The sequence below is a fragment of the Acinonyx jubatus genome, chromosome B2 (genome assembly GCF_027475565.1).
Source record: "Acinonyx jubatus isolate Ajub_Pintada_27869175 chromosome B2, VMU_Ajub_asm_v1.0, whole genome shotgun sequence".
In the NCBI taxonomy this organism is placed as follows: domain Eukaryota; kingdom Metazoa; phylum Chordata; class Mammalia; order Carnivora; family Felidae; genus Acinonyx; species Acinonyx jubatus.
The window spans coordinates 143,903,436-143,964,383 of record NC_069385.1 but is presented as its reverse complement, the minus strand read 5'-3'; the positions used below and the strand labels follow the sequence as shown (position 1 = coordinate 143,964,383).

At 40.0% G+C, this 60,948-nt stretch overlaps 1 protein-coding gene across 1 annotated transcript; it reads right to left on the bottom strand.

Moving 5' to 3' along the window:
• Positions 1 to 13,741: 13,741 nt before the first annotated feature.
• Positions 13,742 to 14,206, bottom strand: LOC106968451 (nuclear transport factor 2-like). The gene is given in 3 exon segments (XM_053223406.1): positions 13,742 to 14,001; positions 14,004 to 14,021; positions 14,024 to 14,206. Coding segments are annotated over 3 exon segments (420 nt in total). The 5' UTR covers positions 14,166 to 14,206.
• Between the last annotated feature and the right edge of the window lie 46,742 nt (positions 14,207 to 60,948).

Here is a 60,948-nt window from a genome sequence, read left to right as displayed (position 1 = left end):
ACAAGGGATGAAGAAGGGCATTATAGAATAACTACAGGGTCTATCCATCAGGAAGAGCTAACAATTATAAATGTCTATGTGCCGAATACGGGAGCCCCCAAATATATAAAACAATTACTCACAAACATAAGCAACCTTATTGAGAAGAATGTGGTAATTGCAGGGGACTTTAATACCCCGCTTACGACATTGGATAGCTCATCTAGACACACGGTCAATTAAGAAACAAGGGCCCTGAATGATACATTGGATCAGATGGACTTGAGAGATATATTTAGAAGTCTGTGTCCCAAAGCAGCAGAATATACTTTCTTCTCGAGTGCACATGGAACATTCTCCAAGATAGATCACATACTGGGTCACAAAACAGCGCTTCATAAGTATACAAGAATTGAGATGATACCATGCATACTTTCTGACCACAATGCGATGCAGCTTGAAATCAACCACAGGAAAAAGTCTGGAAAACCTCCAAAAGCATGGAGGTTAGAGAACACCCTACTAAAGAATGAATGGGTCAACCAGGCAATTAGAGAAGAAATTAAAAAATATATAGAAATAGACGAAAATGAAAATACAACAATCCAAATGCTTTGGGATGCAGCGAAGGCAGTCCTGAGAGGAAAATACATTGCAATCCAGGCCTATCTCCAGAAACAAGAAAAATCCCAAATACAAAATCTAACAGCACACCTAAAGGAAACAGAAGCAGAACAGCAAAGACACCCTAAACCCAGCAGAAGAAGAGAAATAATAAAGATCAGAGCAGAAATAAACAATATAGAATCTAAAAAAACTGTAGAGCAGATCAATGAAACCAAGAGTTGGTTTTTTGAAAAAATAAACAAAATTGATAAACCTCTAGCCAGGCTTCTCAAAAAGAAAAGGGAGATGACCGAAATAGATAAAATCATGAATGAAAAATGGAATTATTACAACTAATCCCTCAGAAATACAAGCAATTATCAGGGAATACTATGAAAACTTATATGCCAACAAACTGGACAACCTGGAAGAAATGGACAAATTCCTAAACACCCACACACTTCCAAAATTCAAACAGGAAGAAATAGAAAGCTTGAACAGACCCATAATGAGAGAAAAAATTGAATCAGTTACCAAAAATCTCCCAACAAAGAAGAGTCCAGGACCAGATGGCTTCCCTGGGGAGTCCCAGACATTTAAAGCAGAGATAATACCTATCCTTCTCAAGCTATTCCAAACAATAGAAAGGGAAGGAAAACATCCAGACTCATTCTATGAAGCCAGTATTACTTTGATTCCTAAACAGACAGAGACCCAGTAAAAAAAGAGAACTACAGGCCAATATCCCTGATGAATATGGATGCAAAATTCTCAATAAGAAAATCGAATTCAACAGCATATAAAAAGAATTATTCACCATGATCGAGTGGGATTCATTCCTGGGATGCAGGGCTGGTTCAACATTCGCAAATCAATCAACATGATACATCACATTAATAAAAGAAAAGATAAGAACCAAATGATCCTGTCAATCGATGCAGAAAAAGCATTTGACAAAATTCAGCATCCTTTCTTAATAAAAACCCTTGAGAAAGTCGCGATAGAAGGAACATATTTAAACATCATAAAAGCCATTTATGAAAAGCCCACAGCGAACATCATCCTCAATGCGGAAAAACTGAGAGCTTTTTCCCTGAGATCAGGAACACGACAGGGATGTCCACTCTCACCGCTGTTGTTTAACATAGTGTTGGAAGTTCTAGCATCAGCAATCAGACAACAAAAGGAAATCAAAGGCATCAAAATTGGCAAAGATGAAGTTAAGCTTTCACTTTTTGCAGATGACATGATATTATACATGGAAAACCCGACAGACTCCACCAAAAGTCTGCTAGAACTGATACATGAATTCAGCCAAGTTGCAGGATACAAAATCAATGTACAGAAATCAGTTGCATTCTTATACACTAATAATGAAGCAAAAGAAAGACAAATAAAGAAACTGACCCCATTCACAGTTGCACCAAGAAGCATAAAATACCTAGGAATAAATCTAACCAAAGATGTAAAAGATCTGTATGCTGAAAACTATAGAAAGCTTATGAAGGAAATTGAAGAAGATATGAAGAAATGGAAAAATATTCCATGCTCATGGATTGGAAGAATAAATATTGTCAAAATGTCAATACTACCCAAAGCTATCTACACATTCAATGCAATCCCAATCAAAATTGCACCAGCATTCTTTTTGAAGCTAGAACAAGCAATCCTAAAATTCATATGGAACCACAAAAGGCCCCGAATAGCCAAAGTAATTTTGAAGAAGAAGACCAAAGCAGGAGGCATCACAATCCCAGACTTTAGCCTCGACTACAAAGCTGTCATCATCAAGACAGCATGGTATTGGCACAAAAACAGACACATAGACCAATGGAATAGAATAGAAACCCCAGAACTAGACCCACAAACGTATGGCCAACTCATCTTTGACAAAGCAGGAAAGAACATCCAATGGAAAAAAGACAGTCTCTTTAACAAATGGTGCTGGGAGAACTGGACAGCAACATGCAGAAGGTTGAAACTAGACCACTTTCTCACACCATTCACAAAAATAAACTCAAAATGGATAAAGGACCTGAATGTGAGATAGGAAACCATCAAAACCTTAGAGGAGAAAGCAGGAAAAGACCTCTCTGACCTCAGCCGTAGCAATCTCTTACTCGACACATCCCCAAAGGCAAGGGAATTAAAAGCAAAAGTGAATTACTGGGACCTTATGAAGATAAAAAGCTTCTGCACAGCAAAGGAAACAACCAACAAAACTAAAAGGCAACCAACGGAATGGGAAAAGATATTTGCAAATGACATATCGGACAAAGGGCTAGTATCCAAAATCTATAAAGAGCTCACCAAACTCCACACCCGAAAAACAAATAATCCAGTGAAGAAATGGGCAGAAAACATGAATAGACACTTCTCTAAAGAAGACATCCGGATGGCCAGCAGGCACATGAAAAGATGCTCGGTGTTGCTCCTCATCAGGGAAATACAAATCAAAACCACACTCAGATATCACCTCACGCCAGTCAGAGTGGCCAAAATGAACAAATCAGGAGACTATAGATGCTGGAGAGGATGTGGAGAAACGGGAACCCTCTTGCACTGTTGGTGGGAATGCAAACTGGTGTAGCCACTCTGGAAAATAGTGTGGAGGTTCCTCAAAAAATTAAAAATAGACCTACCCTATGACCCAGCAATAGCACTGCTAGGAATTTACCCAAGGGATACAGGAGTACTGATGCATAGGGGCACTTGCACCCCAATGTTTCTAGCAGCACTCTCAACAATAGCCAAATTATGGAAAGAGCCTAAATGTCCATCAAGTGATGAATGGAGAAAGAAATTGTGGTTTATATACACAATGGAGTACTACGTGGCAATGAGAAAGAATGAAATATGGCCCTTTGTAGCAACGTGGATGGAACTGGAGAGTGTGATGCTAAGTGAAAGAAGCCATACAGAGAAAGACAGATACCATATGTTTTCACTCTTATGTGCATCCTGAGAAACTTAACAGAAACCCATGGGGGAGGGGAAGAAAAAAAAAAAAAGGAGGTTAGAGTGGGAGAGAGCCAAAGCATAAGAGACTCGTAAAAACTGAGAACAAACTGAGGGTTGATGGGGGGTGGGAGGGAGGGGAGGGTGGGTGATGGGTATTGAGGAGGGCATCTTTTGGGATGAGCACTGGGTGTTGTATGGAAACCAACTTGACAATAAATTTCATATATTAAAAAAATAAGTAAATAAAAAAAATAAAAATACCTTTGCTCAATTTTCTTTGAAAATAGCACCAATTTCATCCCAAATTTTCCCACACCAGTATGTAAATGTGTGCTTGACCCATTCTTTATACCTGGTATTCTTCCGTTGTCTTCTGGAAGAAACACCTCCTAGAGCCTGCTGCACAGGCTCCTGTCTGCGTTTCTTTCTCTCTGTTTTATGTTACTTCTCTTACACCTTTACCTCTCTCATGTATTGAATACCCTGGATTGGGGAGCTCCCTTGTACTGATTTATTCTCTCATTTTGATGGAGTCTACCCTCCTGAGTAGCCTCCTGAGAAAAGCTAAAATAAAAACAAAAAAAAAAACTATATGAAAAATGAGTTATTTGGTATCTTGCATGTTTGAAAACGATTTTATTTTATGGTTGCACTTAATTCAAGGTGGACCAGGTTAGAATTCTCAGTTGGAAATAATTTTCTTTCAGAATTTTAGAAAACATTTTGTTACAAACATTTCTGAACATATAAAAAAGCAGAGTTCAGAGAAGTTCCGTGTGCTCATCCCCAAACTAGTGGCCTCAGCAGCCATCAGCACTTTGCCTACTTACTCCACCCGTCCCTCCACCTACTACCTATTGGTTTGTTTTGCTGGAACATTTTCGAACAAATTTCATACATCATCTCATTTCACCTCTAGCTGATTCAGAATGAATCTCCACAATAAAACAAAGAACTTTTTTTTTTTTTTTACATAAGCACGGTGCCATTATCACACTGAACAAAATTAACAATAATTCCTTTATATTACCCCCAAAACAAATCCGTATTCAACTTTCTCTGATTTGCCTGTGAATAACTTTTATAGATACTTTGTTTGGTTCAAGATCCAAACAATTTCTACTCATTGTATTTGGTTGTTATGTTTCTGAAAGTTTTAAGCCCCCAAATCTCCTTCTCTCTTTAGGCCCCAAATCTCCTCCTCCACAATATCCCTACCCTTTCCCCACCCAGTGCCCTTGGCTTATTGACGTGATAAGAATGCTCCATGTTCTGGATTTGGCTGATTGCCTCCTCATAGTAGGCTAACTTGTTTTTCTATTTCCCATATTTCTTGTGGACCAAAGATAGGCTTAAAGCCTTGAGTAGCTTCTATCTAGTTCTGCTGTCTCCCAAGAATGCTCCATAGGTGGTAAGAGCCTCTCACTTTTAGTTATCCTAAGCTAGAACAGTGGTTCAAGTAGTGATAGCCTGATCTCATCTTTGTAATGTTCACCAATTTTTCACATGTTATTTTAACATCTGTTAATGATGATCATCTAATCAGTAATCTTATTATGGAAGTTGTAAGATGATATTTCTATCATTTCCGTTCATATATTATTGGAAATCTTATTTTTAAAAAAATGTTTCAATGTTTATTTCTTTTTGAAAGAGAGAGAGTGAGAGTGGGGGAAGGACAGAGAGAGAGAGGGAGACGCAGAATCTGTAGCAGGCTCTGAGCCGTCAGGACAGAGCCTGACGGAGGGCTCAAACTCACAGTTCACGAGATCGTGACCTGAGCCGGACGCTCACCCAACTGAGCCATGCAGGCACCCTTGGAAGCCTTCTGATTGAATGACTCTTCCTTATTTAGGAGGGCTGAACAGTTTATACTAGAGGAATAAGATAATCTTTCCCATTTAATTACTTTCAGGGTAGTGTGCCTTGGAAGCCTCTTCTATTGTCAAATGAATTTTATCTTTTTTTAAATCCTTATGAACCAATGACTTTTTAATAGTTAATTTGTTTTACTCAATTGCTGTCATTATGTGTTTGATGGTTAGATTGCCTATTGGCTAGCAGAAGCCTCTTGCCCTCAGAGATTTAAAGGCATTGATCCACTGGCTTTTTAAAATTGCTGTTTTTTAAATCCTTTACGTAAAACAAACTTTGTTTCTCTCTGAAAGTTTGTAGGATCTTTTCTTTGTCTCTGATGTTCCAACATGTCATAATGATGGAACTATTTTCTTTCTTTTTCCTGGACTTGCTTATTTACTTAGGTGACCTTTTCAGTCCGCAAATGTATGTCTTTCAGTTCTGGGAGATTTTATTTAACTACAAGTTTGATAATTATTTTCCCACCCTTTTCTCTGTCTCTCTTTCTAGTATTCCTATTTAGATGTTGGATCTTTTTCTTATTTTTGTCTCTCATATTTTTTTCAGTCCGTGTGTTTTTGCTTTACTTTCTGGGACATTTCCACAACTTAATCTTTTCTGCTGAGATTTTCAATTTTGACATCATTAGCTTTAATTTTAACTTTTCACCTATTGTTTTTAATATCCAGTGGAAAAGCATATTTTGTGTTCTCTGAATATTTCCTTTCATAGTCTTTTACCCCTTTCATGGGCATAATGTCAACTTCTTATCTCTCTGAGGGATTAATAACAGGGATTCTTGAGAATGTATTCTTCCTGTGTAAGATTAGGGACTAACGCAAGATGTTTTTCACTTCTGACATCAACTTCAAATTTGGTGTTCACACGACCAGCTTCAGATTTGGTACTTTATGAGGACTCGCAGAACTCACAGAAAGCAGTTATACTGATAGTTATGGTTTAGTACAGTGAATGGCTACAGACTGAAATCAGCCAAGGGCAGAGACACATGGGCTGGAGTCCAGGAAAATTCTGAACACAGAACTTCCAGTTGTCTTCTCCAAGTAGATTTGTGGACAGTGTTACTGGCTCTTGGCAACAGCATGTGATTGGTCACGGAAAGTACTGCCAACCAAGGAAGCTCACCCGACCTTAGTGTCCAGAGTTTCTCTTGGAGCTCAGTCACACAGACAAGTCAACTTGCCACATGGCTGACTTGAGTCTCCAGCCCCTCTGGAGGTCCAGCTCCTAGCGCACTACCCAGGCCCCTATTATAAATCACCTTTGAGTCTCTAGTGTGGCCTAGGGCCTCCAGGTAAACAAAGACACTTTTATCAGGCAGGACATTCCAAAGCCTTAGAGTTTACTTCCCAGGGTGTAGTCTTCTTCAGAGTGATTTTTTTATTTGCTGGATTTTGCCTCTGTATTTCACCTGTAGGTGTTTTGTTTTTTGTTTTTTTTTTTTCAGACATCAGGGGATTTTTACTATTTGCTTATATTTAAGAGCAGAGAAACAAAAAGTTGATAGTAGCTATGTTTGTATGGGTAGGGTTATCTGCCTGGGTAATCTTTTGAATCCCTTATGCTAGTATATTTAAATTATTTTAAGACTTTTCCTTTGGGGATGGTCAGATTTCCCAGAGAATGCTCTTGTGCTTTCTTGCCTAGAGAGTACAGAAGTAGCTGCCGGAATTCTGGGATCTGAGCTGGAAAAGAAGACAGGGAATTTCAACATTCAGTCTGTACGCATTCACACAATCTCTCTGAGCATCGTATCCCCATTCTTAGCTATGTTTGGTGCCATGCAGCCCCCAGACCCTCTGTTCTACCTTTCCCCTAGGATAAACCTCCAGCTTTCTAGCAGTGAAAGGGATGAATTGTTAAATTGATTTTCAGCTGTCCTCGTATTTTTAGCACTGTCTTTGTCCCTGCTTCCAGAGTTGCCTGGTCCCACTGATTCCTATTCTTTTAGGATTCTGTGTTGAAATCAGATTAATTCTCAGCTTTTCCCACTGCTGATTTAGGATTGAACTTTGGAGCCTCACATATGGTTCTAAAGGCTGTGCATTGCACCCATGTGAGTGGTCTGTGTGTGAATGGCACCATATGCAATTAGTGCCCTAGGATTGTGAAGCACGCAAGATGGCCCAGCTTAGATTTTCTTGGATCTAATAAAGGAGTTACACCTCCTCTTTCTACATTACATTGTCCAACATTTTGTTTCTGTTTTCTTCTCTTCACTTGAACTTATCATTATTATGTTTAATCCCTTACTGTTGTTTTAGTATGAGCTGGCAGGAAGAACTGTTAAATGTGTGTGTTCACTATCTCCCGCCAGAATTCTCCCAACAGGTTTTCTGTGTTCTAACAACACAGTCTACATATGCTTACGGTTTCAAGCATGTATAATTTTGCATCCAAAGAGGTCCTTGTCCCCAAATTCTAAGCAGTCTGACAACCATCAGGATTTGCAAAGGTGATGGCGGTGGCAACCGTAACGTACAATTAAACTATGAAGTTGTGGGGATGGGCGTGTTTGGTTCATGCTGTTAGCAGCCACTAGGAGTTGCCTATAAGAGGTCAGTAAATGGGTTAGATGGAAGAAATATGATGGCAGCTGTGCATCCGAGAATGCCCCTTAGGTACAGAGATGGGGGAACAAGGAATGAATGAGAAAGCTTGGCTTAGGCATTCTTACTCAAATTAAGAGGCAGTGTCATGGATGCAACCGAACTGAGCAGTAGCTAGCTGTGCCTGTTGGCTTCACTGTCTATTACTTTCTTCTCCTAGGCTTCTGCGTCTTTAAGACGGAGTGTCTTATATATGCACCATTGCAACTGAACTATTTATTGGGTGCCTACTACTTGTTACATAAGTCCCTACTAATCATTCATTCTTTAGTGAGAATTTAAAATACAGATGCCCCGTGGGAGAGATAACACGTTACATTTTGTACTTGTCCACCCCGAGTCAATCAATAAATGTATGCAGCTCATCTTAACTGGTTACTCTTAAATGGTTAAGAGTAAGACAGTAAGGGAGTGAATATGTATAGTGAATAAAAGCACTAATATTGCTTCCCAACTCAGTTTTGTATGGAAGTGTTCAATGAAATTACCTATCAGTTCTTGTTGGGGAAGAAAACATAGCTTTGTGGTTAAGATTGATGGGGAAAGTGTGAGAAACATTCCTTTGATCCAACAGCTGAAAACACTTGAGAAACACACACATCTAGAAAGAGAAACAAGAAAAAGTCCTTTCAGTATTTTTATTGGCTCCATATTCATGAATTTATCATTAATTTTTTTAAAAAAACTAAAATGTTATTACTATACAATGGCTCTGGTCATACAAAAGAAGGTTCTGTATGACCAGGATGTAGCATCTGGTGCTGCTTCTTTTGGGAATGGTATTGAGAGAATTAAGTCTGTTCTCTCTGGAAGTGAATTTGCACACCAGAAGTCATGCAGAAATAGTGCTTCTAGAAAACAGAATGGCACCATCCTTGTTTTAAGAAGTACTGCAAGAAAAAGCAGACTTAGACCCGAGTGCCCTACTTCATAGGTGGAACAGTTACAGACGCTCCCCTGCAACGTGTCACCATGGGGAATGGAACCTAGCACATCCAGTTGAGAGCAAGGGATGCCATCACAGCCAAGGGTACGTGTAGGTACAAATGGGACAGCTCATGGGCACTTTACATTGACCACATGCTCAAGTTCACAGAACAGATGCCATGCAGCCCTGGAAGGATGTCCTCTGGCTTCAGTTGGTAGGTCTTGGCTGTGGGAAAGGGAGGCTTGTGATGTGGCTGTTATAGTTGAGTTAAAACTCAGTCTTGTTCTGTTTTGATAGGAGGCCACAGTTGCTGTGGTGATGGTCAGACGTGGCCAGAGCCCTTAAGTGTGATATGAGGTAGAGAAAGGAAGAGGGGTTTTAGGAGACGAGGAAGCCAAAAGCAGAGACACTTTAAAAAAAAAAAAAGCAATAATAATTTATTAGAAAAAACTTTTTTTTTTGGCAACCATCACCACTACTTATTTCCAGAACTATTTCATCATCTCAAAGAGACACCCTGTACCCATTGAGCAATAAACTTCCCATACTGTCCTTCCCCCAGCCCCTGTTAACCTCTGTTTCTCTGTTTCTATAAACTGCCTGTTCTAGATACCTCATATAAGGGGTGTCATACGCTTGTCCTTTTGTGTCTGGCTGTTTTTCAGTTAACATAATGTTTTCAATGTTTGTCTGTTCATCTCTTGATGGATGCCTTGAGTTGATTCTACCTCTTGGATGTTGTTAATGCTGGAGTGAATGCTAGGGTACACATATTTGAGTTCCTGTTTCCTTTTCTTTTCTTTTCTTTTCTTTTCTTTTCTTTTCTTTTCTTTTCTTTTCTTTTCTTTTCTTTCTTTTCTTTTTTTTTGTTGTTTGAGTACATTACCCAAAAGTAGAATTGCCAGGTCATATGGAAGTTCTTTGTTAAACATTGAGGAACAGAGAAGAGCTTGTGAGAGTGAAGTTTATTTTGGGGCACCTGGGTGGCTCAGTCAGCTAAACATCAGATTTCGGCTCAGGTCATGATCTCACCTTTCATGAGTTTGAGCCCTGCATTGGGCTCTGTGCTGACAGGTCAGGGCCTGGAGCCTGCTTCAGATTCTGTGTCTCCCTCTCTCTCTGTCCCTCCCCTGCTCATGCTCTCTATGTCAAAAATAAAAAATAAAAACATTAAAAAAATTTCAGAAAAAAAGAATGGCTGTACCCTTTTAAAAAAAGTGAAGTTTATTTTCTTTTCCTAAATGTTTATTTGTTTTGACAGAGAGAGAGAGCGAGAGAGAGAGAGAGAGAGAGAGAGAACGCATGATTTGGGGAGGGGAAGAGAGAGGGGGGACAGAGGGTCTGGAGCGGGCTCTGTGGTGACAGCAGAGAGCCCCATGGGGGGCTGAGTCACCCAGGCTCCCCTAGTTTATCTTTTTCTTAATGGGATACTGAAAGGATGAGATTTGGTAAAGTTGTTTGCAAGCATTCCTTAGTTTCCAGAGGTTTCTCTTGGTAAGTGGTTGTTATTGGGTCTTGGTGAAATGGCATTATATGCATGTTTCCCTCTTTTATTTTCGGGATCACTAAAAAGGTCTCGGTTGAATAAGGTCTATCGTAACGACTTCTATTTGAGATGGTGGGAAAATACACCAGGACACAGGCTGAGAGGGGCTGCCTCTGTGTTTCCTGGCCCCACTTATGTCGTGTTCTTCATGTCTGGTGATTCGCTGCTGTGTTGTTCAGGGGCAGAAGAATGTCACAGCCATCTGGGAATTTTGTGGTCTAAGTATATTTTCTTTTTCTTCCTGGACTCTTGGAGCATTTTTCTTAAGTTTCTGGTTAAGTTTCCCCACACTGTTCCTGAGTCAGGATCCTGTTGGTTTGGTGGTGGGAATTACTAGAAGTACTGTGTGTTCGGAAAACAAGACATACACTAGTGTGATGGCCGCATCATGGCCACGGAGTGGAGACTTTGGATGTTGTCAACTATTACTGATATGATGAAAGTAATTGGTATGGCCTCGGAACTAGAGTTGCCAGATGATATTGCATCAGAACTGGAGTTGCCAGATAAAATAACAACACGCTCAGCTAAATTTCTATTAGGTAAACAATGGGCACTTTTTTTTTTTTTTTAGTATAAGTGTAAGTATATCCTATGCAGTACTTGGGATATACTTACACTAAAAATCAGTTATTTTGGGGCACCTGGGTAGCTCAGTTGGTTAAGCATCCGACTTCGGCTCAGGTCATGATCTCATGGTCCGTGAGTTTGATACCTGCATCGGGCTCTGTGCTGACAGCTCGGAGCCCGGAGCCTGCTTGGGATTCTGTCTCCCTCTTTCTCTGCTCCTCCCCCACTTGCACTCTGTCTCAAAAATAAACAGTAAAAATGCAGATGCTCAGGTTCTATCCTATGGAATCAGAATCTGCATAAAAAAATCAGTCATTTTTTTTTTTCTGAAATTCTAATTTAATTAGGTGTCGTATATTTTTATTTGCTAAATCTGGCTACCTTCCTGAGAGCACTAAATGCTTGTAAGGCCTTTTCTTTCCTTCAGAGTGTTCTTCAGCACAGGTGCCTCTTGCCCAATGCAGCTGGCTCGTGTTTCCCACGACAGCCAGGGTGTCCGCTGTGGAGCCTGGCGGGTAACACTGGCACGTCGGAGAGGCGGTTACATGGATACGCTCCGAGGGGCCAGTGTATCCACAATACAGGGGCTTGATTTTCAAACCTGGAGGTTGAAATCTTGACTGAATTGAGACAGTGCGTGTTCAGACCTCGGAGAGGTGGGGAATTAGGAGAGAGGGGTGGGTAGAGTTCTGGGAAAAGGGGAACAGGGATCAGATGAGCCACCTTGTCTGCATTTGTGTCCCAAGTACCATCATCCCAGGCGTGAGTTGATGGTCAGCCGTTACCTTTGGTTCCAGCACCTGGCTGCTGGTCAGCATGGACTGGCCCTCAAAACCGAGTCCTTCCCTTTACAGCTCCTGCCCCCTGGTGAAGTTTTCTCCTGCGGCTTTGCAGCTCCAAGCTTTCATGTATCTGAATCTTGTCCTATTCTATATTTTATATTTTAAGCCCAATAATTATAGCCCCTGCAGCTGCTAGGTAAAGTTAGGCAAGTTCCATCCAGATTGGCTTTCTGATGAGGTTTGATAAATTAAATTATGGTCATGTGTAGAGGAGTGAGTGGGGAATGCTGATTTGGATGCATGTCCTAATGCCTCAGCAGCACAGAGCTCCCCGAATCTCTTTTTTTCCTTTCTCATGCTCTCTCTCTCTCTCTTTTTTAGATTAAAGAATTCTTTCTCTCTTCTCCCCACCCAAACCAACAGAAGCCAATGTCCCGCATTCCATAGGAAAGGGTTACTTTTATAAAGCATGGGTGTGCTGTAAAAGCCATCTGAGGAGCTCATCTAGGTTGTTTTCAGCTTACTTTCTTTTTGACAGCTTTAAAGGGCCTTTTAAAATTGCCAGGAGAGTAGATTCATATTTTTATCATTCCACCTGCATAGCATTTTAGACACATTTATATTCCTGAAAGCATAATAGTACATAACATTTAGCATTTAATTTATGACTCCTGCCACATCTGGTATAAAACTCCTTCTGAAGCAATAAATCAACCTCTTCATGTCAAATTGCCATTCATTCTTTGACCTCCTCCATAATTTATGGTTTGTGAGTGCAAAATGGGAGAAGCAGCTTAAATCAAGTGGGTTTTAATTAACAATCTTAGAAAATTCAGAATATTTGCAATTTATTCATGAGGGGAAAGGACTTTGTTGGTGGAAAGAAAAGTGTGGGGGGAAGCAGCCTATTTTCATGGGTAGAAATTGAAGTCTGTGCTGGGTGCTTCAGAACCACAACATGAGGATTTTTCTGTACTTTGAGCCAGGAAAACAAAGTGATTCTGATAGGAAAAGCCATCCAAGCTCCTGGGACAGAATTCATTTTCTAGGAGAGATTTTGAGAGGAAAGAGTAGGGGGAGACAAGGCACCATCTTCTGCTCAGTGCAGCCTTTAACAGAGTTGCCTGGCTGCTGACACGGTGCCTTTCATGTCAAACAATTTTATTTCTAAGCTTTTCACAGTGTGTCCTAAGTAGCTTCTATTAGCATTGTCCTGTCCGTTTCCTTGGCAACAGAGCTGGTCAATTTAGACACCATTTAAGAGCTGTGCAAAAAGCAACAGCCAGCAGTGTGATGGGCAAAATTACAGAGAGCAAGCTGAATACAATCCTTGCTGGAGGAGACGTGTTTTCTTCCAGGGCCCATTTTATTTTAATTAAAATCGAAAAGCTCTTTTAAACAAGGCCCTGGATTAAGCACAGGCCAGAGTCGCTGGCTTTACGACTGTGCAGCCACATTCCTTAATGTTGTCTCTTTAACCTTAACGGATTGCTTGTACTTTTTCTTTCTTTCTTTTCTTCCTTCCTTCTTCTTCTCTTTTTGTTTTTTTAAAGAAAATCTTCATGGTTTTATTGTATCACGAGGCATTGTAACATCTGAACAAATCAATATCTGGGCAATGAGGCAGCTGCTTTATCTTTCACTTTTTTGGGTTACTAGAGCAACTTGTCAGTAGATTAAAAAAAAAAAAGGAAGAAGAAAACCTTTGCATTACTTAAGTCTTTCCGAGGCATGTACTGGAACAACACAAACTTCTGGCAGATGCACCTGGTCTGGCATGCAGACATCCCGCACGACACCTGGGTAGTGTGCCCGGCTCCCTCTCCCACTGCAGGGCTCATTTAGGGATGGGATTTGGAGCATCTGCAGAATGCAAATAGTGTCAGGAAGAGGAGGGGGAGGAGACAGCAAGAGTGCCTGGCTGGGAGGGGGAGGAGGTCAGTTTGTGCAGGGCAAGCCTGATCATGCCATTGCTGCAAACCCAAGCATCGTTGATGTTCTTTAATAGGAACGTGTGGTGGAACCCCACAATGGGGTCTCCACCGACCTTGAGCTGGCCCACAACCATGCTGATGATGCAGCTGTCTGGCACAGGATGATGGTCTTGCGCCACAATGCCGTGCTGGGTTTTCTGGAACGGAGGCTAGACAATTTCTCTACATGGCATCTTTCCCTAGGAATTGTTGTCCTTCCCGTGATGTGTCAATACAAATTGTGCCTAGTTGGAGTCTGTTGTTATCAACTAACTGGTAGTAATTTCGAATGAAGCCAGATCCGGTCTGCTCCCAAATTGGCTTGTCTCCCATTCTGGAATATCATCCGACCTCATTGAGACCTTCAGGATGGCTTCTCCTGTGACTTCCAAGAGGGTTGTTGACACATACATCATTTCCTACTTCACTCCAGTCGTCTGCAGGCTGACTGAGGCCAGGACCTTTGAGGAGCAGAAGTGACCTTGACCTTTCACCCACTGGGCTCCAGCCTTCACAGACCCTCGGGTCTCCCAGGGGCTGGCTCCATGGCCATGGTGGCAGTCTCCTTGCACTTTTTCAGATAAACAAGGACGAAAACCCTAGGGGCAGCATGGTAGCTTGTCACTAATCTTTAGAGTAAATACAGAACAGAGAGAGATGACTCTTCATGTCTGCACTTGTGGGTAAGTGGAACAGGAGAGAACCTCCAGCTGTACACACAATGATTCCAGTTTATCTTGTGTAAGAAGATAAACCTTTATTGCAAATACCTTTGGTGGGCTCATTTGCTATTTATCTCATTTCATTAGTTGCGAGACTGTATGCAGCCAGTTTTTCCTGGTGACCTTATGTGGAACATTTTGAACATGGAATCAACTAAAACTTTGGAATTTTCAGGACTGAGCTCTGTGTTGGTAATTAACGTAGCACTTACCATTGCATTCATAGTTTTTTTTTTCCCCCTTTGGGTAGGACAGGATACAGCATGTTTGGGGGTAGGGGAGATCTTTTCTCCCAACATGGAATATGTCAAATTTCCTTGTCCTCTGAGATGAAAATAATTTACGTACTGTGTATATTTGCAAATAAGACAGGAAGATTGCTTACTTCTATAGGGACTTGAAGGTAGCTTCAATATCATTTTCATTTTAAGAAAGTTGGGCAAGGGAGGTTGTGTTTATGAATACAAAATTTTTGATAATACCATCTACACTATGGTGAGTGCACTAGGACATTTCAGGATTTGCTTCTTTGATGCTTTTAAATTACTTTCATCTAAGTGGAACCCTGCAAAGCTGTGAATGCCTCTTCATTGAAAGTATTAAAGCAGAGACATAAGTCTTGCTGTTGGAGATATCTTACATAGGATTCATGCCCAGTAGAATTCTACATTTCTAGGACTTCTAACGCCCGTTCTTACACTGACATTCATGATCCAGTCCTTGAAGATGGACAAATGCATGTTCCGCAAAGTAGCCCAGGAATTGGAGGGAGAAAATTACCCTTCCATTTTGTTTTCCCCAGTTATCTGTGAACATACTTCACCTCTCTCTACAGGTCTCCCATTTTTTGGGGGGGGAAATGCAGAAATGTTCATCTCCAGGCTTTTTGGATTCCTCTCTTATCAACAAATATAGCAAATGACTCTGTATATTTTTGATCAAATATTAGTAGGATGATAAAGTTTCCGAGATTTCTCTGCATTTTTTTTCTTTGGGTAAGAATCAGCCTGAATCATGTCTCCCATTGAAAGGGTTACTGGGGCCTAAAACCATTCCGATCAGAATCTCCATGGCTAGATAACAAAGATGCCAATTAATGCTGGCTGTAAAGGGGAACAGCAAGGTCCACCAGTCATATTCCCATATGGCACACAGGGACAATTAGATACATAGGCTGACATTTCATCTTTGGTATTTACATAATGCATACTATGGTGATTGATAGGAAGGAGGTACATAGATGTGACAGACTGACAGAGGATAAGGGCAGATGTCGTCCGTCTTTTTCATTATGATGACTATTTTAACGAACAGACCAACTCATTTCTGCAGACCATTAAATCATTTGACAGTATAAACATCTGGAGAATAGCCCTGGGGATTGGGTTTGTCAGGTGAGGGCTCTTGCTGGCAGGGAGGAGGCATGGGGCTTTTCTGGGGCTGCTGGTTCTGGGGAGAACCACAAGCTGCCCATCACGGAAAACCCTGCTTTTCTTGACATCAGAGGTTCAGGATGTGGAAAAGATGTGTGTCACTAAGACGGTATCCAGCTGAGAGCATGTTTCTGTCCTTTTACATTCTTTCAGGATTCTTCTCTCCAATGTCTGGCCTTTCCTGGTTTCCCTAGCTCTAAACCCGATTCATTGAATAACCTTGAGCAAATGACAACCTGTTTTAGATTCCTGTTTTCTCATCTGTGAAATGAGGATCCCTCTAATGCCCAGCTCTGTCTCCCAGGGGAATAACTGTTTCTGAAAAGCGTTTTGATCTTCATAGGGAAGGGTGTTCTATAGCAACACAGAATTATACTTGGTTCTGTACCACCCACAAGTTTAATTTCTGTGGTCCCAGCCTGACGCCATAAACAATCTAAGTGTTTCTTGCTGTGTGCGGGTAGTGACGCCCGAGAGGGGAAACCATTTAAATTTCAATGTGAGCAGCATTTTTTGTCTTATCTTTGTTCCTCTAAGACAGGATTCTCAGCGTTGGGACTATTGGCATGTGGGGATGGACGGGTCATTGTTGTCACCAGCTCTTGCACGCATTGCCCACTCTTTACTAGAGAACAGTATCATCCTTTCCTTCTTTCCTGGGCTGTGACGAGCAAAAATGCCCCCAGACATTGCCAAACGTCCTCTGGGCTGTACAGTCATTGTCTGTTGAGAAGCCCAGCTCAAAAACATGCTTGGACGGTCAACCCAGCAACGTGAGATGGGGTTGTGCTCAGATCTGGGCCTTGGCTGGTGCTCATAGAAAGTAGCTGGTGGCCTGCAAGGTTTGAAGCAGACTTCAGAAAGAGAAAAAAAAATCCCATTTTTATATTTGAGTACAGTTAGTTACATGAGAGTCTTCCGGCATTTTGTCCCCCTAGATTGCTGCTGCCTGTCCCGGTAATGAGTGTAAACAGTGGGTGCTGGCCTCCGAGCTTTCCTCGGATGAGGAAGAAGGGAGGTGTTGGATCTATTTGAAGTCTACAGATTGAAAAGCAGACATGCAGTCTGGCTGTATGAGACACAGTCGCCCCCAGTAATGATTTTATATGGTTTCTTGGAAAAGCTTCCTGCTTCACAGTCACAGCCTAGGAGTGGGTTTTGCATCCAGCAAACATTCCATTGATTCTTCTTATATTCAGGGTGTCATAGCAAAGTGTGTGCCACACTGGGCTGGCATAGTCTCTGCACATGATGCAGTCATCGTCACTAAGTCATAAAACAACCAGGAAGGATCCTGGCTTAAATAACTAAGACATAAAATATTGCATCTGTCGCAGGAGGCCAAAGAATGGAAAGGTATTTGGATATTTGGTTAATTATTCTACCTGGGAACTGAAAATGCTGGGTGTGTGTGTGTGTGTGTGTGTGTATGTGTGTGTGTGTGTGTGTGTGTGTATTTAAAATCAGAATTAAATGTTAGTGGAAGAGGAATGTTTTCCTGAAAGAAGCCACGTGTGTGAGAATTTAGACTCTTTTTCTACCCTCGTCAAAGAAAGTGCCACCGTCACAAACCTGTGTCCAGGTTCTAACCTGGTTACCTGTGTCCAGGTAACTAACCCCTTCACCTTTCCAGGAAACAGATGTAGAACAAGGAGGTAGAAATAAATTCTGATAATCAGAAGAGATTCCAGAAAACCCATGTACTAGGATTTGTGTACTAATGGATCAATTAAATAATTAATGTCTTTACATCTATTTTAGCCCATCCATTGGACACCTTTCAGCTCCCAGGGAAGAGGAAGTTCTGGTTTGGGAAGCAGGCTCTGTGCTGCCTGGGCAGGGTCTATAATCTTGGGACCCAGGGTGTGGTCTAGACAGGGAGTGTGGGCTCCAGGTGGGCATATTTTCTTGGTTCTTGGATCCAGTAGCCTATGTGGGGTGGGACATGGCTGGGAGAGGAACAGTCTAAGGCCCTTTAAAGGCCAAAGCCCCGAGTTGGGATCCTTTTGTCTACTTCTCTTGACAGTCGCCCTACTACTAGATTCTGGTTGAAATAAGACAGATGTAGTTGGCTTGGGTTAAATGAGTTAATGCACACAAGCCATTAGGAAGAGTATCTGGCACATGTAGGCAATCTGTAGGTGTTAGCTGCACGTGCTGTGATTAACATTGAGGAGTTCAACCTAGGTTTTGGTTCCTGGTGTATTTTGGGTACACTTCCAAAAACCAGAGATAGCTTGAGAAAGGAAAAGTTAAAATTTTTTTTTTCCCAGCACTGTTCTCTTCTGATGGCTGTTCCATTGGCATAGTCTAGCATTTAAAGAGTGAAATTTGAGGCTTGAGCTTACAGGTTTGGGGTACCTTGATGAATCACTGAGGGCTTAGAATCACATCTATGGTCTGACATGCCATGCTTTTGGATTGGTGCTTCTATCAATCAGATGATGGTGCCTACCACCTTACACTGGCCATTGTTGGACCATCTCACAAGTATTTAGCTTGGGCAGGGGAAGACAGTAAAGACAGTGCAGACGGAAGACTCTCAATTCACCAACACTGCCAGAAAAACTACTCAAAGTATATCCTGTAAATGGTCGGTCGTCACTTGTTTACCTTTTAGAGATTGCCTGTGACTTTGTAGCTTAAAGTCAAACTGGTCAGGTACTCCAGAGGAATGGTTGCTTGCTTTTTTTTTTTTTTAATTAAAAAAATTAAAGATTTCCAGCCATATGAGTTACTGATTCTATTAGTCTTAGCCATCTGCTTCGGGATTCCTTTAAGAATATTGCTGGGCTACCTATGTCAAAAAACGCATGATAGATTGACTCATAAAACTTTAAAAGTGATGTGGCAAACTTTTCCCTCTTCATCACCTTTGCATCATTGACCTCCACATGAATCCAGTCTGAGACTTGGCTGTGGACCTCTCTGAGTTAACAAATCATGGTGTAAAGTCAGGCTCATTTATGACTTCTGAACGCCAGCGATTCTGTCCAAAAGCCCGAAAATAGCAAAGGGCTTCAGAATGAATCATCCCCATTTATTTTAGGCTTTCAGTTTCTACTGAGCAACTTTTACAATTCAGTTCGTCTAGTTGGGGAGAAGTCTAGCCAGTGGGGCTGTGATGAATCAGGGTCAGAAACTTGATGATGAAAAGGAGGGCTTGGTAAAAGCAAATTTTTAAATTTTAGGAACAAGATCAGCTTTCATTGTTGGGCTTAACTTGTGGCCATTCATGCAGTGAGTGGCAGGGCAGAAATTTAAGAGAGAGAGTGGTCCATCACTAAAAGCTGCAGGATTTATTTTATGCCATGCTGATGCATTTAATGTGATCTGAATCGGTTCTCTAGGAAGATAATTGTGTAGCAGCATAAAATGCATTCAAAACATGAACATATTTTTCTTCTAAAATAATAAGGTCATTTGCTAGGGAAACACTTGTTTTTTTTTGTTTTTTTTTTTCCTCCTGTCCTTGATTCATTTCTCTTTAAACTGGTACTGCCTTTCTCCTTCCTCATTAATAAATCTCTTTGTTTCCTACAGAGGAGAATAAATAAACCCTTCCTTTCTGCCCACAGAAAAGCCTACTATGTATGTGTGTGTTTTCCACTCACTCTCATTTCTGATGAATTCACGAGCAGAAGGAACCCCGCATTACTGTCTTCTGTCAATCAGCTGAAAGGGAGCTGGGAGCTCACTCGTGTAAGCATCTGGGAGCGTGGCCACCCAAGTTTTAATACCTCCGCTTTATAGGGATTCCGATAGAGTGAGCACTGTCAGCAGTTCCTCCAGAAAATAAGTCACTTAAAAACACCTCATATAGGGGAGCCTGGGCGGCTCAGTCAGTTAAGTGTCTGACTCTTGATTTCGGCTCAGGTCATGATCTCACAGTTTGTGAGTTCAAGCCCTGCATTGGGTTCTTTGCGGTCAGTGCAGTGGGATTCTCTTTCTCCCTCTTTCTCTGTTCTTGCCCCACTCATGCTTGTGCTCACTCGTTCTCTCTGTCTCTCAAAATAAATAAATGTTAGAAGATAATTAAATAAAAACCTCATATAATATTATGGTGTCTTGACATTAAAAATTAAACTGAGGCTCTTGACTCACAATTAAGACCCACTCAGAAAAAAAAAAATGTGTTCAGTGAATAGAGTTTTTCTTTGCAGAGATGATCTCCTTTGGGGGCATGTGGTTGTGACTAGTTCTCTTGTGCTGACCGGGCACCTCAGAAATATCCCTGGTTCCTGGATTTTTCCTTTTCCCTCCATGTCTGCCTTGAACACATACCCATCTTTCTCTCTGTGCCCTCAGCACTGGTCTTTGTTTTTCAAGGTGACAGCCATCTAAGCTAAGTTACGCTAACAGAATTTAGATCCAGGAAGACTCACCAGGGGTTCTAAGTCCACCCCTTCATTTTATAGAAAATAGAATTTTATAGACAATTTTATAGAAAAGAGAATCAATTGCAAAAGAAGTTAAAGATGGTGTGCAAGATTTCACTGCTACTTAGAGAAAACCTTGACACTGGAGCCTGGGTTCGGGTCTGTGTTCTCTCTCTCTCTCTCTCTCTCCTCTCTCTCTCTCTCTCTCTATTTAAGAGAGAGAGAGAGAGGGAGAGAGAGAGAGAGAGAGAGAGAGAGAGAGAGAGAGAGAGAGAGAGAAAGAGAGTGAGCGAGCAGGGGAGGGGCAGAGAGAGAGGGAGACAGAATCCCAAGCAGGTTCTGTGCGATCATGACTGAGCCGAAGTCAAGAGTTGGACACTTGACCGACAGAGCCACCCAGGCGCTCCAGGTCTGCGTTCTCTTCATGGCACCTTCAACTTGTCTGATTTGCTTCTGGCTGCTAGTCCCCTTCCCAAGGACATTGGTATTCTAGAAGCTGAAGAAATGATTTAACAGCAACAATGTGAGAGACACTAGCAGGTTGGTGTGGATGCTCTTTTCGAAAAGAACTGATATTTTGGAGACCAGGCTTTTGGAAGCCTTCTGCTGCACACTCTTGGTGAGTCCTTATCTCGATCTCTGGTGAGCTTTGTGGGACCTGCCCACTCAGCTTTCTTCCAGTTAAATAATTACTGTCATTTAAACTTCCAGGCAATTAAAAACTAAATAAGGCAACATTTTCTTTCCAATTTTTCTTTGTTCCTCAAATTATTTATTAATTAAAAATACTTACTCTTGGTAGAAAATTTGAAGAATGCAGAAGAGTTGAAAGAAGAAGGTGTCACTCACTTTCTTGTTGAAACCAATCGCTGGTAACATGTAGGCATTTTGGCTTTGTTTTATTTTCATTGCTTTGCCAACTTAAAGATTAATGGTAATATTGTTCTTTCTTTTTCTTTTTTTTGACATTTTTTTCTGAATATAAAAACGTGCCTTTTATTGAAAAATTTTTTTTTATGTCTATTTTTTGAGAGAGAGACAGAGCCTGAGTGGGGGAGGGGCAGAGAGAGAGAGAGAGAGAGAGAGAGAGAGAGTGAGTCACAGAATCTCAAGCTGGCTCCCGACTCTGGGCTGTCAGCACAGAGTCCGACGCAGGCTCGAACACATGAACTGTGAGATCATGACCTGAGCTGAAGTCGGACGCTTAACTGACTGAGCCATCTAGGTGCCCTATAACATGGGCCTTTTAAAGGAAAACTGGAGAATGCAGATAAGTATAAAGAAGAAAATATATCATTAATAAGCTTGCACCTAGAGCTTGCCTGAGCGACACATTTCCTCCTAGCCTCTTAACAACAACAACAAAATCCATATTTCCAAATTTCACTTCATAATCAAAAATTAACCAGCGTAAAGCCAAAAGGAGTTACTGATACTTTCGCTCGGGTAAGAGGAAGACCTTCCAATTAGTTGCCAAAGTCTGTTTCAATTTGAGGTAAAGTTGGATACAGGTAAGCTTTCATTTCAAGAGGAGACTTCAGTCCAGACTTTCTCCTATACGAGTTCACACGTTAAAGCCTATGATGGGACATTCTGAACGTGGCAGAGGTGTGTTCTAAAATGTCTGGAATAATTGTAGCTTTTTTTCAGCTAAGTCTTTTATGTCCTTTTCAGAATGCCCAGAGACGTGGCAGGCAGGGTGTGTGGTCATGGGTGGCTTTCCGCAATGTATGACCCGAAGGGGTCTCTTACAGAAAGGATGCTCGTGGCTTGAGTGCATTACAGGGACGTGGCGCCATTACTGCTGGTCTCAGAGTGAGCACACTCCATTGCTAATCCCGAACACCAGTGTCTTATGTGTTCCCTCACTTTCCTCCTCCTGCCTCTCTTCCTTCCAGCCAAGAGGACAAAGTGTAGTCTGAGAACACAGCCTCTCTTGCAGGGCCAGACCAATCGGCTTGCTCTTTTCCAGGTGCACATTTTGCTCAGCTTGTGCCTACCGACTGGGGTACGCTTGTTTATCTAATGGAAGCTTTCACAGCCTTCAAGACCACGTGATACTTCCTGCTCTTGCTCCCACCAGGCCATGCACTCTCTGAGCTCCAGTGGCAAATGCTCTCTCTGCTACTTATTTGACACTGATGTTTGCTGGGGGAAATACAATTCAGGATATGTGGGCATTGACCCTGTCTTTCTCCATGGAAAATCACGCATCCTCTACATATTTTCCCCATCTTCCAAAATTCCCAAAGACTGCATTGGAGTGGGGTGGAGTCTCTGTTCTGTCCCCACTCCATACCACGGGGACAGCTGCAACAATTAACCCAACTCAATGACGGTCAAAACTCGTGCTCTCTTTCCTCTACAAAATCTTGCTAGTTGCATCTTTCAGGCCAAGGGCATGAAGGGATGCTCTCCCAGACATCAGCGAGGCCCCTGTGTGGGCAGTGCCAGATATATCTCTCCTGGATGGGATGTCTTAGCCTTTCCTCTTGTTTCCATGCCAGCAGAAGAAGTGAGCTCTCTGTGAATCATGCTAGGGTGATAATCAACTGTCCCAAATGTTCTGAACAGTATGGACTCAGTGGGGACACTCCATCATTTTCAAAATGTGTGTGCATTTCCCGTCATCGCCCTGACAGCCATACCTCCTCCACTAAGTTGACTTTCTCTTTTCTCTGGTGAAGAAAGAAAAGCACTCTGGTCAAGTGTCAGTGACAGATAAAGTGAAGGGCAACATTTTCTGACATTTGCTGCCAGGATCACCAGACAAGTGACTTAGTCTAAGTCACCGGTGAATATTCCCTGATTGCTAAGAGAGGTTTGATGGGCCCTAGTATATTTGACATGTATGGTCTTTGACACATATCTCTTCTCCTCAAGAGTCAGAGGCATGAGCAGCCCTGGGTTTGGATAGTTGACTTTCAACTGATCTTGCAGTTCACCCTGAATGTGCTTTTTTCCAAGTCTCTCTCTCTTTCTTTTTCTTTCTTTCTTTTCTTTCTTTCTTTCTTTCTTTCTTTCTTTCTTTCTTTCTTTCTTTCTTTCTTTCTTTCTTTCTTTCTGTATCATCTATCTATCTGTTGTCTATCTATTCATCTCATCTGCCTCTTCATCTATTTAAAAAAATTTTTTTTAATGTTTGTTTATTTTTGACAGAGAGAGTGAGCATGAGTGGGGGAGGGGCGGAGAGAGAGGGAGACACGGAATCCGAAGCAGGCTCCAGGCTCCGAGCTGTCAGACGCGGGGCTCCAACCCACGGTGTGTGAGCTCATGACCTGAGCCAAAGTCGGACGCCCAACTGACTGAGCCACCCAGGTGCCCCTCTTCATGTATTTTTAAATCCACTATTGGATTTATATAAATTCACCCCCAAAATGAAAGTATTGGTAAACATGTAGGCATGATCTGAATGCCTTAAAAATTGTCATTTTGTTAAGTAAGGTTGAGATAGGAGCTTTAATTTCTAGTTTCATAAAACTGTAAATTCATTGCTCAGACCCTCTGTGACCTGGCTTCCTGAGCTTGTATGTGAAATGGGCGATGCCTGCAGAATTTGTCAGGAGGAGTGAAACTGGCTTCTGTGAGTTCTTTCTTGTCACTTGTGGCCTACGTTGGGTTGAGGGCCTGCTGGTAAAACCAACTCCCGGCTCTGTTCACGAGTGTTTTATTTAATTTCGTTTTATAGTTTTAGAGACACTTCTTTGCCATAAGTGAAAAATTGGTCACTTCGAGTTCTTGAGCTTTATTTCAGTTGGGTGTGGAGTTGTAAATCTTTGTTTTTATAAACACGTGAGGGGTGCCGGGGTGGCTTGGTCCATTGAGCATCAGACTCTTGGTTTCAGCTCAGGCTGTGATCTTGCAATTTGTGAATTTGAGTCCCACATCGGGCTCTGTGCCGTGTGGAGCCTGCTTGGGATTCTCACTCTCTCCCTGCCTCTGCCCCTCTCCCACACGCGCTCTCTCTCTCTCTCTAGATAAATTAAGAAAAATAAAAATAAAAATAAAACCAGTGAGATGGGCAGAGGGATGTCCACACAACAGTTGTTAGGATATGTGGGTATACTGTAAGTGTCTGAGGACCTACAACAAATTGGTATTGAGGGTCAGGAGAGCCAGCCAGAGAGGCGACCAGTAGTCTAGTGGTTTGGTCCATTGAAGTGGATGGATGGATCAGGTGGATAATCTGTCCAACATGGATGCTGAGTAGCCCTTCTCCCTTTGTGGCAATGGATCCGTAGCCCTTTTCCGTGGAATAGGAAGGAATTTGCCCCCATGATATACGTGATTGTTCCTACTCTTCAAACCTCAACCTTTCCTGAGACGGTGCATAAGATGTTCACCTCTCTTAAAAACAAAACAAAACACATTCTGAATGTTGGTAATTCTGATCTGTGTGACTAATCTAGGAATGTTTCAGGAGAAAATTCACTGGCCATTATTATTAAGAGTCCTGATACCAGGTGATTTTTATCCTTATTTATGTGGACATTAGCATGCTGACTTTTGTGTGTTGTTTTTTATGTCACAGCTTCACTGACATATTCTATGTACTGTGCACTTTGCCCATTTTAGGTGTGCCTTCAACGGCTTAGTGTATTTGCAGAGTTGTGCACCCCCCACTATCATTAATTTCAGAATGTTTTCATCACGCCGAGGAGGAGCCCTGTTCCTGTTCACAGTTACTCCTCATTGCCATCCCACCACCCACCCCAGCTCCTGCAACACTGGTGCACTTTATATATGTATACCTTTGTCTTTTCTGGACTTTTCTACAGATGGAGTTACCTAAAGTGTTGTCTTTTGTGACTGACTTCTTTCACGTGGTATAATGTCTTCAGGTTCACCAACTTTGTAGTATGTATTTATACCTTTCCTTTAAGTTTCACAGGATCACCTTGAATATTCATGTTGAGTTTCTGGTTTCATATAATCACACATACATAATCCTGTCTATTTCACCCCTCTTTAAGGTTTTTTTTTTTTAGCTCTTTTAAAAATGTTTCATAATGTTATCTTGAAAGATTTGAAAATAGGATTTAAAGAAAGTATCAGACTGGTCCCAGAATTACCCTTATTTATTTAATACCAAAATAATCATCTTATAAAAATTTCTGTGGATTCATTTCCCAATTTTCAGGTTTTTTTCTTTTACATTTGTCTATATTCTTTTTAAGGCTGAAATTTGAATTAGAAACACTTACCTTCCCAGAGGAGTATTTGTATGCTTAGGTTACTTTAGAGGCTTCAGTGATTTAGGTTAAATTGAATAGTTTTCCAACTTTGGAGAGGTTATATCTCAACAGAACATGCCTGCTGACCCATTTAAGCCCACTCATCTGGAAGTTTTGGAGGCTTTTTCCTTCAAAGCAAGTAAATGGTTTGGAGATGAGAAAATTTCCCTTTCTAGTGGCATATTTTTCTTTTCTTAAATTTGTTTTAATGTTTATTTATTTTGAGAGAGAGAGAGAGAGAGAGAGAGAGTGAGTGCAGAGGAGGGGCAGAGAGAGAGGGAGAGAGAGAATCCCACGCGGGCTCTGAGCTGTCAGTGCGGAACCCGATGTGAGGCTTGAACTCATGAACTGTGAGCTGATGTCTGTAGTCGGTCACTTACCTGACTGAGCCACCCAAGTGCCCTGTGGCATAGTTTTCTTTTTGTGGTCACCTGAAGGATGGCCATGGTACATGGAAGACATGATAATCTTGATGACCCCAGACCTCGAAGAAAGACCTAAGATGTTTGGGACATTGCCTTTCTGATCCTCTTACCGGTTTTGGAAGACTATTATGTTATATCCAGCAGTGCGATTAAATGGCTATAGATGATGGGTAACCAACATACCAATGCTGATAGTTTATGAGAACAAATGCAATCTATTTATTCTTAGTTGTATCTGTTTTTATTTCTGTCCTTCCCATGTACCCACTGAGACGAACAGTGAATAGGTAGATCTTTATAGAAGAGGAAAAAATATCTCTGACCAAAGCCACACCTAACTATAGCTAAATCTAAAATTAGACCTGTTAAGAGCAGGCCAATTAAAATGGAAATCAGAGACATGGAAAATTCTGATCATGAAGCCAGGTTAGCACAGAAAAAGCTTTCTTTGAAATTATTACAGGATGTAGAACAATTAAAATAAGGACCCAACATATTAGGGCCAGTTCTTAATTATATTAGCGTTGGAGAAATAATTAATAGGCATATATACACGCTGTGCAAGTTATCTTGTATGTAGTGATTTGTGGGCCCATTTAATTCACGGGGAGCCAGAGTTCATGGATCCACAGAAGGCTAAATTGTATTGCTTGGTATAAAATCTAATTGGGCAGTTTTAAAGTTTATGACCTCTGGCACAATATGCTTCCGGGAAATGAAAGAAGGATGTTCTGTTACTCAGAGATCATTTTACAGTGTACCTGGTATATCCTCCATATATTTCTAGTGACTTTCTTACGTTATCCTTCTTTTCCTTCAATACAGAATACAGAGAGAAGAAATGAAATGTTGCAAGGTTTAGCATAGAGTGAGAAGGTTAAAGTAAACATGTAGCACTTACGGTGTGAAATCTTAGAAGCAGCCGTTGCATTTATTTTGGAAACAAAGGATTTGTACAATGGACAGTATTTTCTGTCATGTGGTTATTATACCAAAGGCTTGTGATATTAATTGAGAAATACAGACTTTTGTTGACTGTCTTCTTGGTTAATAGCCTCCATTTAAGAAAAGTGATATAATTGGAATCTCAGAGTAAAGAAGAAGTCTGATTGAGGGTTTGGTGTTGGTGCATGTTTTATTTTGTTATACATCAGTAACCTTTGCAAAAATATTCTCCTGGCAGTAACAACATTAAATCTCAAGCAGCATACGATGCAATTTGTGTCAACTGCCTCACTCTAGATGCTGTGCTAAGACAACATTGCCCTAAGTGCTTTGAGCAATCATCCTTAACTGCAAAGGCTATGCTAACCACACTGTAAAATGAGTCGGTTCAAAATGAGCAGGCTGGAATAAGAGATGATTTAGTTCCATGATCCACTTGGAACCTGGGGTATATTCACAATCGGCTCTGGACTGCCGGATGTTATTGGAAGCATGCAGCTCACCAGGTTAACGGAAAGTCGTATTTTTACAAATAAGCCTGCTGGGAGGGGGCTGCCATTAGTGGCTCAGTGATGCTGCAAATGGCTTTTCAGCTACAAGTCACTTCCCGTGCTGTTTCCAAAATACTGTAAAAAGGTATAAAGAGCAGAGGGGGAGGGGGTGACTTTTGTCTCCTTTAAAAGGCATTACCCTGTAAGACAGAGTTTGGGGAGTTTGCTTTGAAGCATCTTCAGTCTGTGGGCCCCCTGGGAGAATGGGGGCTGCCTCTCTCCACTTGTCACAGTGCAAGGACAGCTTCCTCGAATTTCCTGGCGATTGAACTGGTGTTTGGTTCCCGTACTTTTTGTAGAAGTGTAGTATGACTCCACCATATTTTTAAAAAATTTTTAATGTTTATTTTTGAGAGAGAGAGAGAGACAGTGTGAGTGGGGAAGGGGCAGAGAGAGGGAGACACAGAATAATCCGAAGCAGGCTCCAGGCTCTGAGCTGTCAGCACACAGCCCGACGTGGGGCTCGAACCCACGAACCGTGAAATCATGACCTGAGCTGAAGTCGGACACTTAACCGACTGAGCCACCAGGCACCCCAGACTCCACTACATATTTTGAGTGTCCTTTCTTCATCTATATTTTATTAGGTACTAATGGGGTGGGGGGAATAAATAAAAAAATAGAAGCCATTACATACACATTTTTTTTTTTAAAAGGAAGTCTTCAGTAAACTAATGACGTAGTTCTCTTAGTTAAGAAACACCGAGGCCCAAAGTTTGCAAATGATACTGGCTGTTTTTCTTACCTGGTGTGTAGTTGTTTACCCAGAACTATTGTGAGTGGAAGAGAAAAGGGAGATTGGGAGTTCAGAGTTTGCAGTCAGGGTGAAATAAAGAACAGAACTTGTCTCCTCACTTTCGATTATTTGCTACCCATGGCAATAATGGTTATTGTGGTGGTGCCTACAATGTAACGCATGAGTGGTTCAGTTAGGAACACCACTAACGCTATGGCAGATTGGTGTTTCTTCACAGGAATTTGTTAAAGTTTTCATGTTTCTGCCTGGGATGGGAGAGGAATTAATTTCCAGCTTGGATGCCAGTTAGGGAGTCACTCTTTGTACTAGAATGGATAAAATATATCTTCCCATTTATTTGTTTATTCATATGTGTTTATTGTGCACCTGTAAGCTGTTGGGCTACTTGGGGAACTAGGTGAAATAGCTCCTTCTCCTGGAGCTTATGGTCTGAATACACAGAACATGACTGATGACGAAGGACACGCGTGTACGATGAGAGGGAAACCACTCCCGGGCCATAAGTAAAATGGCGGGTGTCTACTCTGCATAGTGTGTGTGGGAAGGGATAGGTTTCTGTACACGTGAATCAGTGCCGTCTTGGTACAGAAGAGGAAGGTTGTCTCAACAGAAACCCATGTCATGTGTTACGAAAGTTAAAATCTCAATTAGCAACAGGAACTTCAGTGTTCTACTTCTCTGCACAAACAGTGTGGCTTCTTCATACATTTCCAGTGTCTCCCTGACCTAGCACTGCAGTAGCTTTGTGGACCCATGCCATTTATTAGAGATATACTATGGGCTCTTTCAAAGGTATGTTATCATAGCCTTTCAAATAACCTTTGTAGATCTTTCTCCCTTGTGACCACACAGTCCTGTTTCTCAGGCAGACCACAAAGCAATTCTTAGCAGGGCCTTGGGTTATACCTACATGTAGAGGAAAATGTGTCATTTTGATATGTCAAGGGAGAGTCTGTAGCGGCCCCCAGCCTCTGGCTGGGAAGCCCTCTTCTCTTTCTTACTCGCCTTCAACCTTACACATGGAAAAGCCTGATTTTAAAATCCCATGCCTGGGATCAGTCCGTTTTTCTACAGTGAGCTCTAAGCTATTGCATTAACAAGTCAGACAGGTTGTCAAATAAGAAGGTCCCAAATTTTGTGAAGAAAACATAACTTGAGACTGATGTGGGGTACAGAAGAGGTTGAGGTGGTCCTGCAAAAAAGGGAATGAAAGCAGATCATATCAGAGGCTGTTCTTTTAAGTAAGTGGTTTATGGATATTCAGAGAATCCAACCATAAAGAGTATTCAGAGATGGTGGTCTATAGTCCTGCTTGAGGTATTTCTATTGTAAAATAAATATAAAAGACTGCTTTTCTTAATGAGCACTTTTTATCTTATTCATGAAGTCTCTAGTGAAGGATGTCCCCAAGTATTGTAGACACTCTGATTATAGTCAACTCTACCTTGTCTGGTCCCCAGTGGGTCCACCAGGTGAGCCACATCAATTACAGAACTTGAGTCGGGCTCTCCGGAGAGACAGAACCAATACGACATATGTAGACATATAGAAATATATTTATTATGAGGGATTGGCTCATGAATTACAGAGGCGAGAAGTCCCACAGTCCAACACCTGCAAGATGGGGGCTCAGAAAAACCATGATAGGTTTCTAGCCAATACCTGAAGGCCTGAGAGCCAAGGGAACCAATGGTGCAGGTCCTGGTCTGAGTCCGAAGGATAAGACGGGCATCCCAGCTTAGGTGGAGAAAAGCGAATGAGACCTCTTAACGTCTTTTTTTTTAATCTTAATTTTTTATTAAAAAAAATTAAAAAAATGTTTATATTTGAAGGAGAGAGAGAGAGAGAGAGAGAGCGCGCACGCATGAGCTTGCATGAGCAGGGGAGGGGCAGAGAGAGAGGGAGACACAGAATCTGAAGCAGGCTCCAGGCTCCGAGCTGTCAGCACAGAGCCTGACGCGGGGCTTGAACTCAGAAACTGCAAGATCATGACCTGAACTCAGAAACTGCAAGATCATGACCTGAGCTCAGAAACTGCAAGATCATGAGCTAAAGTCGGATGCACAACCGACCAAGCTACCCAGGCACCCCTTCCATCTTTTTAATTCTGTTCAGACCATTAGCAGATGAGGTGATGTTTCACCCACATTGGTGAGGGTGATCTTCTTGACCTAGTTTCTGGATTCAAGTGTTAATCTCTTCCAGAATCACCCACAGACACACCCAGAAATAACGTTTTACCTGCTTTCTGGACATCCATGAGCCCAGTCAAGTTGGCATGTAAAATTAACCAAAAACGTTGTTGTAAAAGGTCATTCTGAATAAGCTACAAGAATCATTTATACCATGGCATTGATGGCTGGCAACAGTGCTCATTTGCGATTCTTTGTGAAAGACTAGCCCCCTTCAGTTTAATCCTCTCCCTGTGCAGCACCTGTAATATATTATCAGTGATATGCTGAGTCTTGTTCAAGTCATACGGCACCGATCTTCAGCATGGTAAAAAGAACAGCAGGGCTGGGCAGCAGTGAATTAGTCCAGTTAGTCTTCTGTTAGGTAATATCATTTTTCTTAAAAAAAAATCACACACACACACACACACACACACTATATATATATACACACATATCTCATTATATATTTTACATATTTTAAGTATTTTGATTTGATTTTTTTTAAATTTTTTTTTCAACGTTTTTTATTTATTTTTGGGACAGAGAGAGACAGAGCATGAACGGGGGAGGGGCAGAGAGAGAGGGAGACACAGAATCGGAAACAGGCTCCAGGCTCTGAGCCATGAGCCCAGAGCCCGATGCGGGGCTCGAACCCACGGACCGCGAGATCGTGACCTGGCTGAAGTCAGACACTTAACCGACTGCGCCACCCAGGCGCCCCTTGATTTGATTTTTGATGAGGTTGGGTTTAAAAAGTTCATTGCATTTCCTTTATATTGTAGGCTATTATGTTGTAAAAACAAAACCAAAAATGCTAGTTAGTGAATTTATATAAAATTTCCGAATAATTTCTGCTCACAGATTTTAATGATGAATGGAGTTTGCATCTGTGAACATTACCATTTCATATCAGTTTGAAATGGCTAATGAAACTTTTGATTAAACCTCTTTAATGGTGATCTCTCTGAGTTCTTAAGAATTCTTTTTGCATTCTTATGAGAATTATTTTGCACAAGTAGGTGATATAAAATTTAAAGCCATTTTTACAACCATTCAAAAATGTATAACATTTGACATTTTATGTAAAGAGCCCAACATTCTTCCTATTTCATCAGTGTAGGTAAGGATGAAATTTCTGGTGATAATGTGAATGAGTTTTGAATTTTATCATAGAATTTTTATAATAAGTTTCCCAAAATATAGATCAAACCTAATTTGCAGATGACCCATGTGATTGTTAAAGCAGTCACATTCAGCTGGCTTGGATGTTACTAAAGGTCATATCCATTACAGAAGGATAGATAGGCTTAATATATATAAATGCAGAGATTTGGGGATCTTTCCTGGACCTTCATGGACATCCTGCCCCAATTGTACAACTACCTTATTTTGAGCCACATTTTCTGACTCTTGGGAGCCTAGAAAATGAACTCCATCAGGGCTCCCTGTTCACAATGGCAGCAGTGTGATCTCAGCTGGTTACAGAACTAGATGTCCAGATGGACATCTTGGCCAGAGCCAGGACCTTGTGGGGTGAACAGCATGTTCTGGGTGGCCCTTATTGTGCGTGTGACCACAAGGACTGCCACATGACCAACAGTCCTTTTTGCACTCAGGGTGCCTTCTGAGAACCCCAGATAATGTTTCACCCCTTCAAGGAACTGGTCTGGGGGTTCCCACAAATTTCGGCCCTGGCTGGCTACCCTGAGAGCTGGTGAAATCAGCCTCTCCCGATTAAATGTAATCCATTGTGAACCCATCAGTAGGATGGCACTTGGAAAGCTGTGCTCTGAGCTGGGGCTTTTGAACATTTAAAATCAGACCTACTCTGGACCTACCTACCCACTGGCTTTCAATGTTTTAGAAATTATATTTGCTCTTATGTTGTGCAATTCACTCATATATTTTCTATTTTATTCTATTTCAAGTTTTAAAATACTAGTTGTGATACACTAAATTGATTTTCCCATGTACCTAAGGGTAGTAATTGGCAATGTGAAAATCACTGCCCTAAACCAGTCATAGAAAATGGATTCTACCCTGTGTGATAGTTGGGTAGAACACAGACATCTCAGATTAGGGGAGACAGTGGCCAAAATCATAGCTGCAAGAGCCATGGTTGAGTTCTGTTCTTTTTATTTGGGCCTTCCAGTGTCTTCCACATCTTCTAACATAAACCATGATTTGACATTAGTACACTTCATTCAGTGCCTTAGTTCATTTTCTCTGTTCAGTGACTTCAGACTTCAGTCCTGATTTTTTTTTCTTTCTTGAAAATTCTTCAAATGTTGCTTAATACCATGGAAATAATTTTTTCCCATTAAATGCTTTAATATCTGTTTGCATTTTTTTTCATTCCAGTGGTATAAAGCAGAATTTACAGGGAAAATTACCTATCAGCAACAAAGCGGGCCTTGCCTAAACAAAGGCCAAACGTGAGCTAGTGGTCTTTGTGACCATTGTACTGGATGGTATTCTGGTGAAAGGCAGTATGGAAGAAATTAAATCTGCATACCACTAAAAGTAAAAATCGTTTGTTTTTACGGAATAAAACAAAGGATCCATTTGGAGTTAGTTATCTTAAGTCTGTGGTGCGTCTTGCCAAGTAAGCTGTCCCCACAGCGAGTGTTTGCCACGCAGGACATCATGGTTAAATGAAGCCATGTTGATTATTCCTCAGTACTGAAAAAGAAAATGGTACTCTATGCCAAATTGATCACTTTTTTCTTTGGCTTTCTGACTTGGAAAAAACTGAATCTAAATTTCTAGTAGTCAATATTCATAATATATGATTAAGCAAAAATGATTATGATACAAAACATCTATTTAATGATTATTGTTTTCAAAAAAATACAAATGAATAGAAAAATGAACTGGAGGGACATTTACTAAAATAATGACTGTGGTAAGGGTCATGGGTAATTTTCATTCGTATTTTGACTTTCCAGTATTTTCCACACCTTCTACCATAAACATTCAATTGTTTGATAACCAAAAGGCTAAGAGTAATTTGGCTTTTTTGGCAAGCTTTTGACAATAATGTGCTTATTCTTATGGCAAGATCTGGTAAAAATCACTAAGAATATAGCATGAGACAAAACCTTATAAATGATCCTAGAAAAAGTTGAAAACATTTTATTTCTTTGTCTGTAAGCTGCAAGTAATAAACAGTTTGAGACCAAAAGAAAAAAATGTGGTCTTATTTCTAATAGTTTCCAATTGTCTAATCCAATGACACAGAATTATCTCTTCATAGTAATTGGGCCAATAATGTCAAACATAATTTGAAGTCAGGATTTTATTAACTTCTACTCTTCATAAATTACTGATTCTTTTGTTAAATTATAAATAGGAGCTTTGGATTGAAAGAAGTTAAGATTAATTTTCAAACAGACTTACCAAAATGTATGCATTGAAGAGAGCTTTATACCCTGAAGAAATTTGTATTGTTGTTCAAATCTGTTAATTCTATCTTAGATACTCCCCCAGATGAAGTTCATGATCCATAGGCCCAGTGGTTTTACCAAGATTTTATTGACTATTTTGTCCATCAGTCTTGGTTTTGAGAGGACTTTGACAAAAGTTTTTGTTCTAAAACAAAATCATGTCGATCCTCAAAGGATGAAGATTAGCTCCAGCCTCTTGCCTTTCTCAAGTACACCACAGGTATTGCCTGCTACCAATGTTTGTACCTTTGGATAGGCTATTGTGTTTTCTGAAATGCCTGTCCCCTTCTCTCTCTGTAAAAGCCTTACTTGTTCTAGAACTTTCTGGTGAGGACTGTCTGGGGTCTTCTTTGTGCTGCTACAGCAAGTGTTTCACAACTCAACTTTCCCACTGTCTCTTGTAGTACATCTTCACATATGGCTTCATTCTTCATATAATTTATAGGTTTCTTATTGTTTGGTGTTTTGTTCTACATTAAGTCTTTGGTATCTATCAAAATTCCTGGCTCGTGGTAACTTATGACAATTATTTTTTGAACAAATTTAAAATAATATGAGGGAATGAAACAAGAGGGTTATTATGCATGTATTGGGTTAATAGAAATATCTTTGAGTAAGTGTATAACACTCAAATATTACCTTGAAGGGGTACAATATTCATGGTAATGCTTGCATTTTAAAATTTTAGTTTAAAATATCATTTTATGTTTAAACTTTTTCTTCATGAATGTCTGCTCTGGGCAAAGAAAGCATCACTCTGGGTGTCATGGACAAAATTTAGTTGCTATTTCCAAGGAACTTATAGTGTAATTTAAGAAGCTAATAATTGTTTTTATGAAAATAATGTTGTATATGTCAAGTGCCAACAAGCATCAATAACAAATGCTGTCATTTGTTCAGAGGATAGAAAGTCCAGCTTAGGGATAGGTAAGTCAGAGGAAGGTCCTCTAAAAAATGAGGATACAATTTGACTCGTAAGCTAAAGAATGGGTGAGAGTTGGGGTGTGTGTGTGTGTGGGAGAGAGAGAGAGACAGAGAGACAGACAGACAGAGAGAGAGAGAGAGAGAGAGAGAGAGAGAGAAACTCTTCCTTATGGCCATAGAGAGCACAAGCCATGTGTCTTTCTGGATGATGAGGGAGCTGAGTTGCTCGATGCCATGGTTCTTCTGCTGGCTTCCCTATTGGTGTTCATGGCTGAACAGGGGGGAGGAGGCCATCTCCTTCATTAACACACATATGTTCTTCCTATCAGTTCTTGATAAACCATCATAGCCAATAGTGGTGAAAAAGAGGAATTCCTAATGAGTTGTGAGACATATCATTGTCCTTAGAGAAAGCCTGATGTTCAGAAGGTGTGTTGTGAAAAGGAGGAGAGACAGATACCCAAGATATAAAAACTTGAAATGCCATATAGAGCAGTTCTACTTGAGATGGACTTGTGGCCAAGGAAAAGTCCACATCAGGAGAAAATAAATGTTCTGGGTAGTAGACTTTCTGCCCTTCTTGCTTCCCTAATATAGAGGTCTTTGAGAAGGCTTCTGCTAGGGAGACATACCTGCTTTGAAGGAGGTTGGGCTTCAGAGGAACTGAGGGTTTGTGAAAGCCAATTGGCTAGAAGAAAGCTCTTCATCCCACTCTGAGAATGGAGAGTGATGAATTTTTGTAGACATGAGAGGGAGGGTGATAGGGCAGAGAACTCTTGTTCTTTGTGAGGAGACTCTGAGTAATCTGGGGTGATGTTCATTGTGAGAGGCTGAGAGATTGTATGACCCACTGACACCATTTGTAGACCTCAAGTATGTTTGATGCTGCTTTGGTTGGCTAATCTTTTTGTAAATAATTCCATCTAGGTAGTTACAAGGCGATCTTGTAGTTCAAGGAGTCGGGATGACCTGAGCTCCCATCTGGCTCTACCAGGTAATCTTGGTAGGTCACTTAATCTTTCTGAGCCTCAGTTTCTCCTCATTAAAAAGAAGAGCTTGTATTTGCCATCTCAGATCACTGTGATGGTTAGAGAAAATGTATGCAAAATGCCTACTGATGTAGTTGGCAAATAGAGGCACACAGTAAATGGTCAAGAATGATGACAATGGAGATAATAATAATGCCATCAAGTGAGTAATATAAGGCTATTGATGATGGTCTATTTTTCTAAAGCAGCAGACTAAGTTAGTGAAATGTGCTCTCTCACAAAGAATCATGGGTCCCATGTATTAGAAGTACCTCAGTATCAGAGTCCCACATGCACTTCCCCTTTTGTGGCACATGGTGGGCCCATGGCCTCTGAACGGCAAAACTGGTGGGCATTCAGTTGTTGCCCAGTGGCACTCTCCTGCCTCCTTCTAACTTAGGCTCTGGTTCAGCTATTTAGAGGGCACATACCCACGTCTGAGAGGAAATGTTAAAGTTTCCTCACACTTGTCTAAATCTTCCACAGCATCTCACACAATGAGGAAGAGGTAGTCATAGGTAGCTGCTTCATGGGTGGCTGCTTCCCATACCCCAAGCCCAGAGCTGAAGGGGATCCCGCCCCATTTTTCTCTGAAGTTGAGTCATGTTAATTCGCACACACACATTCAGAGTCTCCACAGGCTTTGAAAATTATTTCCCTTCAAGAAAAAAAATATTTTGGATTTCATGTCTATTAAAAGTTCACTTCTTAAGTAAGACTGCTCAACTACTGAAGGAACAGGCTCCTTCGCCACCTCATGCTCTTTGCAGATGTTGAGGGCATCTGATAAGGCAGTAGATTAAAATATTTATTTTTTAAATGTTTATTTTGAGAGAGAGAGAGAGTGAGTGAGTTTGGGGAGAGGCAGAGAAAGAGAGGGAGAGAAAGAATCCCAAGGAGGCTTCAGATTGTCGGTGTAGAACCTGATGTGGGGCTCAATCTCATGACCATGAGATCATGACCTGAGCCAAAATCAAGAGTCACCACTTAACGGACGGGGCCACCCAGGCTCCCCTAGATTAAAATATTTCTTAAAAAATACTGATACCAAAATAAAAATTGAATAGGCTGTGTAGGTGTAACATACAAATGGATTAAAGTCCCAGCGGGGTTTACAGACATTTGAAGATTAATGAAATTATATTGTTTTTATATTTATAAGAAATTTAGCCATCAAATATGTACCAGTCAGGGTTTGGGAAGAGGATTGAGCAGGTGAGGAGTGTGGGTATAATACCACCAATTTCTTTTGAACCTGAACTGGTTAGAGTAGAGGTATTTTGAAACAGTCATTATTTTTGTTTGTTTGTTGATTTTAAATTACATTTATATTTTAATAAGGAAACATTCACATAGTTTAACATTCAAAACTTGGAAAAGTTATACAGTGAAAAGATGTCCTTCACAATCCCTTTCTCCAGTGTCCTGTGTTTTCTTTTTAATGTATTTTTGAGCTGTATTTTATGTGTATAATTTTGTTAGACGTTGCCAAAGCACATGCCATAGAGTCTTCACCAATTTATAATACTTCAGTGAGGTATGAAAGTTGCTATTTTGCCATCTCCTTGCCAAATTTGTATTACTGCTCAGCTGGCCAGGATAATCGTTCTTGCCTTTGTTTTTCCCTCACTAGCAAGCCTCCACCTAATCCTTACACAGCGAATTTTACTCAGAAATTCTATGTATTTCCTGATATTTGCACCCCTTTAAGATATTTTTATGTAGTAGAAAAGGAGTGGTTTTTGAAATCAGAGCTATTCTAAGATTCTAAACAGTACAGCCCATTTAAGAACCTGTGCTCTGGAAGCTGGTTGCATGGATTTGAATTCAAACTCTGGTACTTACCGGCTGTGTGGGCTTAAGATAGTTATTTCACCCCTTTGAAACTCAACTCCATCATGTGAAATGGGGAAGATAACTTGCCTTATAGGATGTTAGGAATAAATGAGATAATGCATATAAAGTGTCTAGAACTTGGAAGACACATAAAAGATATTGTTGTTAGTGCTGTTATTAATAAAATCTGTGCATGTGTCATTCAGTGAAGTATATATTGCATATAAGTAGACTTAGGTTATATGTTAACAGCAACACATAAGGTTCACATTTTAAAGGGAAACTTTTATTTTTGAACAGAAAAGACCGTATTATAATGGCTTAGGGTAGTAGAAAAGATAAACACTGAATTGGGGATCACTTTGTGTTTCTTGGCTATGGAAAACCCACCAGAAAAACTATTGATCAACCAATGCTAAGATTATTAGACTTACTGTAGTAAGGGGGACACAATGTAAGACTGTGTCTTAGTAATATTACAGTAGGAGCAAGTCAGAGAAGGATATTTATTAGGGTTTTGGGGACCTGGGCTGGGTACTTTTACCAGTTGAGACTGGACAGAATTTAGACATTTAGGGTGGGCACAGTAAAGTAACAGTCTTGAAGTAAGCATTAATGTGTGAGCTGTTAATTTTGACAAGTTAACTATTTTAGTTATAAAGTCTGATCACCCAGACTAAGTATATCCTAGACGAAGTAGCTGTTATTTTTGCTAGAGCCCCGTTATTGTTTAGAAAATTGGAAATAGGAAATTGTTTAAGAAATTAGGACTCTTAGGAAATTAGAAATAATTTTTGGTCCCAGAATTGTTTCATACAGGGACAAGAAACTATGCTTTGTCTCAGAATTAGAAACTATGTTGGTTTTGATTCTCAATCTCAACTTCACTGCAAAAAAAGAAATGTAACTTTGGGCAAGACACTCACCACATACTTCTACCCCCTTCAGTGTTTGAAAAGCCTCGTGGAAACTCTGTCTTCAAAGGAAGATGAGGTTTAGGGCAGGGAGGCCAAATTCATTCTGGGCACTAGGGGAAATGAGAAGAGTAAATAAGGACATGTAATTTGAGCAGAGATTCAGAAATATTGAGATTTTTAAGAGGACGAAAATGAAGTAAGCTGCCTATTGGCAACTGAAGTGTCAGAAACAGGGTGCTATCAGGTGAGAGAAAGATCTGGGTAGAGCTGTTCAGTACAAAAGACTTCATGGAGACTGTGCTGGGCCTACCTTTTTTATTCTGCCATTCAGATATTTTGAAGGTCTGTTTGGTGGTTAAAGGAGAAAACAAGCAGCCAGATGGCTGTTGGGGAGGAAAAAATTGTCCTCCACCTTTCTAAATTCTGTGGCTGGTAGATTGATATAAGATATATTGACAGGAGGAAAAAGTGAATTATGTATGTATGGATATGAGATCCACAGACAAGTAGGGCAATTGAGGCTTATGTGCCCTCCTGAGCTAAGGAATGGGATAAGGGCCTAGGGCTTCAAAGGAGAGGAGGGCAATTCACAGGAAGATAAGAAAAGTGGTTGTTTGGTAATTAGAGGTTTGCCCTGCCATACAGATAACTTAGACAAAAGTTATCTCTGGTAAGGGTGCTCTCTCTTAGCCAGACGCCCTTTCTAAATTATTTTAGACAGAGGTAAAGGCTGTTTTTCTTGAGTCTGCTTGGTCTTAACTGCCTTCAGCTCAAAATAATCCACATACCAGGGAAGCATACCTTGGGGTCACATATTCTACTCCCTTTCATGGCTAACATATTTCCTGAAATGGATGCTGCTTAATTTGCTTAAATTTTACCCTCCTCCATTATGGGTCATAATACATTTCAATAAATTCTGATTCAAATAATGTTTATTAAAAATCTACTGTACATGTTACAGCATCATGCTCTTTCTCTCCATTATTTCATTAAGTTCTTACAACAGCATGTGTGGTAGGCATGATTGTCATATTTCTGAAACAGTGTCTTGAAGTGTTTGCTTGGACAAGGATGTTTCAATTGTTAAGATTCACTGCCAGGAACTGTACGTGATATTTTATTCTGCCTTAAAACATTTTTCTCATGTTATGTAGTCACAGGCTTAATGTCATGCCCTGGACTTGGTTCATAGAGCAGCAAATGGCAGAACTGAACTGAGATCAACTGTGGAGCATTTGACAATTTACTTTAAAATAATGATCTCAGGCTCTAAAGGGAAATGGTCTCTGATATAAACAATTTTGCTTGGTGAAGGCCAAGGACAAGATAATGTTTATTCAGTTACTTTTGGTCCTCCAGAGTGTAAAGATAGATGATCAAGAGAAAGGAAAGAGACATTCAGACAGGTCAGCATTCTGTAGATCCTGGCAAGACTGTGGTTTTTCCTTTTTTTCTCATATCTCCAGCAGTACTTAAATAAATAAAAGTCTATTTAGTTAGTTCTCTAAGTAAATTCAATAAAAAAGAAGAGTCACATTGACAGACCTAATACAGGAATTTGGTTGTATTGATAGGTACCTAAATGTGGCCAGTGTCAGGGATGGCTTAATACTATTGCCTTTTTGTGTTCTAGAAGAAGAGTAATGGTACACTCCTCATACCCTACCCCAAATTGTGTGTGTGTGTGTGTGCATGTGTGTGTGTGTAAGGAGATGATTCTTGTATGATTCTTTTCTTACATGGATAGGGCATTAGCCACACTGTTTTTGGGAAGCAGTATTTTATTTTATTATTATTTTTTCTTTTCTTTTTTTAAATTTATTTATTTTTTAATTTGCATCCAAATTAGTTAGCATCTAGTGCAACAATGATTTCAGGAGTAGATTCCTTAATGCCCCTTACCCATTTAGCCCATCCCCCCTCCCACACCCCCTCCAGTAACTTACTAACTCTGTTTGTTCTCCATATTTAAGAGTCTCTTATGTTTTGTCCCCCTTGCTGCTTTTATATTATTTTTGTTTTCCTTCCCTTATGTTCATCTGTTTGTCTCTTAAAGTCCTCATATGAGTGAAGTCATATGATTTTTGTCTTTCTCTAATTTCGCTTAGCATAATACCCTCCAGTTCCATCCACATAGTTGCAAATGGCAAGATTTCATTCTTTTTGATTGCCGAATAATACTCCGTTGTATATATATACACCACGTCTTTATCCATTCATCCATTGATGGACATGTGGGCTCTTTCCATACTTTGGCTATTGTTGTTAGTGCTGCTATAAACATGGGGGTGCATATGTCCCTTCGAAACAGCACACCTGTATCCCGTGGATAAATGCCTAGTAGTGCAACTGCTGGGTTGTAGGGTAGTTCTATTTTTGTTTTTTATTTTTAGTTCTTTAGTTTTTAGTTTGTTTTCCAGAGCGGCTGCACCAGTTTGCATTCCCACCAGCAGGCAAAAGGGATCGTCTTTCTCCCCATCCTCGCCAACATCTGTTGTTGCCTCAGTTGTTAATGTTAGCCATTCTGACAGGTATAAGGTGGTATCTCCTTGTGGTTTTAATTTGTATTTCCCTGATGATGAGTGATGTTGAGCATTTTTTCATATGTCGGTTGGCCATCTGGTTGTCTTCTTTGGAGAAGTGTCTATTCATGTCTTTTGCCCATCTCTTCACTGGATTATTTGTTTTTTGGGTGTTGAGTTTGATAAGTTCTTTATGGATTTTGGATACTAACCCTTTATCTGATATGTCATTTGCAAATATCTTCTCCCATTCTGTCGGTTGCCTTTTAGTTTTGCTGATTGTTTCCTTCGCTGTGAAGAAGGGGAAGCAGTATTTTAGAATTGCAGATGGGTAAGAATTTTAACTCTGTGTTTTTTTGAATGAGAGTCCTGTTAACTTAGCTAGTCTAAAGGGCTAGTGCTTTGGACTTTGGTTATATTCTATATATGAATTACGAACCTGTCTATAAATTATCACATTGATTTGTATGTGTGTTTTCTATTTTCCCTTCTTAAGTTCCATTTTTATTAAATGCTACCTCAGTAGTATTTTCCAAAGCATATTCCATGACCCAAAATAGATGCCATGTGGGAAGAAAAGAGTCTGTGATTAAATAGTCTCCAAAAAGTGGGTTAATGAAATTGAACAGATTTCTTTATTGCTAAATTACTCAAACATATTTTTATGTTTATTTGCATTTTAAGTCTCTAAGAGGAGGGAATTATGTGCAGTTTTAAAAAATACTTTTTGATCTAAGCAATCTATCCTCATACCCCTAACAGAATTTCTTTAGAAGTCATTGTCTGTGAGTTGTCTCTTCAGGAAATGTTTTTATAAAACAAGTCAGCTGAATAATTCCAATTTGAGGTGCTCCGTTTAATTCTGTAGAAAAAGTAGCTTGTTTTCTTCTCATTTGAAAACAAATTACTGGTGACTTTTATATGCATGGTACTATAGGCTTAGGTTTTACATATTGCTGTTCTAAAGGCTGTTGCGTCCCTGTATTCTGGAATTACCATAAACTTCCTCCAGATAGAGGTAGTGTTTTGGTTATTTCTTCATGCCTAATGTTGATATTGGGAGAGAAAATTAAATACTACGTATTTTCAGTGGTTGTTCTTCTTATAAATAAGAATACTTTATTGAAATATGTTTACCTATAAAAGCTTATATTGATATAAATATTATGCAAATAGATAATATATAGATTATGATGTAGCTAAAGACCAACAACTATAATAGAAAAGGATTTTTCATTAAAAAATTAAACTCTACTTAAACTAACTCTGATTTTGATTTCTGGGCTTAGGTGGTTGTATTAGCTGTGTTTTTTGGACCTCTCCAAATCGATGTATATTTGATGAAATAATGGTTGTCTGGATGTAAATGCCGACCTCAAAAAAAGCCTAGCCTGAATCTGTGTCTCCTGGTTGAAAAGAGACTAGAAAGAGAATATACAAATCAGAAGAAAGTACTATGAGTATGTAATATATGAACAAATTGAAAATTTGGATAAATGGGCATTTATAAGTGAAATACATATCAAAACAAACCCTAGAAGAAATGGAAAAATGAAATAATCCATGGCAAAAAAACTAATTTACCAGTTAAAAATCTCCCCCATGAAAGAGTTCTGGCCCAGGAAGTTTTGTAGGTGAATTTTTAAAGAAATAGATATTTGCTGTCTTGGAAAAGGGAAGAAGAGTGAAGAAATATCTAGCTTATTGTTTTTAGGTGATTACAAATTTTATAACAATATTGATTAAGGACAATGTATAAAAGAAAATCATCATACTGTATGACTTATGGATAGATGCAGAAATCCTAAATAAAATACCAACCACAAAATATAGAGGTTTAAAAGAAAGAAGAAAAAAGTAAAATAGGATTTCTACTAGGAATGGAAGGCTAGTTAACATCTCCCCACCCAAATTTATTAATCTAATCCACCCAATTTATAGGTTAAAGGAAAAAGCCACACAGCAGTTTTCTAAAGCTGGTAATCCAAGTCAGCATGTTTACAGTAATGTTTTGTACAAATTCGGATTAGAAGGGATGTTCAGAAAGCAGTGGCTTCATGTTTAATGGGAAAACTTTAGAAGCATTCCTATTACATTCAGGAGCATGGTTGAATATTTCTGCCATAATATCACGGTAGAAGAAGACTGTTAGTGAATGTACATTAATATTTTAGTCCCAGAAAATAGAACAGATGAAGAGCCTTCAGATAGACCCAAGCCTATAAGGGACCATTGTCATTTCAATAAATGGATTTGAGCTACTTGATTCTCCGTGATAAAAAGAAAAATAAAATAACATTAAAAATGTTTGATTAATGCTGCAATAAGCATAGGGTGCATATATCTTTTTGAATTAGTGCTTTTATTTTCTTTGGGTAAATACCCAGTAGTGGGATTATTGGATCCTGTGGTATTTCTACTTTTAATTTTTTAATCATGGATGGACCTAGAGGGTATTATGCTAAGTGAAATAAATCAGGCTGAGAAAGACAAATACCATACGATTTCACTCACATGTGGAAGCTAAAAATCAAAACAAATGAATAAACAAACACAAAGCAAAAACAAATTCATAAATACAGGGAACAAACTCATAGTTGCTGGTCGGGGGGTGGGTAGGGGGCTAGACAAAATGGGTGAACAGGAGAGGGGGATATAGGATCCCAGTTATGGACTAAGTAAGTCATAGGAGTAAAAGGCACAGCCTTTTTTTGGCTGAATATAGTCAGTGGCATTTGGAATATCGTTGTGTGGTGACAGACGGTAGCTGAGAGAAGTTGAATTCCTATGTTGTACATCTGAAACGAATGTAACATGGTGGGTCAACTATATTCAAATGAAAAAGCTTTTTAAATGTTAGAATAAAATGTAGTAAAATATCATGACCACAGGCTAGGAAAAAAAATTTGTTTAACCAGATACGATCAAGAAGTTATAAAGAAAGAAGAAAATCTATAAACTTTGTGGTCTAAATACACATTTAATACTTTAACATACATAAAAATCCCAAACATTGAAAAATATATTAATATTTGAATGTAAAACACATTAGTATATACTATTTATTAAAATATGCATATTTAAAACTTATATAAATTAATACATTTTACAAAATTTATAAAGCTCCTAAATATACACTGAAGTCCTAAACATTAAAAATGTTAGAATAAAATATAGTAAATATATTTACAACCAGCGGGTAGGAAAGAATTTTTTAAACCAGACAGCTGGAGAAGTTCTAAAGACAAAATTTGATACATTTTATAAACATTAAAAACTTCTGCTCAAAAAGTATGCCACAAAGTTAAAAGATGAGCAACAGTAGATATTTGTAATATATACAACAGATGAATAATCAGAAGCCAGGAATGTATAAATATGTGCTACAAATCTGAAAGGAAAGATAAGCAACCCAATAGGAAAATGGACGGAATATATGAACAGGTAGCCATAGAAGAGGACATGGAAAGTCAACAAACATGAAACAATGGTTGACTTCATTCATAACGTATGGAAGCAAAATGAAACAACGAGATTTTATTTTAAACCCAATCAGTACAACATTGCAAAGGTACAGAAAATCAAGTGCTGGAGAAAACGTGGGAAGCCTCATACAATGCTAGTGATTGTGTAAATGGAACAAACACTTTGTAGAGCATCATGGCAACGTCTGTTATAGTTTGCATGGATACCATGACCCAACTACTCCACTTCTGGAAATTTGTCCTAGAAAGCTCTAGGGTACATAACTGTGAAAACAACAGCATTATTTATAAAAGGAAAAAAAATCCTCAAATTCTCATAAGCTGGGAAAGGGATTAAAGAAACTCTTTATTCAGGATATAATACAGCAAAGTGAATAAACTATATGAATAATGTATATGGATGGATTTCAGAATACCTGAGGTTGAGTAAAAATAAAAGCAGATTGTAGAAAGTTGCATAAAATGTGTTAACATTTCTGTAAATGAAAAACAACACCGTATGTATGATTTGTCCATTGTTTTCAAATATGTATTAGTTACAAATACATACAAATACGGATCGTGTACTCAACCAATATGGGCTAGTGACTGATGCTGGGGATAGAGGGAGAGGTATAGGATGGGGGAGGGGTCAGAGAAGAGATCAGTTCTACCCATAGTACTTTTGATCTTTCACAAAACGAAGGTCTGAATCAAATGTTCATATTAAGTCTAAGTGGTGGGTACACGTCCATTTATTGTATCGGCTTTGTTAAGATTCTGGAAAATTTTTTCAAAAAAAATTACAAAGAAGAGATATCCACATTATCAGCTCAGTGACACAGCTGATCATGTCAAGTCTTTATTATTATTATTTTTTAAAGTATCATTTTCCACTATCCACCACAGTTTCAGTGCGTGTTAGCATCTAGGTGTTGCAAAGCCAGACTGCAGTTATTACTAGAGACTGTGATTAGATTTACACATTGAACATTCCTCTCCCGGTTCCCCCAAACCAGTGTTCTGTTACCTTAACTGGGATGAAACCCTGGTGATCTTCCAAATTCCATCTCTTCTGAAGCTTGCATGAACCTCAGCATACTTTTTCATATAATCCAGGATTACCAGAACATAATTTTAGAAGTCTATTTCAAAATGGCGTTCGATTTTTGAAACAGAAACACAAGGGTGTTTCTTTAAAGAGACACATCTCAAAGGAATTGTAAAAAAGCTTGCTTCGAGTGACTCAAAACAAAGTTAGGAAATATTACTTGGGCGTTGTGAAAAGAAAGAGGATTTTTATTGATTGCTCAATGTGGTGGCTCAAATTTCCTGTGAGGCCAAAGAATGAGATATCATAACACGAAGAAATTCAACATGTGTCAGGTGGCTTTGAAAGTGTGCAGCTTTGAAGTGAAATAGACCAGTGTTGCCTTCTCTCTCTCTTTTTTTCTATCTGGACTGTAATTTATATAATTCCAGAGTTTGAACATATCTACCTTTTTCAGTCCAAAGGACACAACAGTGTGGCCATCATAGTGCCAGAAGATAAATGGTATTCTTGCATCAAGAGCTAGAACTCCCCCATCCTAAATACATCATGGCACTTTCTGTCAACTTAAAAAAATTTTTTAACATTTTATTTATTTTTGTGAGAAAGAGAGACAGAGTGTGAGCAGGGGAGGGGCAGAGAGAGAGGGAGACACAGAATCTGAAGTAGACTCCAGGGTCCCAGCTGTCAGTGCAGAGTCCGATGCTCAAACCCATGAACTGTGAGATCATGACCTGAGCCGAAGTCAGACGCTTAACCGACTGAGCCACCCAGATGCCCCTTGTCAATTTTATTCTAATACCTGAACAGTGAATTTCTGAAGGGTGGTTTCTGTCTCTGTCTCATTTTATTTCAACCAATTCTTACAGATTGCCTAGTTGTGCAAAGCACTGTGCATGGCTGTGGAGATACAGAATTCTCATTTTCTGCATTTCTGAAATAACATAGTGACCAGTCTTGTCAAAGATTAGTCTGAGGGATGTTGGTAATGAAGAGAAAGCAGAAAACCAACAGGACTTTCAAGTCCTGACTCTTCAATAATGAATGCAGTCTTTAATCCAACTGAATGAAATGGTGCCACAAAAGGATGTTAACAAAGACAAACGGAACATGTGCTTCCTTAATATCTCTTTTAAAAATGGAAGCTTCCCCAAATTTCCTTGTGCTGACAGCCATACTAGACAGGAGGAGGGAGGTTTACAGAGTCTCATCCAGTTTCTTTTTTTTTTTTTCCTCATCCGGTTTCCAAGTGTAATCCAGGGACTTTTAGTGTCATGTACCATTTCCTTCTCCTGTAACGCCGTATAAATGAAGCCTGTCATCCGTTGTAAGGAACCAAGGGAATAATGGAGCATCAGGGAATGTTGCCTAAGAAAGATCTACAGAATTTGACCTCTCTTTTTTGAAGCCAACGTGTGGCCTTCTCTGATATTTTGTAACAGTTAAAGCCCTAAGTTTTATATTAGGTCGGGTCTGTGCCACCTGGGGCTATATCTGTGTGCTCTCTATTCTGATGGGAGGCTGGGGCCCTTCTTCCTGGGCTGAGCTAAACAAAAGGTATTTCTTTCATTACTAATGGCAGAAAAGACTGAGCCACGTTAAAAAAAACAAAAAAAAAGCACCCACCTGAATGAAGGCAACAGTAAGCATTTGTGATGTCCACTCTTCTAAGCCAACAGCCAAGCTCTCCACATTCACACTTTCAAATCTAGGCCAGCAATCTTCTTGTGCTCGGCATCGTTTTTGTTTTTTTTTTTTTTTGTTTGTTTGTTTGTTTTTGAAAGGCCAAAAAGCCTCATGAATGGAGAAGGCACAGACAACCAGGGTTTATTCTTGCTTTTGAACTTTTGTGGACGTCATTCAAATTCCCAAAGTCCTTTTTGGGAAATGCCTTTACGGTTTAATTTTCCTGAGGTTGTACTGATAAACTATGTGAAGGACCATATTAACGCAGGGGGTTCTCTTTCAAAGAAGCATTTCAAAAGCCATGATGGAGGAGACACACAGAGAGATGTCTGCATCGTTTCTGTTAACCTTGTAGTAGAAAGTGCTTAGTTACCAGTGTAGACCTAAAGGCACCCCCTCCCTTGCCATTTGGAGCCTAGAGAAACTCTGTGTGGGAGTCATGCAGCAGGAATAGCATCTGGAGTGGGTTGAGTCGTGTTGTGCCAAGTTCATGTCTGCATGGAAACTCGGAATGTGACCGTATTTGGAAATAGGGTCTTTTGTAGATGTAATTAGTTAAGGACCTCTAGATGAAACCATTCAGGATTTAGAGGGTCCTTATAAGAAGGCTGTGTGCAGATGCTATGACGTACACAGTACAGTCAGGTGTTGATGGTAACCATCAGCAGCTAAGAAAGAGAAGCATGGGGCCATTTCTCCCTCAGAGCCTCCAGAAGGGGCCAGCCCCTTGATTTTGGACTTCCGACCTCCTGAAACGTGAGAGGGTAATGGCCCCATTTGGGGTAATTTGTTATGGCAGCCCTCAGAAAAAATTTTAGCATCCCACATCCAGACCCGTTCTTCTAAGGAAACTTCTTGACTCCCCCTACGTTCCCTTGCTTTTGTTTATAATATTTATGTCTTCCAGGGTATATTAGGCTAGGACATCATAGTACAGAAAACCTTTACTTTGGCTTCAGTTTTTTACAGTCACTGAATCTAAGAGGGTAGTGGAAAGATGCTGTCTGAGCACTTTTCTCTAGTCATGCGTCAACCATCTAGTGCTGTAGGATCCTGACAGCTGACAATTGTACTGCCTGGGCTTTCCACTGAGAAAGCTCTCTCCGGTGCCACAGAACTGAAAGGTTGGGTAATGGTTGTATTACGTGTGTGTGCGTGCATGCGCGCACACACATGCACACACACACACACACACACACACACACATTATGGAGAGGCCTTGTGGTTTCACCCTGGCTTGGTTCTGTACCCACGCATGCAGCAGTCCAAGATCTTGAGCACATGGCTGGCCATTCCTTGATCTAGACCACTGAACACACACCTTTGACTCGAGCTGACAGTAAACATTTATTTTTGCTCATTTCAGTCTTTTATATCAATAGAGTTGTTTTACGGGGGCATGAAGAGGACTTGTGTGTTTGTAAAAGGACCTTAGCACCTCAATATGTTTTTTTCTGTGAAATCTCCAGTTGCAAAGGCAATGTGTGTAGACTTTTTTTTATAATGCCAATGCATAAAGGAAGTTCTTTATTGTTTTAGGTGGTTAGGCTGACACAACAGACAGTGCCTCATGGGTGATTGCAGTATCCTGTCTATTCCAGAACGTCGGCTAAAGAGTGGTTGTCTTAGAACTGAGTAACAAGGCACCATGTGTAGACTTAATGACCTCTCCTTTTTGTCTTGGCTGGTCCCTTTATGACCTCTTGCATTCTCCCGTCCATGCTCTTTGCACTTTATGCTTCTTCTCATTCAGCAAAACCACTTCCCTGATTGTACTAAAATCCACTCTTCCGTCTGGTTCAGAGTAAAAACAAGTCTTTCTTTGACTATGGGATTTATTGCCTAATTGAGCACTTCATCTTTATCCCATAGTCCTCTCCCCATTGCTAAGTCCCAGTTCTGTTTGCCTTATCTGATGGTTTTCTTGGAGGAAGCTCTTCCAGGCCTTTTTGCACTGGCCTCTCCCTGTGCCTGGAATACATTTTCTTTCTTTTTTTTTAAATTTTTTTAAAGTTTATTCATTTTTCAGAGACAGCGTGAGCAGGGAAGGGGCAGAGAGAGAGGGAGACACAGAATCCGAAGCAGGCTCCAGGCTCTGAGGTGTCAGCACAGAGCCCAATATGGGGCTCGAACCCACGGACAGCGAGATCATGACCTGAGCTGAAGTTGGACACTTAACCAACTGAGCCACCCAGGCACCCCTGGAATACATTTTCTTTTAGCACCATCTCATTTCTGATGCGTCAGTGTCCCTGACTCCATTGTATCAAATAGGTATAAACACCTAGGTATAAACACAAAGCATAAAACCTTGTGTGTTTCTTTCATAGTATTTATTCTGATTTTTATCTGATGAATGTTCCATGAGGATAGGGACTCTGTCTGGTTTCCCAACACAAATTCCCAACACACTTATCTTCCCAACACTCTACATGGCACATGGTAAGCAACCAAGAACATTGGATGTTGACAAGTGGGCAGCGTAGATATGGATCAAGTATTTCTACTAATGCATGGTTACCAACTGTGCTACGTGCTATAAAGGAAAAATCTCAGAGCTCTGAGGATATAGAACAGGGGGTTAGGGATGGCTTCCTTGAGAAAGCAGTGTGAGTTAAGAAGCTTGAAGATTGAGTAATATGTACCATTATCAAGGCAGAGAGCATTTTCCGAGTGGCAGGGAAGAGCATGTACTCAGGCTCCGGGGTGGGAGGTACCATGATGCATTCAAGAACCTGAAAGAACCAACGTGCTAGAGTTCAGGGCACCTGCAGGAGACAGCAAAGGAAAAGAAGGACAGAATATGCACGTGACTGTTCTCTCCCAGGAGACTGCAAACCCTCTAGATTGCAAAACAGAGTTGAGTTGGGGGGCAAGGGTGTGAGGATGGGTGGGCAACGTCTTTTTCTTTTCCTTTGGTATCTCCAGAATAATGGCTGACGGGTAGAAGAAGATCAGTTGATGATGTTTAAGCAGAGAGGGCTTGGAGTTAGTGCTTCTTCCCCAAGTCAGCTCATGTACAGCATCTGCAGATCAATAATTACACAGCTTGGAGAATAGCTATTTCTGTAGGGAGCCTGGCTCCCATAATTGTTGGTGAACAGACTCATCAGATGTGCCTAGAATTCCTTATTCCTTCAGCAAATCTTCATCATCACATTTTGTTCCTTATTATCTCAGTGGTCTCAGCTTTTAGAAAATGTCTGTGTTGAAAGGCTAAATGGGGTAATCTGGCTAACCAAGGCATGTCATGAAAATTAGGCTTTGTTTTATGAGATAGAAGAATATTTATTGCCCATACTTAGAGGCAAAAACGAGCTCTGGTTTGCACTTTGGCTAAAGAAAGATATTCAAACTCCTAGCAACAGAAATCTTCCTCTCAAAATATCATTTATTTCTATTTTTTTAAATATAGTTTATTGTCAGATTGGCTCACATACAACACCCAGTACTCATCCCAACAGGTGCCCTCCTCAATGCCCATCACCTACTTTCCCCTCTCCTCCCTGCCCCACACCCCCACCATCAACCTTCAGTTTGTTCTCTGTATTTAAGTCTCTTATGGTTTGCCTCCCTCCCCCTCTGTTTGTAACTTTTTTCCCCTTCCCTTCCCCCATGGACTTCTGTTAAGTTTCTCAAGATCCACATATGAGTGAAAACATATGATATCTATCTTTCTCTGAGTAACTTATTTCCCTTAGCATAATATCCTCCAGTTCCATCCACATTGCTGCAAATGACATGATTTTATTCTTTCTCATTGCCAAGTAGTATTCCATTGTATATATAAACCACATCTTCTTTATCCATCCATCAGTTGATAATTATTTCTATATTTTAGAAATATCTTAAATAAGGAATGTATTTAAAATGGAGATGAAATGCTTTCCTCTTAAGTCATACATCACATTTTTATTTGTGAGATTACAGTTCTTTGAACATGTTCCTGGTTATTGAAACATTCAAGAAGATTGGGGAAATCCCAGATTTAGGTGCTGATAATTAGAAGAAATATGCAATTTGTAAGAAGCTTTGCTCTAGAAGGTACTTGCTAGTGATTTGAAAGAAGGTATTAAATTTCACCCAATAGAGGCTTGTTATACACTTATTTTAAAAGTTGTTTCATTTGGTATTGCTAGGAAGGTCAAATTAACTGTAGTCAAGGAATGCATTCTAACAAGTCAAAATGGGACCACACACTCCTATTGCCGTGATTAATTTGTACTTTACACCTTAACATTCAATATGATGGAGTGTCATTAAACTGTGAAGCTGGCATTAATGAGGTCATCTGGTTCATACCAGAGTTTTGCATGGCATTTATTGATTTAACTGACTTCAAAAATTATACTCTGAATAATATTTTAGATGAAAGGTAGAAATGTCCTCATTCTTCATCTTGAACATGGAGTTTCGAGGGTTTAAAAGAGCCTTTATCCCATTTCCATTTTAATTTTTTTAATGTTTATTTATTTTTGAGAGAGAGAGAGAGAGAGAGAGAGAGAGAGAGAGAGAGAGAGAGAGAGAGGAAGAGAGAGAGGGAGACACAGAATCTGAAGCAGGCTTCAGGCTCCGAGCTGTCAGCACAGAGCCTGACGTGGGGCTCGAACCCATGAACCGTGAGATCATGACCTGAGCCAAAGTCGACCGCCCAACTGACTGAGCCACCCAGGCACCCCTATCCCATTCCCATTTTAAAGAAACTTTTCTTTTCCTCAAATCACGTTCTACCACGTGCTTGTGAAAATTTTAAAACATAGATTTAAACTTTCAGTTCATGTTGTGATGTTATTTTATTATGTGGCTTGTATTTTTTTTAAGTGCTGATAATGATCAGAAAGAGAGTAGTTACTATTCTTACTAAAATTTCACTAATAACGAAATGAATGTTACTGATAGCTAAATTTGGATTAATACCAAAATAGAGAATATTGAAAAGTGATACTTTTATTAGGAATTTAATTTCCTGACCTATCACTTACTTCCCTTCCCGTGCTCCTTTTTCATTTAGGTATGACATATCCTTTGGCATGTGAATCTTGGAGGGTTGGGTAGAGTATATTATTCAACCTCCAAAGCATACTAATAGATCAAGAAATCTGTTTATTGGGTATAGTGATTGAGCAGGATTGATTCAAATCATATGTATGTAAGTGAAAATAATTTTCTTGCCCAAGAAAATATCTCAATACCAGCCAACCTTTGAGAATTAAATGGCAAAATTTATGACTGACTTAGAAATATGGGCTTTTATATCTTGAAAGCAAGGTCGGTGCCTCTCAGTGAACTAAATATGGTGGGTGTACAGAGTGGCCGACACATGGTGGTGCCTAATAGTTAATCAGCTCGCTCTAGACCTCCTGTTGGTATAGGAATGCCTCTCATCAGGTGGTCCCCAGACCAGCAGCACCATCCTCGAACTGGTTAGAAATGATTCTCAGGCCCCACCCCAATCTTACTGAATCAGATACTCTGGGGCTGGGGTCCAGCAACTGGAGTTTTAACAAGCCGTCCAGATGATTCTGATGCTTGCTAAAATTTGAGAATCTTGGCTCTTGAAATTTTGATGTTGCTGAGATTTCACTAATTTTCTAGGATGTCCCTTAAGAAAAATGAACCTTAATTCCCTCATTTTCTCTTTAATACTTTCCGAAGACAGCTAACCTTTGTTTAGTTCTTGATGCTGTGTGTTTGCATTGTGCTAAGCTCTTAAAAGATTATCTCACATAATTGTTGCTACAGTATACTATTATTATTTCCATTCTAGAGATGGGAAGACTGGGACTGTAAGAAGTTGAATAATGTGCTGAAGGTCAAGGTCACAAAGCTGGTAAAGGGAGCTGGGATTCAAATCCAAGTAGTCTGATATTTGTTCTTCATCATTGTGCTATAAAGGTCTTTGCTATTGAGTATTTAAGGCATAGCTGAAGCTACTAATAAAACATGTGCCGATAAATCTATTTGGTTCCCCCTTACACTCTGATCTTTCCATAGTCTAAAATGAACAATTACATGCTAGTACTGCATTAATTTCCATTTGTACTCGCTGTCACTGTTCCAACTGACATGCCCCAAAGGTTGGAGCTGGTTATAACCTTAAACATGTACTGTCCAACAGAATTTCACTTTGGTTGCACGTCCAGAACAAATGTACATGGAATACAGATATTTTAGTTCTTGGAAAACAGCAGCACATGTTGACTCAGCAGATGAGTAGAAGATAAAGCAGGAGAGAAAAGCAATTCAGGGAAACCTGGAGGGGTTTGGAAGTGGGGCAGATTACAGAACGAACAATGCCGACACACACTCCAGGGAATAAGAGGACCGACTACAGCATTCCTGTTAGAAGGGAGGAATTCATGGCTCAAGTTTCCAGTTGGAAAGTCCCAGGTGAACCATCTCAGCAAGCGTTGTGACCACTAGCCCCTGATTTTTGTTTAATGGCTGAAACGTGAGAAAACTAAGAAATAAGAGGCTTCAGCTGATAAAGAGGAGTGCCCCGAGGAAAACAGATGATTGCAAGGTTGATGCAAGCAGGGGAACGTCTCTGCTGTTCATCTGTCTTCCTGCTTTACCTTCCCTCACCCTTCATGTTTTAGAAGCAGCTCTCCTCAACTAATTTATGTGTCCTTGGACTTTCTGTGTAATGCTGAGTTTGTCCTCTGTCAATGACTGGCGATGATGTTGGAATTCAGTTGGGGGGAAACTATCCAATTATATTGGGGGCACTTCAGGTCTGTAAGAAGCAGCCAAGTTGAGCTGTTATTGTACTGTAATGAAGCTGTCCTTTGCCATCAGCGTCTTGGCTTGGAGAACCTCACCAGATATCCCTGGTAGGTCAGCTCTTCAATGGGACATTTAAAGCACAGGACCCTACAGGACACAAGACAAGGCTTTGAACAATTGACCGTAATCTTTTTAATGTTATGTTTTCCCCGGGATAACACCTAATTGCTTTGTAAATGGTCCCAGTTTCTGCCTTTAACAATCTTGCATGGAAGGCAATTACGATTTCTTTTTTAATGTGTAAAATACTTTCTTAGGTCTGTTTCTTTCAACTGTTATTTATGCTGCCCAGTTAGACAACCTGTACAGCTTGCCATTATTATTCCTCATCATCTTCCAAGTGGCGTCTTTCATTCTTTAAGATTTTCACGTTCTCTGATGAAGAGGTGAATTGCCGGGTGACAACATCAACTGTATTTCTGTGGCTTGCTCTCAAGGCAGAAAGGGGACTTGTTCACTTTTAATATAATTGATCAGACTCCCAGTGTTCAGGTCTCTCTTTCTAAGCTTGAACAGCCTTGGGTAGAGAATTCGGAAGCTGTGAAGGTGGATTCTTCTTGGGAAGACACGCAAGATGCCCAAGTAACCTTCCTCGCAGCTATTAATTCTCAATTGCTGCTCGAATTTCAGAACTGGGCTGCTCAAACGCAGAGTGAGCCTTCCTGCTGGGTAGCACACGGTCTGACGTGGGTGGGCTCTGTGTATCAAATCTATGGGCAGATGGATTTTCGCTTCGGAGACCAAAACCATTAGGCCTCCAATCCTTTTCCTCTCCCTTCCAGGGCACTATCCCTATGTTTTCATTATCACTCTGTTACTCCTCACTGCTAGAAGCCTGCCTTCCTTTTCAGCTCTTCATAGTCATGGATCTTAATCATTCTGCCCACATTGGCTTGCCTATCTGCCTATGAGCCTGAGTTTTATTATGTGAAGCATTCATGAAAAGGGGATTTGGTGTTCTTGCCTCTCTAATAAAAAAAAAAATCTCTGAGATTATGCAAGACATATTACTTTGCCCTTCAGAAAAAAAATGTAATTGTTATATGAGGCAATATTTATCCTCTTTCCATTACTATTTCTTGGTGACTGAATGACACCGTGGATATTTGTGACCTTCAAAGATAAGAGTGCTGTTGTTACCTGTGCAAAACCTACATCATAAGGGATTTGATTTCGGGGTTGATTTTTTTGTTTGTTTGTATTGCATATTGTTTTCATTTGAATAGAAAGGCAAAGGATCTTTGATGATTTGTTGAAAAGCTGTTCTGGATTTAAATATTTGTTTTGGGTACATATGCTGAAACTTACATCCTTTCCCTCATTAGTATTTGGTTAAGGCAATTTTGGCTGGATATGTCAATGTACTTCCTCTGGACATAAGGGTGTTTGGGGAAATTCAAGGGCCTGCAGATCACAAAACATGGACTCCTGACCAGACTGTACCTTTAGCCAGTTGCTGGACCTTGTCCAGTCACATAGTTGCACCTGTATTCTTTCAATCATACATTGAAGAAGTCCTGTGAGGTGCTTGTAAATTATGTTTTAGTTCTCAAGTCCTGATTTCTTGTTTTTATATATCTAGTGATGACAGAAGTACTAATAAGACACAACCCAAGGAAGAACCTCCATGAGTGGGATGGTGTCCTTGTAATGCTGGGCTCTGCAGAGTTCACTAATTAAGCACACATTTCCTTTCACATTGCCTGCTCATTCTTATTGTTGAAGTGTGAGGCAATGAATTTGAGCTACTTTGCATTATTTCCACTGGTTAAACGAGTAAGATGATTTGCCAGAGGCTCATCTTTTCTGGTGAGGCCACTGAAATAGGAAATCACTATTCATCAATATATCATCAATAATTTCCCCACCAGGGAACAAATACTGCAAATACTTTGGTGTTCTCTTTCCAGTGTTTTCTTCAACCATTTATATTGTTATTCAACAAAGTGATATTGAATGTAGGGCTATATATCTTGTTCTGTTCTCTCATCTTTGTGTTATATTATTAACATGCTTCAAAAATATTTATTTCTTGAGCTTCATCTTCCATGTTTTAAAATGTATATTTCAGGCCTGTTTTAGTCCAATATTTATATGCTCTTCATACTCAGTGGCTTGGATTCATTGAGCATTTCTTACATATCAATTACTTTAAATGTGTGATCTCACTTCATATTCACAGCAGTGCTTTGAAGTAGGGGTTCTGATTATTGCCATTTTATAGACCTGGCAGCTTAATAGTAGAAAACTGAAGTAAGTTGCTTGAAGTTACCCAACTAGTAAGTGGGGAGGCCAGCAGCCACACACAAGGTGCGAATCCAGTTCCCAGGTCCTTACCAATTAACCTTAAGGAGTGAATCTCTAGTATTCAGGCTGTTGTCTACGTAAGTTGTGTTAGAAACTCTTCATTCTTTATGTTTTTATCTGAACTATTTGCATAATTAAGAAAACTGAAAAAAAGAAAATGGCCATTTGAATATATATGTTATATATAAATATATGCCATCTATATTATTATATCTATCTATCTATCTATATAGATATAGATCATTGCTCTTCTCTAAGTTTTGATTTCTCATTTATACAATAGGGAGTGTGTTAACAATTCTTAACTCAAAGGACTATTGTAAAACTTGAAATAATGAATGTCAAACTGCCTTAGAAATTGATAGCAGAGTGGCCCTGCCTTCCAAGTAGGGATTCTAAACAAGTGGCTTTTATAGGATTCTGGACCCTGAGATATTTTGGCAAGAAACACCTGGTTTTTTGCTCTCGAATGAATCAGATATTTCCTTGACTTCTAGATTTCAATTGGAAAATATTTATTTGAAACACTAAATCTTTTCAAAATTATTTATTTTAATTTTTAATGTTTTAAAACATTTTTTTAAGTTCATTTATTTATTTTGAGAGAGACAGAGACAACTTGAATGAGGGATGGGCCCAGAGAGCGGGAGAGAGAATCCCAACCAGGCCCAGCACTGTCAGCACAGAGCCCAATGCAGGGCTCAAATTCAGGAACCCTGAGATCATGATCTGAGCTGAAACCAAGAGTTGGACGCTTAACAGACTGAGCCACCCAGGAGCCCCTGTTTTTTAATTAAAAAAAAGGAACTTTTTTTCTTTCTTCTTTTTCTTTTTTTTTTTTAGTATTTATATATATTTGTTTTAAGAGAGGGGTAAGGGGCAGAGAGAGGTAGAGAGAGAATCCCAAGCAGGTTCTGTGCTGTCAGCACAAAGCCTGACACAGGGCTGGATCTCGTGAACCGTAAGATCATGACTTGAGCCGAAATCAAGAGTCAGACACTTAATCCACTGAGCCACCCAGTCGCCCCAAGACTCTTTCTTTTTTTTAAAGAAGAAATTTCAACAAGGGATGAACTGAATCATGGAAGTGAACATGTCACAAAGGACCCAACCATTCATTCGACACATAACAGATGTTTTCCTAGTGTGCCAAGTATCCAAGATGCCAGGGCACTGCCACGTGCAGGGGATCTCAGCCCTGACAAAGCTCTCTGTGACCATTTGTCATAAAAGTTGGCTGAGAGGTCCTGTAATAAATGTGAGGAACATCACCGAGCCTATCTTATCATTTTACAGAGGAGAAAACAGGTCCAGAGATATGAAGCAGCATGTCCAAGGTTGACCAGCTGGCCAGTGACAGACATAGACCTAAGTAAAACCAGCCCCGTAACTCCATGCTTCCTTTTAATACCAACGAAATGCCACCTGCAGATCACAGATGAATTAGATGGAGAAGCCAGTGCCTTTGTGGTTGGGAGGTAGTAGGTGGATGTTTGTGTACCAGAGGCAGTAGGTTTTCCCTTTCATCCCAGTTTGTACAGAAACATTCTGGCTTCCCTGGAAGCATGTTTGGGTGGAACAAGCCCATGTTTGCTTCTCATCCTGATCATTATGCAGCAGCACTGTTCCCCTGATCTCAGATTCACTTTCAATATTTCTTGGCCACTGGGCACATTATTTGACATTTATTTACACTTAATCTGCATTTTCCATCTTCTAAGCCCACATATAACACATAATAATGTAAATCCTTGACTGCCGCTTGGCATTTGGGTACCTTATTATTTACTGTGCTGTGCCCCTCCCCCTTCCCGTTTAATGTAATCTGCAAATCTTGTTCTCAGTACTGAGTCATTTGTATACATAATTAAAATCTGCAATCCCTCCCAACACTGATCCCTGTCATATGTCTTACTAGTAATTTCTTTCCCAGACAGTGAATAGTTTGCTTTTATTTATTTATTTCCCTCTTTGGAAGGAGATGGGGCAGAGCAAACTCAGCAGTGTTCCTGAAGCCTCACCGTTTTCTTTCTGGTTCTAAAGAATCACAGCATCCTCAGCATTTACTCATTTGCTGAGCGATTTCTGACCTGTTTCTTTTTAATGAAAAGAAGTTCTGACCAGTGATTGCAGTAAACACGTATTAACGACACACTTGTGTCAGGGAACTATTTCTCCCACTTGGAGGCTTTACAATTGGAGGTAAGATTTGAGTTCATGCTCACGGTGTGCCAGGTGCTCGTTGTTTTCTTCTGCGGTGTCACACAGGGACCATTTCTGGATAAAGGATATTGCACCAGACAACTGATAGTGAGATTTTTTAATGGCTCCAAACCTGTTAACTAGGGGCCTGACTGCACAGGGACCTACAGTGAGTTAACTCTCATAGACATCTGGCAAATTGCTTCCCAAACAGCCATTGCATGGCTGTGAAATTCCCTGATGTTTGAAACTTTCTGCTGGTTGAATAAGGCGTATTTAACAGTGCGATCCAATAAAGCTATCCTCATTTTTTAAGCAAAACCGTCCCTGTGGGGTTGTTTGTGAGCACCCACCACACCCACACATGCGTTCCCAAGCTTCTTAAACTTTTTCTCACCAGCTTTGATGTTTAACAGGTGTCATATATCTGCCATTTCTTAATTAGGTGAGGTTTCAACATGCATGTGCCTTTGGGATAGGTAATGGATTTATGTAAATGAACACCGATGCATGCAAGAACTGTTTTCCAAGGCGGAGGGCTGGGGTGTGTGTGTGTGGGGGGGGGTGCTGTGCATAGGGAAGAAGGCCAGAGTGGCAGCAGAGTGAGGTGGGGGGGCCATTTCCTCCAAAATTCGGGTTTCCTGCTCTTTAAGGTTCTAGGTACCACTGCATTGATGGATGTCCTATGCTAGCTCAGGTTTCATGCTTACACTTGCAAAGTTTACCCTCACGCTCAAAGTTACAAGGCCAGCCTACTGAGATCAGGTTTCCTCCTGAGGTTCTGATCTATGAGGGGGCAAATGTGAAAGGTGGGGACTGGAGACTAAAAGACAGATGTGTTCAGTTTCTCCTCAGGAGCTCCCGTTTTCTCCTTTTGAGAAGTGAAAAGCCCGTGCAGACTGTCTCTGGATGTCTGCAGACCAGGAGATGTTAATTGTTCAGTCAACACGGGCTCTGTGAATCCTTTAAATATTTAGTCTTGATTTTTTATCAACACCATTGGCTCTACTTCGAGAGTCGTACCCCCATGAGACGGTTCTTGAGGTAGCACTTTGTCTTTCTCTGGAGACAAACTCAGTTCATTTCCAGAATTTTCCCTGGAAGTGTCACAACCCTGAAGAGACAAGATAACCCAGCTAAAAAAATCAAGCACTTCCTCAAATAGCTACAGACCTAAAGCACGTGGTTCATAAGACTATTTAAATTTTTTCTCATGGGTATTGGTTTTATTCAGAGCTGCTATTCACCTAGTACACATCCATATGGCTGTACCAATGGTTAAAAATTTGTCGACTCACATCATCTTTTCTTTATTTTTTAACTTATATACACTAAAATTTACTCCTTTTAATGTATATTCTGTGAGTTTGACAAATACACACAGTTGTGTAACCACCACCATCAAGGTAAAGAATGGTTCCATTACCCTAAAAATTCTCTCATGTTGCCCTTTTGTTACACTCTCCTCCCCTCACCCTGATACCATTCCTTTGTGAGACATCTACTTTGCAAATATTTCCTCCAAGTCTGTAACTTAAAAAAATTTCTCTGAACAATGTCTTTCACAAAGCAGAAATTCTGAATTTTGATAAAATCTGTTTATCATCTTGTTTCCTTTTATACATCATACTTTTGGTGCCAGGTGTAAGATGTTCGACTAACTCAAGGTTTCAACCATTTTTTTCCCCATTATTTCTTCGAAAAGATTGATATTTATAAGACTTTACATTTAGGACTATGATATATTTATATTTATTTTATTTTATTTTTTAATGTTTTACTTATTTTTGAGAGAGAGAACGAACATGAGCAGGGGAGGGCAGAGAGAGAGGGGTACAGAAGCTCTGAAGCAGGCTCCATGCTTATAGCAGCAAGCCCATGTGGGGCTTGACTCACAAACCACAAGATCATGACCTGAGCTGAAGTCGGACCCTCAACCAACTGAGCCACCCAGGGTGTTCCACTATAATCTATTTTTAAATTAAGTCTTGTCAAATATAGCACATGTTGAAATTCTTATTTTGAAAATGGATGTCTAATTGTAGCAGGCATTTGTCAGAAACACTATTCTCTCTCCATTTAATTGCTTTGGCACCTGGATCAAAACTCAGTTTATGGAAATTTTGTCAATTTTGATTTACTTATCTCTTTTTTTCACCAAAATTACACTGTTTTGATTACTGTAGCTTTATAGTAAGATTGAAGCAGGATGTTATGAGTCTTCTAATTTGTTCCTCTTTTCAAAATTGTTTTCGATTACTTGAATTCCTTTGACTTCAATGTACATTTTGGACTCAGTTGTTAATTATCTACAGAAAAGGTTG